General features: G+C 42.9%; 1 protein-coding gene across 1 annotated transcript; it reads right to left on the minus strand.

The window, feature by feature from the left end:
• Positions 1–15,852: 15,852 nt before the first annotated feature.
• On the minus strand, positions 15,853–18,172 carry LOC147424268 (uncharacterized). Its single transcript, XM_086501918.1, has 8 exons — positions 18,012–18,172; positions 17,657–17,924; positions 17,555–17,568; positions 17,238–17,278; positions 17,106–17,163; positions 16,902–17,015; positions 16,233–16,806; positions 15,853–16,163 (listed from the first exon to the last, which is right to left on the minus strand). The coding sequence occupies exons 1-8, from the start codon at positions 18,061–18,063 to the stop codon at positions 15,914–15,916; spliced, it is 1,371 nt and encodes a 456-aa protein (XP_086358044.1). The 5' UTR covers positions 18,064–18,172; the 3' UTR covers positions 15,853–15,913.
• Between the last annotated feature and the right edge of the window lie 53,917 nt (positions 18,173–72,089).

Genomic DNA, 72,089 nt, shown 5'->3' on the forward strand with positions numbered 1-72,089 from the left:
GTTGCCCCGTTCTCTCTTTCCACTTGCTTTTCCCTTTGGACAGTTCCGTGACATGTGACCTCTTTCACCACAAGTCCAACATTCTCTGCTATCTGGAGTATGTTGCTGCGTGCTTGATCCTGCACCACGACCTCTTTGATTCCCCCTGCCTTGAGAGTGGTTTCCCTTGCCACCTGTATTGTTTTGATTTGATTGACCTTCCAGAAATTGGCCCCTGCAACCCCTTGGGCCTCGACCACGACCTCTACCTCTACCTCTGTTGGAGTTAGAATAGAAGGCCTGTTCAGAATTATTTCTGCCATGAGAAGAAGATGTGTCAAGGTTCTTCTCCTCAAGAATAAGCATAGAAATCAAATCTTGGAACACGGGGATGTCGTCTCTTGTATTCATGGAAGACCTAAAATGTACATAATCATCTCCTAGACCATCCAAGCATGCACAGACAATGTCATCGTCTTCCACTGAGACTTTAATAGATCCAAGAGCCTCAATGATACTCTTGATCTTCAAGGCATAATCATTGATTGAGAGGTTGTTCCTCTTAACCTGATTTAGCTCCGACTTTAGTTGAAGCTTCTTGGCCTTGGTGTTCACCTCGAACACTCTGCCTAAGTTTCTCCATGCAATGGCGGGGGTTTCAGCATCCTGTAGATAGCCCATCATGCCATCTGTGATGCTCATAGAAAGCCAATACATCACTTTGCTTTGGCCTTGTTGCCAGTCTCTCAAAGCTTTCCTTTGTTTTGCTGTAGCATTTGCCTCGGGAATCTCTGGTTCCTTTCATTGTCTCCTTCTACATAGTCCCAATAACCTTTTCCTTTTAGGAAATTTGTTATTCTGAACTTCCATGCAGGGTAGTTATTTTTCTCAAGCTTCTTAGTAACAATTTGACTGAAACCGTCAGACATCTTGAAGCACTAAGACAAAATAGCTGCAATCTGCAAAAACCTGCAAATTTGTTAAACCTGCTATCGTGGTACCTGTAACGCTTTCTACACTCAACGAGTGTCCACAATCAAGCGTACATACAACCAGTGTACTTGTACAGTAAATCTCTGTATACTGCACTTTGGAGACCTGGTCGTGGATTGCGAACAAAGGGATTGTGATGCTCTTGCTCTCTTAGCCTCTCTTGCCTGCACCAGGCTCTGATACCATGTAAAGAATGAGGATGCAAGAGAGCTACACAAGACAAGCACAAAGCACACAGAGATGGAAAGCTTCTTCTTCTTCTTCACAGAAAAGAGAGTACAAAAATGACTAAGTGCTAAAGCTGAAAAGTAGCACATATGTACATGCGGTCACTAAGTGTGAACTAGCTAGAAGCGTACTAGGCTGGCACTATAAGTGTAGTCCAGCTGTAGAATCACTGGCAGAGATCCTCCGTGTCGGTCACCTAACGAGCCAGTGAGTAAATGCCGTAAGCAGCCAAGACCCGTAGTGGATGCCAACTCAAGGTGTAGAGCTCGACATCTCAACATATAAGGCACCTGTTATGCAAAAAACGGCACTGACATAAATTCTGCACAAAACAACGAAATAGCCTGTGAAGTACTGCCTGTAGTGAAAACGGAGGCCGAAATGAGCCCAAATCAAAATTCTGAGCAGATCGAGCTCTACGAGTTGACCCAAAATATTTGTCGACCTACGAACGCTCACCAAAGCTCACTGAAATCGGAGAAAGTGAGCAGGTGTGTGCTGGAGCAACAGGCGACTAAGCCCGGGAGGATGTGACCTGCTCTGATACCAATTGTTGGAATTAGGGTTGCAGAGAAACACACACAGCTTGGAGAAGACGAAGGAAGCTCAAGGCACACAATAGAGAGTGTGTTACTTAGTGTGCAATGGAAAGATAGATAGCCCTAGAGTGATGGGCGTATATACAATGCTCGGGAGAAAAAACCTCCTAAAGAGGGAAAAAATGCCCCGGTGGTCCTAGTGTGTTCACACACATCACTACCACATGTATAAGGTAACACCAGCTTCGCTGCTTCCATGTCTGGAGATGGATAGTTTTTTCATTTGTTTTCCATGTTTTGGCCTGCTTTAAGTCCTGCTTGGTAGGCTTCCAAGGAAGCATTAATAAGCTCAAAAATTTTATCAACCAGAATGGATCCTCCAGATTTCATGGTTGTTTCCTTGAATTCACTGCCAGTTTCTTTCAACTTGTCCTGGGCTAGCATTTTTGCTTTCTCTTCGTTTTCAACCTGTTATTTTTGTTTTCTCATCTCATATCTTTTGCTTCTGCTTCTTTTGATTCTTTGAGAAGAAAATTTCGTGTTCTCCGAATCATCAGAGGAGTTGTGTTTCTTTTTCTTTTCCTAGGCTCTAGTGATGACTTTGATTGGAACAATTGGTTCACTCTCTGATGAGCTACTAGGCATCACTTGGACTACGTTTACGACAGTTTTTCCCTTGTTCAAAGGATTCTTAGGATAATCTTCCGGAAAGTGTCATCCCTTTTTGCAACATTGTATGCAATAGGCTTCAATTGGTTTGAGGTTTTTGTCAGGCTCTGGAAATTCGTTCTTCCAATGGTCATCAGCACCACAATTATGACAGTTTCCTGTTCTAGGCTTCATCATGGGTCTTCCTATGGGAGCTCTGACACCTTGATTAGCTACATAATTCATTGGTGCAAGCTCTGGTGGAGCATAAGTCATGGTTTCTTCCATTGGTGGTGGATGTGGACTATACTAATCTCCTTCTACCATTAATGTAGATGGACTAGGCTCTGCATAGGGTGTAACAGGCACTAACGCTTGTTCATCTATGAATCCTTCCGAGTGCATGTACTTTACAGGCACTGCATTATGTCCTGGATATGGGGGTTATTGTCCCAACATAGGTTGAGGTCTTTCCATACCCATTGGTGGTCTTTGAGCTTGGGCCATGTTAGGCTGATATCTATACATGGGTTGTCCCTGGGACCTCATGGGCACGTACTAAACATTTCCATCATACTTTGGTCTGAAGTAGCACTTGTGGGTTTCATGGTTGGTCCATTTACCCTCGATTGCACACCATTTTTGTGGCATAATTGGTTGTCCCTGTGGAGGTATCCCTTGTCTTGGTCCTCTGATAGGTGCTTTTTGCATATTGTTCATCATGTCGTTCATCCTTTTTAGCATATCTTCTATGGCTGAGAGCGGTGCCGCAGCAGCCGTTCCCACTTGTGCTGGTTTTGTGGATGCTGTTTTCTCACTTTGGTTATCCTTAGGGACATCTTCTTCATTGAAGATCTCGCAATTGTCTCCTAGGTCAATAGCATCAGACACACATGCTTCTAGGGTTGTATGCTTTTTACTATAGAGTATAGCATGAAGTTCTTTGTTTAGCAGTCCCTCCAGAAACAAAGATACAATTCGTTCTTTTGCAGGTATCTTGATCTCTGGGCATCTGCCAATGTATTGTTTTATTCGAGTTGAACAATCCCTAACAGACTCACCATGTTTCTGTTTAAAGCTGTAAATTTGAGCTACCGTATTATGTTTAATCCCCATTTTGGAACAAGCAACTAAAAATCCTTGAGCTAATGTATTCAAGTCCATGATTGACCTTGGTGAAATGTTTTGGAACCATGTCAAAGCTTTTCCTTCTAATGTCATTCCAAACCCCTCGAATTGAGTATGGAAATCGAATATATGCCCTGCTCTTAGCACTTGCTTAAAGCTTGCTAAGTGGTCATATGGATCCCCTGATCCACAATATTTTTTGACCCATTTTTGAAATCAGCTGGTCTGACACGTCGATTTGGTTCAACCCCAGGTCTTCTGAGAGTTAGTCTTGTTCCGAGTCCTTCAAACCAGTCTGTTGAAAATAGTGACTCATGTAGACCTGGACTGGCCTTAGTGTCACCCAGTTTTCTACGTGATGAGGTGGTTTCTGGTTTCTTCACATTACTCTTAGATGATCTCTCACGGTGTTCATCCCTTGGAATTGTTTCTGGTCCTTATCCCAATATTCAATCCTGTATGGAATACCCTTGGTATTTGGTTTGTTCTACCTCCTCAGGAGTCATCATAACAAAGTTGTTGTTATAATAATCCCTAAACAGGTAGGTTGATAGGTCTGTTGATCCCTTATCTTTGATCTTGAAGATATAGATGATCTTCATGGCTGTTAATTGTCTTGGTCTGGCATGAGAAGTCCACAAAAGATCTTTTATGTTTCTATCTTCCCAACAATAGACTCCGATCCTAGGATTATCCGTACTAAGCCGTTTCAAAGGCTTCAAATCTACTTGATCGTATCCTTCGAATTCTAAAGTTAGTGGTCCTTCTTTTGCTGACATATCTGGGATTATGGTGTTTACTTCTAACCCCCATTTGTCTACCACATCAGGATTTTTGACTTGTATATATTGAGTTTTGTTTCGATCCATGTACATTTTTCCTTGTTTGTTTGTCCTAACCTCTTCTTGGAACTCAATACCATGGTCATCAATGCGAATAGCATACTCCTGGTTAGGGTCCAAGTAAACCTGGGCTCCATGACGGTTAGTCTTGTACAAAGAGAGTATATGCTTATAGTGCATTGGCGTTCCGGTTTCCGACTGAGTCGAGTAAGAAGACATTTCGGATGTTGAATCTAAAAAAGTGTCTGGGACTTCTTCAGGGATTGTGTGCAAGGAATTGCCTTGATTCATACTTTCTTCGGTGGATACTCTACTGGTGGTTTCTCCGAATAGGCCTTGATTTCCTAGTACACGACCAGATCTAAGGTTCATATAGACTTATGAAGCTCTGGATTGAGTACTCACCTTGGATTGACTTGTCGTCAATTTCCACTTGATTCAATTGCAACTTTCTGTCAAGCCACTGATTCTCCATCTGCAACCTGATTCCTGTACAAAATTAATCAAGTTAGCTAGTTTTCTATAAAGAGAGTAGAGCTCTTGAGAACTCTCGTGATTGGTCTCTGTGTATCACTTCAAATCGTGCTATGGAGGTCAAAATTTGACCTTCAGATTCGACTTTAGCAAAATCAAAGGTCTAATCTGCAACCTGTAAACTGAGTGTATCTGGACCACCGATTGAACCCAAAATTGTCCCGTGGCTTTATATTATGCTGGTCTAACACTGTATAAGTTCAAAAGTCCAAATTGAAGTCTCTAGATAGCAGAAGTAAATAATCAAGATTATTTACTTTTGTCAAGTTTTTGCACTTTTTTGATAGGTTTGACAAGTATACAACTTGTTAGAGTCTCTGGGAAAATTTCAACAAGTTTGGACCAATTCTGATCAAGTTTATCAACTGTTCCGTATCCACAGACTTTGATTTCAAGAATCTGGCTTAAGTCTCACTTTTGTGGTCCAAATTTCACAAAAATTGATTTGTGGGGTCTACATGATGTGCTTGACCTTGTGGTATATTCAAATTTGCAAAATCATCAAGTTTTGAAGCAGATGTAAATAATCACGATTATTTACTCCTGATAAATTTTTATAAAATTTTGCCCCAACTTTGACACAGATCTGCTAAGCACCTTAAGTTAAGGTCATTAGCCAATTTTCATCAAGTTTGGGCAATTTTTGGTCAAATGGTCATCAATTATCTGTCCGCAAACTACTGTCCGCAGATTAACTTTGCAATTTTAGTCACAATTTTCAATCCAGTGATTCAAATCTTACCAAATTTGGTTTGTGGGTTTATTACAACATGGTAAAGCTTATGGTATGCCAACTTGGTCAAAAAAGTTCAAAAATAGGGCAGATATAAATAATCGCGATTATTTACTTCTGATAATTTTTTGCAATTTTTGGTCAACTAAGCATGTACACATGTTTATCACATCAATATAAGCCTATGGATCAATTTTCAACGAGTTTGGATAAATTTTTTACCAATTTACAAGCAAGATTCAACAAGTCAGTACAAACTTTAGTTCTTACCCTGTTTTTTGCCAGTTTAGTGATCCAAATCTTTTGGGCCTTTACAAAAGTTGTTTGTACACATGCAATGAGTCAATGGTATGAACCTTGGCCAATTTAGAGAAGAAATTTAATAATTACGATTATTAACTTGAGGCTTGAAATGAGCACTTTTTTGCAATTTTCTTAAAGACAGTCGTTTTATGATGTTTTTTAAGCCTATAAATCAAGTCAAAACTTACTTTGGCCTAAAATGTCAAGAGAAAGTAAATTATCTGAGTTTTGGTCAACTTCTTGAAATTTTTACCTCGAAGTGTCTTTGAGCTTTCCCACTGGTTCGGACAACTCTTAGGCTTACTCTCCAGTCGGATTGAGTGAATTCGAGTCTTTTCAAGCTATTTCTAGCCATAGACCTGAAATTCTGCAACTTTACATAGCAACTTATACTTGATTCTTTCAGAGAGAGCAATGTTTTGAAATCCACCTCGAATCCTACTTACCCTACTCCTAGTTTCTCATGCAAATGGGGTTGTGGAAAGTGTCCACAAACACTCGTTTTCTTGTGTTTTTTATGTTTTTCAGAGTCTTGATCTTAAGACTTGTCTCGTCTACCAATCATTCTCTAAATCCTAATCTAAATCTACAATCCTACAGTCCTAAAGGTACTCAGCAAGTACGATTACTTCCAAGCTACCTCTACACAGCAAAAGACGGCCATCTTAAGCTATGTGGTTTCTAAAAGAAAGTTTTGAACTCTAGGTGAACCTAAAGGAAGTTAAAGGACAACTACACACGACTCTCGAGTTTTTCCCTAGTTTAGGTCTCTTTGATCCCCGGCAGCGGCGCCAAATGTGGGATGCATGTTTAACCTCAACATCCTATCTTATTACAGTATTAGCGAGAACCACAATTAATTTCTCAAACCATGGGGTGAAGCTGACTCGACTAGTGCATAGAGGCTACAAGAGGTTGTCAATCTCTCTGAAAACAATCAACAACTCGCATCTAACTCAAGCTACACTCAAGTGGCTGAAATTACCAAAAGCCAATCACTCATCGACAAGCGAATCACATCCGTTATAGCATCAAATGACATCCAACCGTAACAAAACTTCTATGACAAGTTTATAAGACGGAAGCACACGTGCCTATGGCCTCAAACCCCACTTTAAGTCAAGTTTCAAAATCGCGATTATTAACAGCAATGGATTTTTGACCTAGTCGTTTTCGACCCAGAATGCATCTAAATGCTTAGCAATGATGTCCCAATACCCCGCCTATGCTTAGTTTTTGATTTAAAAATGTAAATTCCTAGTTATGATGAAATTAGGCCGCGGGTCGTCGGCGACGCCAAAAGCTACGAAATACTGTGAATGGCTTACGTCAATGCATAGAGCTCTTACCTGGGGTTGCAATACAACAAACGCATTCGCAATGTGAAAACCGGAGAGGGAGTAGGAAGCGTGAGAAGGAGAGAAGTCAGCGCCGTTAGCTCAAGCTGTGTATTTCTTATCTAAAAACTTGTAAAAAACTAACAAAAATTGGCTTTTATACCTTAACGAAGGTTTTTGAGTGGTCAAAACTAATAATCTGGAGTTCTACCAAAGCTGGGAATTGACTGGCTGATACAATCTGGAAGCTTGTAGCCCCGGCTCATTAATTACAAAGTTTACCAAGAAAATAGGAGTTCCAATATTCTCGATTTATCAAAATAATAATTGTTTACAAGGAGAACTCCGAAAAATAATGTACGCGTTAGCTTGTTGCTAACATGGTTGCAGGCATGTTTTAACACATTAAAGCATGCTTAATTTGCTTTAGGAATGTAAAAATGTCATGTGTTTCGAAGTGGCACACTCGTTTTGCCTAGAAAGTTCAATGCAAGGGAAGTTGGCAAAAAATAGTAGGTTTCGTGCGCGGGCATAAAAGACGTGTCCAAAGTGCTTACCAAGTGGAAAAATGAGGTTCAACATGAAATTTGAGCCCAATGGTCTTTTTTTACAAATTTAGGGATTTTTCCCAGCTCGTTTGGGCTTTTTACGGACATAAAGGGGTTTTTTTGGGCTAAAATGGCCAAAAATGGTCATAAAATTATAAAAAATAGCCTAAAAATAGCTCAAATTTCCACATCAAAGATAGTGCCAACATTGCCTAAGTAGGGAGGGAAGTTTTAGAGCCAGGAATGAGCTCATTTGGGCATATAAGCAAGGAGATACAACCATTCCTTTACAGTGTGCTAGTGTAGTCCCGTGCTGCTTCCACTACATGGTTGAGGCTGTGAGGCCTCCATTTAAGGTTTCCCCTCCTCAAGTAATTACTTGGGATTGTCCAATGAAGTACTGAAGCTTTCATGAAATGGTCATGATGATAAATCGAATAGTCATTTTAGGGTTTTTAATAGGTCGAACGAGCACTGCATCTATGCAATTGGGAGCGAGGCTACCCCTAATCTTCACATACACAAGAGTTTTGAGTTAGTATTGGTTCTTTTTCAAAGTCGAGATTTCATGGCTAGAGTTTTATTCTATTTGAGTGTGTTTTTGGCTTCAAATCATCAATGCCTTGCTTGATTTTGCTACGAATCCTCACAGTCAAAGGCCCGACGCTTTCCTAGTCACACTGCGCACTTCTTGACACATTTTTGGTGAACCCGACATGAAGTAGGCTAGGATGATGGTTCAAAAGCTTCATTGAAGGTTTCAAATTAATTTTAAAGCTATGGAGAAACAAGAGCAACAGGGGGTTCGATTTGATCCAGTCACAATGCAAATGTTTCAAGCTTTTGCGGTGTTTATGCAGTAGCAACAAGCTGCGGAAAGGAGTGAGATTTTATCAACCAAAGGGCTTCAACCTGTGGTGAAGAAAATGGACCAATTTAAAGGTAAATATGTAACAAAGTATCTTTGTGGGTATGTAAAGGATATGGAGCTACATCGAGTGCCCGAAGCAGAGATGGTGCAAAGTTTTGAACTAGCTGTGGTTTCCGAGATCGGAGAGCATGTAAGGGAATTAGAAATGAGCATGGGGAAACTTGCGAAGCATTCAAATTAGCCTTGAAGGAAGATTATTTCATGGAGGACTCAGAAAGGGTAACAAAGAGGACTTTTTTAGAGTGGGTAGTTTGGCCACATGAGGGACTTTTTCCTACCGAGCTGCTAAGGGAATTTGAACGCCGTTATGATCAACTTTCAAGGACTGAGAAGGCTATCTTAAACTCAGAGAAGACAGAGCTCTTCTTACAGGCCGCAGGTAAAGAGATTCAAGATAAGTTAGAGATACTACTTGAGGATAAGGATGCGGAACAAGGCTTAAAGGCTAATTGGAATGAAGTCGAAGACCCCATTCGCAGCTAGCTAAGCAACAACAACGAAGAGACAAGATGATAGTTAACCCTACTCAATCCCCAAGGGTTCCTGAGAGTCCCATAAAGCCTGTTACTGTGGTTCCAAAGAGTTACAAGTCCATTCTAGATGTATTGTCAAGGGAATGCAAGAGCTTAAGTTAAAGCTTACAAGGCTAGAAGAAAAGGGGCAACCATGGGATCAATCTATAGGGCAACTACCTCAAACTAGAGAAGGCTTTGTCAATAGAGTATATGGTGTGATAGTACTGACCATGCAAGAAGGGATTGTGAAATCTTTAAAGACGCTTTGACAAAGGAGCTTGTTTTCTTTAAAGATGGAAAAATCCACTTAAGTGAAATAGGTAAGCTCTTGGGGATGAACTTTGGAAAAGGTGCGATGAAGAAGCTAGTTGAGGACATGGCTACTAGCCATGCCATCTCAATGGTTGAGGCAGCCGCCTATGGATTGAAAGTGGAGCCTATAAAGCAAAAAAGAGTCAAGGTTGGAGAAGATGCATCTAATGGTATTGGAGAGCTATGGCCATGCGCTATAGAATCTTTTATGAAGGGTAAAATGACTACAGAGGTTTTACATGAAGCTGGAGACTGCATTCGGCTAGAAACAGGTTGGAACAACCTTGTAGATTCTTTGTCAGTGCATGCATACATTGCCAAGTGTCAAGCCAATGAGTCCATTGTCAAAGAGAAACGTAGGCGTGAGAATGGGGATGAAGGGCCTTCAAAATGGGCGACAAGGAGTCGAGGCAAAAATGACACAGTGCTTCCTAGATCACCTTCCCCACAACAGACGCATGTCCCCGAAGTGCCTATGCAAGAAGCCTCTAAAGAAAAGAAGAAGGAAGCAAAAAAATCCAAAGCAAAGGGTCCCGCCAACAAACTCCAATATGATATAGAGGTAGCAACTGATCTCAAAAAGGTTTTGGAAGAGAAGATTTTGAACAGTAAGGTGGAATTTACCTTGGGTGAGGTCCTTAGAATAGCAAAGAGGGAGTTTCATGAAGAAATAATTGATATCATAAAGAGGAAGTGGCAGTCTCTTACTGAATCTATCCATGTACAAGGTGAAGAAGAGACTTTAAATGCACAAGGTCTATAGGTGTATGGCGAGAAGGTGAAGAAACCATTATTGGGTGCTACAAGTCTAGGGGACGAGTAAAACATGTTTGCTTCTTGAATGATGAAGATGAAGTCGAGACCACTCACAAGAATTACTACTTGAAGAGTCATTTGGCAAGAGCGACTACTGAGACCCTAGTAGAAGCGGGATACTTAGAAGATCCATACATTGTATTGATAGATCATGGGTCAGAAATTAACCTCATGTCAAAGAGTCTTTATCAAAAAGGAAAATGGCTAATTGATATAAATCATGGATGGATGATTCGTGCAGCAAAAAACTCATCAGGGGGAAGGATACAAAGCGAGGCTTTTGAGTGAGCTTTTTGTCCATGGAGCGAGCTTCTTTCTATGGCCTTACAAAAATAGCTCGCTTGGCTAGCATTTTTCTTGATCTCTTTGTCCATTGAGCGAGCTTTTTTCTATGTATTCTTCAAAAGAGCTCTTTGACCAGCCTAATACTTTGAAAACATGCACTCCATGGGCTTTGTTCGCCAAGGGAACCACTCCTTGCTCGTCTCTGAAAGGAATGTGCATTGTCTCTGAAATGGAAGAGACAATTTCAGGAGACGTGTTTAGTGTCAAGGTTGGGATGCCTAGAATCCTGAGATGTTGGTCAAAGAGAGACAAATGGAGTGCGATTCAGAAGGAGTTAAGTGAAGTTGCTTCGGTATTACAGGGAGGACCGGTCTTGGCAAGTGGATTTGGATCCCATGGTGTGAGCAATACGCACCAATGATGTGGCTGCGTTTGGGTCGTCATAGCTGTAGGAGGGACAGATACAATATGTTTTAGATGGAGGAATGCACGTTCTCTCTGAAATCCGTTGTTTTTCTGTTGGCGCCGAATCTTGTAGCGAAGGCGACCCAAACGTAGCTGGATAATTGTTGTGTGCTACTCACTCCATGGGTATACGGGATCCAAACCCACTTGCCAATACCGGCTCTCTGTATAGGCCGACGTAGCCTCACTCAACTCCCTCTGAAACGCACTTCATCTGTCCATCTTTGACCAATATCTGAGAGTTCCGAGCGTCCGACCACATTGACACTAAACATGCCTCCTCAATACTCTGGAAACATGCAATCCATGTGCTTCATTTGCCAAGGGAATCAATCCTGGCTCGACTATGAAAGGAATTTGCATTTCCTCTAAAGTCCGCTCCGTTTTTCCGTCGCTGTCGAATCTTGTAGCAAAGGTGACCCAAACGCAGCCAGATCTTTGTTGTGTGCTACTCACTCCATGGGTATACGGGATCCAAACCGACCAAGACTGGCTCTCTGTATAGGCCGCCGTAGCCTCACTCAACTCCCTCTGAAACGCACTCCATTTGTCCCTCTTTGACCAACATCTGAGAGTTGCGAGCGTCCGACCACATTGACACTAAACATGCCTCCTCAATACTCTAGAAACATGCAATCCATGTGCTTCATTTGCCAAGGGAATCATCTTGGATCGACTATGAAAAGAATTTGCATTTCCTCTAAAGTCCACTGTGTTTTTCTGTCACCGTCGAATCTTGTAGCAAAGGCGACCCAAACGCAGCCAGATCTTTGTTGTGTACTACTCACTCCATGGGTATACGGGATCCAAACCCACTTGCCAAAACCGGCTCTCTGTATAGGCCGACGTAGCCTCACTCAACTCCCTCTGAAACACACTCCATCTATCCCTCTTTGACCAACATCTGAGTGTTCCGAGCATCTGACCACATTGACACTAAACATGCATCCTCAATACTTGGGAAACATGGAATCCGTGTGCTTCGTGTGCCAAGGGAATCACTCCTGGCTCGACTATGAAAGGAATTCGCATTTCCTCTGAAATTCGCTGCGTTTTCTCATCGCCGTCCAATCTTGTAGCTAAGGTGACCCAAACGCAGCTAGATCATTGTTGTGTGCTACTCACTCGTGACGGGCTCTCCGTTTAGGCCGACGCAGCCTCACTCAACTCTCTCTAAAACACACTCCATCTGTCCCTCTTTGATAAACATTTGAGTGTTCCGAGCGTCCGACCACCTTGACACTAAACATGCCTCCTGAATACTTTGGAAACATGCAATCCATGTGCTTGGTTTGCCAAGGGAATCACTCCTGGCTCCACTATGAGAGGAATTCGCATTTCCTTTGAAATTTGCTGCGATTTCTCTTCGTCGTCAAATGTTTTAGCTAAGGTGACCCAAACGTAGCTAGATCATTGTTGTTTGCTACTTACTCAAGACCAGCTCTTCATATAGGCTGATGCAACCTCACTCAACTCTCTCTGAAATGCACACCATCTGTCTACTGCGTTTTTTTATCGCCGTCGAATCTTCTAGTCAAGGCCACCCAAATGCAACTAGATCAGTGGTGTGTATTGCTCATGCCATGGGTATACATGATCTAAACCCCCTTGCCTAGGCTGGCTCTCCGTATATAGGCCGTCCCAGCCTCACTCAACTCCCTTTGAAACGCACTCCATCTGTCCCTCTTTGACCAACAACTTAGTGTTTTGAGCGTTCGACCACACTGACACTAAACATGCATCCTGAATACTCTGGAAACATGGAATCCATGTGCTTCGTTTGGCTCGACTATGAAAGGAATTCGCATTTCCTCTGAAATCCGCTGCGTTTTCTCGTCACCGTCCAATCTTGTAGCTAAGGTGACCCAAACCCAGCTAGATCATTGTTGTGTGCCACTCACTCGTGACCGGCTCTCCGAATAGGCCGACGTAGCCTCACTCAACTCTCTCTGAAACACACTCCATCTGTCCCTCTTTGACCAACATTTGAGTGATCCGAGCGTCCGACCACCTTGACACTAAACATGCCTCCTGAATACTTTGGAAACATGCAATCCATGTGCTTCGTTTGCCAAGGGAATCACTTCTGGCTCCACTATGGGAGTAATTCGCATTTTCTCTGAAATCTGCTGCGATTTCTCGTCGTCGTTAGATGTTTTAGCTAAGGTGACCCAAACGTAGCTAGATCATTGTTGTTTGCTACTTACTCAAGACCGGCTCTTCATATAGGCTGATGCAACCTCACTCAACTCTCTTTGAAACGCACTCAACTCTATCTGAAACGCACACCATCTGTCTGCTGCGTTGTTTTATCGCCGTCGAATCTTCTCATCAAGGCGACCCAAATTCAACTAGATTAGTGGTGTGTACTGCTCATGCCATGGGTATACGTGATCTAAACCCACTTGCCAAGGCTGGTTCTCCGTATATAGGCCGTCGCAGCCTCACTCAACTCCCTTTGAAACGCACTCCATCTATTCCTCTTTGACCAACATCTGAGTGTTCCGAGTGTCCGACCACATTGACACTAAACATGCATCCTCAATACTCTGGAAACATGGAAACCATGTGCTTCGTTTGCCAAGGGAATCACTCATGGCTCGACTATGAAAGGAATTCGCATTTCCTCTGAAATCCGCTGCCTTTTCTCGTCGCCGTCCAATCTTGTAGCTAAGGTGACCCAAACGCAACTAGATCATTGTTGTGTGCTATTCACTCGTGACCGGCTCTCCGTATAGGCCGACGCAGCCTCACTCAACTCTCTCTGAAACACATTCCATCTGTCCCTCTTTGACCAACATTTGAGTGTTCCGAAGGTCCGACCACCTTGACACTAAACATGCCCCCTGAATACTCTAGAAACATGCAATCCATGTGCTTCTTTTGCCTAGGGAATCACTCCTGGCTCCACTATGAGAGGAATTCGCATTTCCTCTGAGATCTGCTGCGATTTCTCGTCGATGTTTTAGCTAAGGTGACCCAAACGTAGCTAGATCATTGTTGTTTGCTACTTACTGAAGGCCGGCTCTTCGTATAGGCTGATGCAACCTCACTCAACTCTCTCTGAAACGCACTCAACTCTCTCTAAAACGCACACCATCTGTCTGCTGCGTTTTTTTATCGCCGTCAAATCTTCTAGTCAAGGCGACCCAAATGCAACTAGGTCAGTGGTGTGTATTGCTCATGCCATGGGTATACGTGATCTAAACCCACTTGCCAATGCTGGCTCTCCGTATATAGGCCATCGCAGCCTCACTCAACTCCTTTTAAAACGCACTCCATCTGTCCCTCTTTGACCAACATCTGAGTGAGCGTCCGACCACATTGACACTAAACATACATCCTCAATACTCTGGAAACATGGAAACCATGTGCTTCGTTTGCCAAGGGAATCACTCATGGCTCGACTATGAAAGGAATTCGCATTTCCTCTGAAATCCGCTGCGTTTTCTCGTCGCCGTCCAATCTTGTAGCTAAGGTGACCCAAACGCAGCTAGATCATTGTTGTGTGCTACTCACTTGTGACGGGCTCTCCGTATAGGCCGACACAGCCTCAGTCAACTCTCTCTGAAACACACTCCATCTGTCCCTCTTTGACCAACATTTGAGTGTTCCGAGCGTCCGACCACCTTGACACTAAACATGCCTCCTGAATACTTTGGAAACATGCAATCCATGTGCTTCGTTTGCCAAGGGAATCACTCCTGGCTCCACTATGGGAGTAATTCGCATTTTCTCTGAAATCTGCTGCGATTTCTCGTCGTCGTTAAATGTTTTAGCTAAGGTGACCCAAACGTAGCTAGATCATTGTTGTTTGCTACTTACTCAAAACCGGCTCTTCGTATAGGCTGATGCAACCTCACTCAACGCTCTCTAAAACGCACTCAACTCTATCTGAAACGCACACCATCTGTCTGCTGCGTTGTTTTATCGCCGTCGAATCTTCTCATCAAGGTAACCCAAATTCAACTAGATCAGTGGTGTGTACTGCTCATGCCATGGGTATTCGTGATCTAAACCCACTTGCCAAGGCTGGCTCTCCGTATATAGGCCGTCGCAGCCTCACTCAACTCCCTTTGAAACGCACTCCATCTGTCCCTCTTTGACCAACAACTCAGTGTTTTGAGCGTTCGACCACTTTGACACTAACCATGCCTTATTAACACCTTGAAAAAATGCAATCCATGTTTTTCGTTCCCCAAGAAAACCCCTCCTCGCTTGGCTCTGAGAGGAATGCCCGTTTTCTCTAAAATCCGCTGCGTTTTTCCGTCGCCGTCGAATCTTGTAGCCAAGGCAACCCTAGTGCATCAAGATTAGAGATGTATGTTGCTAATGCCGACACAACCTCACTGAGATCCCTCTAAAACGCACTACATCTGTCCCTCTCTGAACAACAGCCGAGTGTTTCGAGCGTCCGAACACCTTGATACTAAACATGTCTCCTCAACTCCATTATCACGCTAATTAGAGGATTATACAGTGTCTATGGAATCCACTACGTTTTTCTGTCTTTGTTCAACACATTATTACATTGTTTCACATTACAATATCATGATACGAAGAAGGAAGAAAACATTTTACATACAAAACTTTCAATATTTGCAATGGCAAACACATATTCACATTTAAAGGCATTACAATGTCACAAATGAACAAGAAATAGAATGTAATCGACAGTATAAATCCGTCGTGAACCACTAGATAGGTTATTACAGCTTTTCAAATTGTACATCTCAAATATAATTGTAGACAACTAGTGTTTGTCCATATCCCATAGTCATTGTTCTAATGCTTTTCTTTTGCTTAGCCGCACTGCCTGTGCTTTCATAATTTTTGGAAGCTCATCCAAAAATGTTTTACTACTCTCCATGATTGTGAAGTATCGTCCCATATGGCTACCAAGCAATGCAAGAACACCTGTGTCTCCTCCATATTGCACTACCACATCTCCCTTCTTGGTATACATGTTCAACATTTGATACAGATAGAAATGCCTACGTTCCATTCCTCCCGCGACGACGAGAGGACTTGTGAGAATAAAAGACAAGTCGAGAAAGCAACAAAGCTACACAGTAAAAGCAATTACAGAAAAGGACGTACCTCTCAATGGTGTTCCATCTTCTTGCATGGTCCATTCGCTCTCTTGGATTGTATCCAGCCATGTGTCCTCATCGGGTTTCAGCACTTCAGCAATTGGGGCTTGGTTTTTCTTGAAAACGGTAAGAAGAAGTGATCTTACAATCATATTAACATCCTTGCATACTGGTGTCTTGCAAACTGTGACTCTAGTGTATGCTGGCTCCCAGCCTACGGCTATTGCAACATCATGTACCATTCGATGTTGGATAGGTATGCAAACAACAACAAATATGCCATTTTCATCTGCTGTCAAAAAACTTAGACGTGCAACTTTGCCGAATTGACAAACGTCCATGTCATTCCATTCCTGTGTAGATGACGACGGGATACCGTGCACGAGGCAATTTGGAGGCAAGAACATGAATGAAGCGGACACTGAGACAGCCACCCAAACCCCATCTCGGACATACACACGATTGTCCTTTTTCACTTGGCCTTCGATGCATGCCAGCATGGAGCCAACAATCTCATTTTCTTCCATGCTTGTATCCAAGAAGGAGATAGACACAGACACATTCTTCTCGTCGAACATCGAAGAACACAACCAACAAACAAAAGTAGTTGGTCAACAAAATACACCTCAAAAGATGATAGCATTAAGATTCTCAAAAAGGTCTTAAAAAAACCTAGATCATCGCTCGCCACCATCTGCTGATCTCCCTCATGATGATCTAACAATTGCTCCAAGGACTGGGAGAATTCTTTAAGCTCTTTTTCATTTGGCCCAACCGCATCATGCTCTATATTAAAGATCATTAAAACGGTTCTCGTAAAGACAAGATTCTCGGATTCTTTTCAATTACACATTTTGTCATACATTTGCAACTCACTTCTTTTCTTTAATTCGCTTGAGGACTGTTTCTTTCCTATGTCTTTTGGAGTCCCAGTCTGCAACAAAAAACTCTTAGCGAAGTCACAGTTTCAAAATGATGCATTTGTAACGTTCCAAGATCAAAACATACTCTAGAATACGATACTTGGCCGACTTTATCAGAAGAAGGGGCTGTTTTTGTTGTTGTAGTGGTTTTTGTAGGTGTTTCCGGCGTCTCCACCCGGACAACCCTCTGTGCACGTTCCTCCCTCTCCTTGACAGGATTGTTATGCTGCAGTTCTTTGCTAGCAGGAAATTTGCCCTCTTTATACTCAAGAAACCAAGGGCACGAGTAATAAACTGTTTTGTTGAAGTTACGTGCCAACTGCGCTGGGTTGAAAATAGTATCTTTCTTTGAGATATCCAAGACGTTAGATAGAGTCCGAGAGCTTCTAACGTTGAAGTTACACTTGGTCAACCACCTACAAAATCAGAAGATGTTAGACCAATTTGCTTCTTTCTACGTTGAGCTCTCCCAATGACAGAAGTGTCAAGAGCAATATTCCAAACCTGCAAAGACATCTTTGACCGGCGTCTGTGAGTGCTTTCTTAAGGTTAGGGCTACCTCTTCCCGAAGATTTAAATTTTCCAAGCTCGTATTGGAACGCCTCAGTTGTGTGAGTCAACTTTGCTTCTTCTAGAAAGGAATCAAGCATCTCTCCTTGACCAAGCTTGGATGTGATATTTCTCATGTTGTTGTATAGAAAACGAGCTTCGCACTCTATGGTGTTCCATAGAACCTCCACACGCATCCAATCACGGAACGAGACATGGTCAGCTGCAATAAAGGACATAGAGAATAATGTAAATTACATTGAGTGAAACATGTCATTTTTTATTCTGCAAAAAAAAGGAACGATAATACCTGTCTGTGGAATATCCAAACTTTTGACATTTATAGGATCAGAAGAGGCCATTGCTCGAAGAATGTAAGTTTTCTTCTCAGGAGGCAGATCAGCACATGCCAGAACGTACAATCTATCCTCAGTAATCCACTTGGGCCGGTTAGTCCATTCAATAGTCCGTAGGGTTTTGAACATATAATCAAATCAGCACTAGACATAGATTAGTGATCCACAATACACTTTCTTACCTCCACCATTCATTGCCTAGATTGGGATCAACAATAGCAAGTACCTGCTTTGTCCTCCTCCTGCTCGGACCATCTACCTCAAAAAAAGCTTTCTTGTAGCGTTGTTGAAACTGTGAAGGTAGCATAGTGTCCTTTTCAGCTTGTAGTTGTTTCAAGGCTATAGCATACTTGTCCTACAATGCATTCCAACCTTTGAAATGCGCACGTTGAGTGAATGAAGACTACATAATAACGTATACTTACCGGATGAAGCAATTGTGACATCACTGCCACTGGAATGTTATACCACGCTTTCTTCCCAACTTTCTTTTCAATATCTGATTGCATCCATTTGTAGACTGTGAAATGTATCTTGTTAACCAAGGTGTATTTTGAAGCTAAGCCCATTGCACGCACCATCCACAACATGTCAGTGTAAGAAGTGGTGACATATCAAGAATCATTCAACCTACAAATCACCACAAAATACATGTCAACAAAATTATGCATTTTAGAAGAAGCTTAGAAATGATCAATGGTGGTTACACTTGCCTATTGATGCACATCACAGTGCTCAACATATCTGTCTCATTTTTATCATCCACCTTCACAAGCTCTACTCGAACTCTAGGATGCATTGAAGCGTCATTTTGATAAGCCAGAGCTGCACGTAAGTATCTTTGAAACAATGTATTGATTGACAACCGGATTTGATAATTGCAAAGACAAGAGAAACTTACATGTTTGCAAAACTCCCATCCAAGCTGCGAGGCGATGATTCCCATCCCAAGTATAGAACATCTTACCACTCAAATCACTCCAACATGTATCATAAATTTCACGCTCAAAATCTTCATTGGCAAGGTGCCACAACTCATCCCACTGCTCTGTAATCTCGCTGGTTACTAGTACTGTCGGATGACCAGGAGCATCAACAGAACAAATAAACGAACCCTTTGGCTCAAAGTATCCCTCTATCAAAAACGCCTCTTTGAGAGGCTGTAGTCTCTTGGGATCCCAACTAACCTACCTTGCCTTCTCCAATTTCAAGAGACGACAAAGCGGCACCCAAGGCAACAACTGTTCTCGCTCATCCTGCTCAAGGTCATTTCAAGATAAGTGCCAAGATAAATTTAAAAGGTGGCGATCCATTTAGAGTTATGAAGGACAACTTACTTTTAATTTTGTGAGATGCTTTGAAAGCATGTCTTGACGAAGGGTAACGTCCTTATTCATGGGAAATTCTCCCCCAGCATTAGCTCCCTCTTCAATGTATGCTTCAATCTCTTCAGCATGAAGCTCCTCTTCAGATTCTTCTCTCTCAAATGTGCATGTTATTGATTCATCTCGGATGTGTTCTTTAGCAAGATTTTCTTTCTTACTCTTCCGCTTTCGATCATATGTACTAACAGATTCAACTCTAGTACCCGAAACTATCATCTCACTCTTTGTGCCTAGATGTAATTGGGATGACCTATCCATCGAAGTCTTTGTCGATTCGACCTCTTGTCCAATGTCATTGAGAATTTTCTAAAATAAATGGGAAGAGAGGACCTTAGCAAAATGTAAAATATACTAGAGATTATAAACTAGCCAAAACTCAGGCTCTCACCAGTTCATCTTTGGGCCAGGCAACGATGGTATTCAGAGCATAGCGCAAAGTTTTGGTGTCCTCGTCCATTGGATTGAGATGACGCAAAGGTGCATCCTTTCCAGCATAAACTTGAACCACAGATACACCATAACATCCACTAGGCATTCTTGAGCCATGCAGAACGTCCAAATTTGATACCTTTGTAATCTTCCCTCTACCAATAGCTTCTCCATTGTTTAGGATTTCAACTAGACTTCCCACGATTCTTTTACCCCTTGCCAAGGGAGCAGCTTTCTTTGCTTTTGTGGGAGACATGTCTTATGGAGGTCTGCCAAAATGAGCAAGTAATTTAAATATAGATTTCGAATAGATATAGATAAATAGTCTCTCTACATCTTTGAAGTTCCTAATGTATTGTAGAAAAAAACACAGAATCTACATCTTTGAAGTTCCTAATGTATTGTAGGTCTCTCTGAAAAGGAACCTTAATTTGTACTTGAATCTGGGGAGCATAGCACCCCAGGATTCTAGCTTAATCTAAAAGATTGTTTAGAATGTAGGGATTAAGATTCATGAATTTTAGGTAATGAAACCACTATTCGTAGAGCCAATGTTATTGTGCATATTTAACTTGAAAGGACATCTTCAAGCATAGAAATCAATAGAGAGAGAAGAGAAATGGACCTAGTTTGATATTCAAGCTAATGAACTCTGCAATTTCTGTTTATGCTCGTTGATCTTTCTGGACTTTACAACGAGGCGGATTCCTATTTATAGAGATTAGGCCCTGCTTATCTCCTCTACAAGTGTCGGATTGGACAGCTTTGGTCTGGGGTGCATAGCGCCCTGGGGATCCTTTAATTTGCTGATAACATAATGAAGTTTGAAGCATGGAGCTGGATTAAGAGAGCAACTAGATTCTCCATGAATCCAGCAATTCTCTGGACACTGCCCTTTGAATAACGTTTAGCAATTCTCTGAAGTAATCCAGTTGGGGTGCATTGCCCTTTGAAAAACGTTTAGCAAAGAAGTCGCCTAAGTAATCCAGCTGCTGGGGCGCATTGCGCTCTGGAAAGCTGCATACGAAAAACCATTTTTGTGAAATTTATTAAGGTTTCCTCACTATGTCTGGGGCGCATTGCGCTTTGGAAATTCTTTGGCAATAACAAAAAAACAACGGATTCTCAAAAAGGTCTTTCTTAAGGTCAGGTCCCAATACACCTTAAGAAAGCACTCACCTCATAAGATTCTAAAAAATTTATTAAGGTTTTCTTACTATGTTTGGGGCGCATTGCGCTCTGGAAATTCTTTGGCGCATAGCGCTTTGAAAAATTTTCATGAACGGAAATATTAAAGTTCACAAGGGAGGTGCCAAATTAGTTTACCTGGGTACATTGCGCTCTAGACAGTGTTCGGGAAAAGTGTGCTCAGCTTAGCCTTGAGCCGGTTGCAAAATCAAATTAGCCGGTTAAAGGGAGGGCAAGAAGGAGAAACTTCAGCTTAAAATACATGGAAAACAATGTAATTTTGCAAAAAGACTGGCTAGTATTGTAAAATTTCCTGTTCAGAATTGTCTTGGAGAGATTTTTGTATGTTTGTGAAAATGATTTTTCCCAAACACTGTCTCTAGAAGACCATACGCAATAACCATTTTCGTGAACTTTACTAAGATTTCCAACTTAAGCCTTGGGCGCATTGCGCTCTGGAATACCTTTTGCAATAACCATTTAATTTAGTAACATTTCCAAATTAAGTCTCCATTTTCGTGAACTTTAGTAAGATTTCCAACTTAAGCCTGGGGCGCATTGCGCTCTGGAATACCTTTCGCAACAACCATTTAATTTAGTAACATTTCCAACTTAAGTCTGGGTCGTAGAGCGCTCTGGAAAAACTTCAACAAGCTGACAAACAATTGAATTTTATAAAATCAAAACCTCATTAAGGTGAAAACCAATTGTATTTAATAAAATATGTCAAACATAATCCACCAATATTCTTGGGTGCATTGCATTTTGAAAAACCTTCATGAAGGTGATAACCCAATTCAAGTTTCATGGCACCAAGTTAATTTAATAAAAGTCTGTCAATACTCTGGGATGCATATCGCCCTTGGAAACCTTCAACAAGATGCTAACGCACTTCAAGTAGCTTACTTGAGATGAGTTGCTTAGCACCGTGAATGAAAAGGAAGTTCCACTACAATTAGCAATAGTTAGTTTATTTACTATTAAAGGGTAAAGATGCCATGAGTGGGATGCGCTGCAATACCATAGTTGATGGGGTAGAACGGAGCTAGAGTAGGATAAAAACTGGGGTAAAAAAGGGGTAAAAACTGGCTGATAGAAAGGGGTAAAAAAGCCTCCCGTTTTCTATTAAGATGCAACCTATTTGTCTATAAATAGAGCATTAATCTATCCTAAATATAACTGGTTTATCAACAAGTCTCGTGTTATGAATTCTCCTCATATGGTGAGTTTATTTTTGGGCTCTAATGCTTCACAACCTATTGCTATTGATTGTTCACAGAGATATGCTATGCTCAACCCAAAAGATCATGGAGGGTCAAGCAACTCTGAGGTGTTTTCTCTTGTGCCTACTCCTGAGGGTGAGATTCAAACTCGTGTCACGGATGGTGTCATGATAGGGGGGGATTTCCACTTTGTGTTGGATTTGACTTTTGCAAAGAAGTTCTTGATTATTTAAAACAAAGGATCCTCAAGTAATATGACACCTGATATTTTTCAGAAAAAGAACAAAGAGCCTATTATCGATATATCATCAAGTTCTTCGGATGCACTTGATGAAAAACCAATTCGTCCATCCTTTGAATATGATGTTTTGAGTGAGAGTTGCAATGAAGAAATAGTAAAGGACTTTCACTACAAGAGGTTGTGTGCTCTTGTGACGCTGTTAGCGACGGAAATACACCCGGCGTCGCTAAAACCGTCGCTAATAGCGTCGCTACGAGAGCGTCGCTATATGCGATGCTATAGGCGTCGCTATATGTGTCGCTATATAGAGACGTCGCTAATAACCCCCGGCGTCGCTAAAACCGTCGCTAATAGCGTCGCTATATGCGATGCTATAGGCGACGCTATATGCGTCGCTATATAGAGACGCTCATAGCGACGGTCATAGCGACAGTTATAGCGACGTTTACACAGAAGTCTATAGCGACGCTCCAGAGCCATAAATAGCGACGCCCGAGAGAAATTTTTTTTGGTGACAGGGCATTGAATGCCCTGCCACCCATCAACCATATTGTACTTGATTCACTTTTTTAAAAAAGTGCAAGGGTAGATAATAGACCCAAAATAGTCACCCACAAGATGCATTGTTTGCAAAATTGACAAGCGTAAAATTGACAATTGTACACATCATAGGCAAAATGAATTGATTGGCAAATGTAATAATGACAATTGTACAACATCATAGGCATAAAGAATTGATTGGCAAAATGAACTGCGGTGACAAATGTAATAATATACATGGTTCAAAAAGACGTATAAAATCCGTCTCATGATACATAAGCTATGAGAAACCCTAAACTAATGCTATCTAGCTATGGCTAAACTGACGTCGTCTAGTCAGACGTCTCATCGCGTCCAAGCGGTCTGTCGGATTCTGCAAAAAAAGACAATAAGACAGCTTTCAGTAAGTATAAACATATAACGACATTTATAAAACAATACAAAAAATAGAAAAGAGTAAACCCTAATACTAACCATGCCGCCGCGAGAACTGAGAATGTCCATCAGGGTGTTTAAGCCCTTCCTGCCTGCGTACTCGCGCTCGTACGGTGTGGGATCACGTCCTGTCATCGACCACTGTCAAAACATACAAAGATTTCATTATGTTAGAATTAAAAAACTCATAAACCCTAAACTATCGAACATAAAGAGCAATGCGAAAACACTTACAAAATCGACCTCAAATGATGCCCATCCACCGCTCCCCAAGTGGTGCAAGCTCCCTGCCTCTACTCGCGCTCTGGCTGCATCCTTTTGTTGCTTCCACTTGTCGGGATTCTCGCGCGCTGCTTTCTTCGCATTCTTCCAATCTTCTTTGGCCAGCCAATCTGGCCTGTTCCACCCATGCTTGATTGCTTTTTGCACTTGGGAACGCTTGTGTTTGCAGTATTCGCGCATTTGAATCTTCATCAGGTCTTCATTGAAGCGTTGATTCCGTGTTGGAACGGGAAACTCATCATGAAGTATGCTGATGACTCTGTCTTTTAAATCACTTGGTACATCACTCCATTTGTTTAGTATGTAGTGTCTAAACAGCTGAGAGCAAAGACCACGCATGCGCGAGATCACCTTCTTGCCGTCATCATCCATGATGATTCCGCCGCTGAAGTCGACGGAGTAAGGCAAGCCCTCTGGCCGGTGACGCGTGAACCTGGGTGTCCCAGCAGGGGTCTCTAGCGGCGTGTCGATGGGGGTACGGACGTCAAGTGTCTCCACCAGAATCTGGGCCCTGAAGCGAGGAGTGTCGAGTGGGGTGGCTCCTGGCGAAGTAGGTAGAGGTGTGTAGCTGCTAGGAACAGTCAGCCGCGCAAAACCTGGCGTAGATGGCGATGCTGTGGCTGGTGTGGGGGCGGGCAAAGAAGGGGAGGGTAAAGAGCCTCGTCGAACACGAGGCGGTGTGGAGGCATCGGCGGCGAATCCCCACAACAACCGCCATCGCCACCACTAGAGCGCCGGTGTCTAGACGAGTGTGAAGATCGTCTCGTCGACACCGAAGCTTCGGAGCGTGCCGAATGCTCCGAAAGAGAGGGAGATGCGAATGGAGTAGGAACGCGCGATGATGCGCCAGAGCGATGACGCTCCACGTACCACTGTCTCTGCTGCGATAACAAAGAAGAAAGAAACTCCTCATCACCCATACCTGCATTAAACACACGAATATTTAAACTTAATATTGAATGAATAGAGTAGACAATGACGCAAAGACCATTAAATACAATGACGTAATGACGCATATAAATACAATGACGCAATAAATTGAGTGATAGAAGAGGCAAGTCGAAAACTCTGAATTTTCAATCAAAAGATGTGAGCGCGAGTAGAAAAGAGCGTTATACACCATGGAAGGTACTTAGAGAGCCAGAGCTTTTACAACACGGAGAAAAATTGTTCAAATACAATATTTGTGGCTTTAAGAGATCTCTCTCTCATCCTCGCATAACTCAGCATAACTTCCTATATCTATATAGAGCTCTCCGTTTAAACACATATCCTCTGTTTCATTTTGTAGCTCCTTTGCATGCACCCCATATAGAGTAGTAGCATCTTGATGCTCGTCTGGCACCACCGCAGCGGCTTCTGATTGAGCATCTTCTCTGATCTCCTCCATTGATGCCGTTGTGATTGGCACATGGTAGCCTTCATACGTCCTTGCACTACGAGGGGCTACCTCTATGACGTACCACCAGTTTGATGTAGACTTTGTAGGATGAAATATTACCTGCCAGAGCCACATAACTTACATGAGAGCTTTCAAGCACATAACTTGTAAGAGGGGGATGTTAACTATTTACATACTTACTTGTTCACAATGCTCGGGTAGTACAAAAGTGTCTCTTAGGTCAGTCCATTTCTTAGTAGAATCCACCTCAAGAAAACCAGACTCTCCTCTACGCACAGTAGCGTTGCGACCCTCCATGATTATTTTGAACCATTGCACGTCGAACAAGTCGACAAAAAATCCTCTGTAATCGATCCTCAAAATCTCTTGTAGCGTGCCGAAGTAAGTGAGTTCCGCCACCACAGGATCTGCATCAGAGGAACATCGTCGACTAGACTGTTCAAATTTTGCCATGATTCCACAATCTTGAGTAAAACGCTTTTTGTCGATCCGTTCCACCCTAAAATGTCGACCTTTACACCATGCTGCTGTGTATGACTTATACTACAACGAAAAAAGATTATGAGTGGCCGTTCAAACGTTTAGAAATAAAGTCACTAGCTAGTTGTACATTGCAAACTTACCTTGGTCGCGCAACCCCGAGAGTACTCCCACTCTTCCTCAGTCACTTCGTCACCGCATTGTTGTGCGCTTTTCAATTGGTTGTGCAACCATCTTAAGCTCATGAATGTTGGTAGGCTCTCCAGACCCGTCGGATAGTGCATCGGTGGTCGTCTTCCCCGTCTCCACTCGATTCGTGCCCTTTGTCGCTCTTGCTTTGCATCCTCATATTGTGAAATCCACTTTTGCATCACTGGATTGTGAAGCATGCAAAATCGGTTGATTTTAGCCTCTAGATCTTCCGTCATCTTCTTCTCAACACCGAGATTGCACATGACAATCCCAGATATGCGCTCATCATCTATGGTTCGCCATAGCGTGTCCCGGGCTTTATCAAATCCGTCTAGCCACTCTCCAATGTACACTAGGGACTCTGATACCAACCAACCTTCTGCCATGCTACCCTCCGGACGTGCCTTTTGACGCACATATCCCTTAAGCGTTTTCATGAAACGTTCTAAGAAGAACATCCATCTAGAATGAACTGTGCCAGCTATTTCCACCTCATCAACTATGTGAACAAGAAGATGCACCTGAATGGTTAGCATGGTAGTAGGAAAATGTTTCTCAAACATGCACACAAGCTCCGCAGCATTTAGTTTGGCGAATGGTATGGAGTCTACGTTGATCTCCTTTTGTGAGATCCATTGCACCAGCTTTGCAAGTTTGTAGATTGTGTTACGGATGTCGAGAGACAAACATCCCTCAATGGCAACCGGTAAAATAAACTGTAAAGTATGTGCAGCAATGATATTAAAGTCCACATTTTATGCAATGATATTAAAGTCCACTATGAACGTACCTGACACATTTTATGCCAATCGTGTGACTTCAAACCGGTAAGCTTTCCTTCTTTAGTAAAACACGTTCGGAGCGAGTGCATTACGCCAGTGGGGGTCCGCAAAGATCGAATGGTCTCTTTTACTTTGCGTTCTTGGGCTCCTGTGAAAATCCATGGTGCTTTAGGGAGTTTTATCGATCCATCAGACGCTGTTTGCGGCCAATATTGCTCCATACGATCCACATTTCTAAGGTCAACTCTGGCTCCCAAAGTATCTTTCTTGCCGGTCAGATGGTCCCATAGTAGATTACCCACATTCTTGAATATGTGCATTGGATCGAGCAAGTGATTGATCATGAGTCGGGGCCAGTATGGTAACTCGTACCATAGAGATAGTCTCTTCATCCCTGGAGGCAATCCGTCATCGCACATCTCCTTTGCTCTAACCATGCTTGTGCAGACATCCTTGGTGGCTCTCTTCCCAAAAAGCCGTCGCGTAACACATGATTCTCTGGAAGATACGCTTGATGACCTTCGTAGATTTGCTTCTTCAGTGAGGGTGCCCTACGTGCATTCAGTCTAGGTCCACATGTGACACATGCTCTGTATCCGCTTGTTTGAAGCCCTGCATGTATACACATGATAATAGATCAACTATGGGAAAAAACAAGATTTACAGTGTCTGAGTGAGGAGTGTCAATAGATCACCTGAGCATTCTGTTAGCCCGGGATAGTCATGCATGGTCCACATTAGAATGCCTCTGATCAAAGCATTCCGTCGTCCTGTGTGTCGGCTCATATCCACCACCTCTATGCCAATCCATAATTGTTGTAGCTCTTCCAATAGTGGACGAAGATACACATCCATATTCCCCACTTTATATCGCCCTGGCACAATCAAGCTTAGCCATAGGTGCCCCTTCTTCATAGTCAACCACGGGGGAATGTTGTAGTTGACGATGACAACGGGCCATACACTGTAAGATGTTGATCTTTGACCAAATGGATTTACGCCATCCATAGCCAGGCCTAAGCGCAAATTTCGAGCTTCCCTGGCAAAATCCGACCATGTTCCATCTATATGTTTCCAGGCTACGCAATCTGCAGGAATTTGTAGCACACCATCCGAAGATTTATTCTCCTCATGCCATGATGCTAGGGCGGCCATGGACTTACATTCGAAGAAATGCTTGATGCGAGGAAGCAGAGGGAAATGTCGCAAAACCTTTTGTGGAATTTTTGTCCCGTGGAGATCTACTCGATATCTTTCGGAATCACATTTCAGACACTTCTCCATGTCTATGTATTCCCCTCTGAAAAGAATGCAGTCATTAGGACAAGCGTGGATAGAATTGTAATCCATCCCCAAGTTTCGCAAAATCTTTCTTGCTTCATCTCGGGAATTTGGCATCACATTGTCAGCTGGTAGTATGTGCTCTTTCAACAATCTACACAACATAAAAATATGATACAGTCGTGTAAAAATCTATCAGATCATTATACATTTAGAGTTTTATTAAAGTAAACTAATTGTAATAGATCACCTGAAAAGCGCTGTGACGCTAATGTCACTCCATCCAAACTTTGCCTGCATGTTGAGAAGAACCAGGAGTGCTTTCAATCTAGACATACGTGCTCCATTATACAATGGCGTATCGGCTTCACTTTTCATATCATCATAGATAAGCCTTTCTGAATCCATGATCGTCTCGATCATTTCATCAATCTCGGGCTCAAACATTGCCTCGTTGGGAATGTGCTCTGCATGATCATCCCCCGAGCTGTCAGAGGCTACATCTTGTGGCCTCACATATGCTGCTTGACCATAGCGCCCGCGAACACGTCTATTGGGTTGCAAGATTGCTGCTTGTTGGCCAGCGTCAGAGTCCGACGAGTTATAATTGGCAACAACTCGATCTATAATAGATGGATCGAACTCGCCAAATTCGCGAAAATGCTGCAAAGAAACACGTCTTGTCCGTCGCACAGCATGCTTGCATTGATTACAAGGACATAAGACCCTCGTTGAGAGATAGGTGTTTCGGTTGGACGGTCCCACATCCTCGTCACTACTCATAATGAGGATAAAAATCTTATAACCTGGACAACAAATTTAATATTCTATTGGCATTCTTCGTCTTATCTCTCTCTCTCTCTCTCTCTCTCTCTCTCTCTCTCTCTCTCTCTCTCTCTACCTCACATTCTCTAGTCATGTCCAATCCCCGCACACCTCGGTGTAGAGGTGCACGGAGATCAGAACCACTGGGTTATAATCTCGTCTTTATTGGTCAATACCTATATTTGTGGGTACAAGAAATTTACAGACCCACGTCTACATGATACTGCATGTAGTGGACAAAACCCCTTTGCCTCTTCTCTAGCTGTAGCACTTCACAGCATCTTAACATCTTTTCACAGTAGATCTTTTCACTGTTCGTCTAACTCTAAACCCTAAACCGTAAGTAATTCTTGCGTGGACTCGATCTAACGTAAATAAGCGTAAATCTAAATAAACGTAAATCTAACTAAAAATAAACCTAAATCTAATTTAACGTAAGTCTACATCTAACCTAATCTTTAACGTCTTTTGGGATAGTTTCCTACGACGTTAAAACTCTCTTCTTCTTGTGTGTGTGTGTGTGTGTGTATGTGGGTAAACCTAAATAAAACTAAGTCTAATCTAATATAACATAAATCTAAATTTAACGTAAATTATGTTATATTAAAAACAAAGAACTAAACTAACAGGGATTATAAGAACCTTAAAACTGATTTAACACATAATTTTTCACATAACTCGGCAAGAGTTGGCATTCTCATCACTAAAGATGTGAGAGTTAACTTCCGGCGGTGACGCTGCCTCATCTCCATCCACATCTGACGACAGCAATTGGCCCTTTGGACCGTTCTTGCTCTTGTTACTAACTTTGAAGTTGCTGTTGAATGACTAGAGGTTGTCTAGATGGTCATTGTCGGGGATGTAGTGACTCTTGCCGCCCTGAAGATCCACCTTCTTCCCTATCTTCTGAAGACATTTCACTAGTACTTTTGGATCGACGGAGCCCACCATGAGTGAAGGCAGCAATACCCTATATTCCATTAAGGGCTTTCTTCACCCGCTTCATGCAGGCATCGCAGTCTATGGAGACCTAAATCTAATCTAATATAACGTAAATCTAAATCTAGCGTAAATAAACGTAAATCTAACTAAAAATAAACCTAAATCTAATTTAACGTAAGTCTACATATAACCTAATCTTTAACGTCTTTTAGGATAGTTTCCTACGACGTTATAACTCTCTTCTTCTTGTGTGTGCGCGCGTGTGTGGATGTGTGTGCCAATAAAAAGAGATAAATGGTATAACCTTTCTATCACCCATGCCAAGTATGATAGATTGGTTATGCCATTTCCCTCTTGAATAATAGGTCTTGAGTTCAACTCCTCGTCGGCTAGATCTTTAGGTCTTTTAATTTTAATTAGTTTCCTACGACGTTAAATTAGTTTCTCTCTCTTTCTCTCTCAATGTGTGTGCGTTTTTTTGTTTATGCATGTTTTCTCTCTCTTTTCCTCTCTCAATGTGTGCGTTTTTTGTTTATGCATGTTCTCTCTCTCTTTTCCTCTCTCAATGTGTGCGTTTTTTTGTTTATGCATGCTCTCTCTCTCTTTTCCTCTCTCAATGTGTGTGTGCATTCTTTGTTTATGTATGTGTGTGTGCGTTTTTGTTTATGTTTGTACTCTTTCTCTCTCTCTCTCTCTCTCTCTCTCAAAAACACTATGTGTGTGTGTGTGTGTGTGTGAGAGAGAGAGAGAGAGAGAGAGGGAGAGAGAAAGAGGGGAAGGGAACATGAGAGTGAGGAGAGGGAAGGAGCATACCTGGCTCTCCTTCCTCTCCTCGTGTGTGTGTGTGTGTGTGTGCGGAGAAGAAAGAGAGAGAGAGAGAGAGAGAGAGAGAGAGAGAGAGAGAGAGAGAGAGAGAGAGAGGGAGAGCGTTACCTGCTCCTTGCTTGAGGGCGCCGAAAAACTCAGATCTGAGATCTGAGTTTTTGGGCGCTCTCTGTTATTTTTTTTAGCCCAGCCGGCGTCGCTATGAGTGTCGCAAATTTACTTGTATATTTGCGACGCTCATAGCGACGCTGGGGATTTTTTTTTTTTGAGCGTCGCTGTATGAGCGTCGCTAATATGAATAGCCTCTTGTAGTGTTTGGCTTCCTTGGTTGCCATGGCAAACATGGAATGGATCAGAAAATGGAGAATTTTGAGAGTATTGCACCTGATTTTGCTGGTGCAGAAAGCACTCTGCAGTGCATTCTTCTTTCTAAGCATAAGTATCACAGATTGAGCAGAATTATTTTAAGCTGTGAAATTATTGAACAAGTTGATGAGATTCCACAACACTACAATGGAAATTGCGTATACGAATTGCCCCTTGTTCGTGATGGAGGCTCAACTATGGTGGGGATGGAACAAAAATATGATGGTCATTGTTGGGTGAAGCCGGTGCAAACTAGAATGAAGTTTCCTGTTGTGGTGAGGAGAAGTAAATGTGGCGGACATCTGATGTGCAATAACCCCATGTGTCCCATTAGAGCCCATAGTGGTGTACCAAATGAGACAGCATGGATTGGAAAACTTTTTCATATCATCCCATCAATTGGTATGAAAAGCAATGCAAATGGTTCTCTCGCTTGCTTCCATTGCGATGAAGCATCGATAATGTTACAGGATTGCCCATGCTATGTATATTATGTGTTAACAGATAACAACAAAACTCGTTTGTTCATTCATCAAGGTACACACAATCATCCAGTGGCCAAAGGAGTGCTGAGGTCTGCTATTATAAGAACACGTGAACTTGTGTCCCATGTCATTTCCAATGTACCCTCAGCAGGACCAAGACAGATGCAATTGAATCTTGCTAAACAAATGGTGATGGGAGCTGTCATACGAGAGGATGGTGGTGAATTAAATAGCAATGAGCTCTTGTCAATTTTGGAAGAGATGAGACCCTTGGTGCATATTCAAAAGTTTTTCCTGTAACTAGTTTAACTATAAACATATTTCCTATTCATTTTTAGGCACTTACACATTTTGTTTAATGTAGATTCAAACAAATGATGAAGGAGGCCAGTGGTAGCAAGATTGGTGTTGGTATTGAAACACAACTACTAAAATTAAAAAGCACTTGCGGATATCCTTTTTTCCACGGCATTTTATTTCCTGGTCAAAGTACTGACCAAGATAGAAGATGTCATGTTTTCAAAATGTCAACCACTAGACCTGGTTCTGGAATTGAGCTAGTTAATAGAATGCGTCGGGATGGATCCAGTGATCTACGTAGGAGTTGGGTTTGCTTTGACCATGTTAGAAGGGTGTCCGGTTGGACAACCATGGCAGCACATGTGTACGATCCAACGTACGTTGGTGTGAATACAATCAGTCGAGTCATTGCTTCTGAAAATGAGTTTGTCTTATATTGTATTGCAGGATCCAAGAGATGCAAACTATAGCAATATGTGAAATGAAAGAAGAGGATACAAAATCTCAGGTCATGTTCTGGGAGATGATGAATGCAGTGATGCTGGATAATGGACATTTGCCAGCAGATTTTTGAGGGTTCATGGCTGACGAAGCCGCTGCAAACTGGAGAGCAGTTCGAACTGTTTTCAACGGAGGACCGCAAAATGTGATGGATGGTAGAGAACGATCATGTTTGTTTCATTGGGAACAAAGCCTAAATATTCACACTAACCAGTTTGTAACAAGAACTTTCAAGATGAACACAAAAGGCTTTGTGAAATGTGGCGTTGCGCTCGGAGTGAGGAAGAACCTACAACCATGTATAGACGGATCCGTGCTTGGTGGGCTTCTGGAAAGTTTTTGGATCTAGATATTCCCCAAATGGATTGTTGGATGAGTTGGTGGCATGTTCTCTATCCACATTGGAGGAAGTTTCTAGTGGCTGTAAGTAGATGTAGTGTGCGTGTTATTGTTGGTCAAATTTTGAACAATTTTTTTATGGCAATAATGATGGGAAATGTTTTCAGGATCCAGAAGACATTACATTCGTTCCGACAACAAATTTATCTGAGACCAAACATGCAAGTTGGCTAACAGGATAAGGAAACAAACAAATGCTCAGTCTCTATGATGCAAGTGTTTCTGATCTAGCAAACTCGTTGCTGCAAAGCGTGAAGATGCTTGCATTTGTGGAAGGTAGATACCATGGGGCTGGACCTACTGCAGAAAAACTAGCAAGGCGGATGTCACAAGGGCGTGCTCCAGCTGCTGCAACGCTTTCTCGAGAGGTAGATGAGGGATTGGGGGAACCCCAATTTACCAATGGCCTCATGTGGAAGGGGATTATATCACAGTAACACGAAAGCGAAGAACGACTAGTACTGTGACACAAGGAGGAAAATGCTTCCCATAGACCAGAGTATGTCACTCAGAATTTACCAAGGAGGGGAAGAAATATGTCTCAAGCAACACCAACAATCATGGAAGACGATAAAAATGAAGATATGATTGCTAAAGAATCTAATATTCACAAAACAATGTGGGCAATTCGAAGAGTCCCTAGAGGTAGTAGAGTACAATGTCAAGGATGGCTGGGTGGTCAAACAGGAAAATGCAAAAAGAATATTAGAAACACAGGAATGGGTGTAGTAGCACCATCATTTTGGGGCATTAGAACTTGGGACAATGGAAATGAGGGAGGGAAAGGTCCTGGATCAAAAGCCCAGCACATGTGGTTTTGCAACAACAGTGTGGATCACATGTGGCAAATTTGCAACACAATAACCCATTGTCCAGGGCGAGTGCCAAACACATGGCCTGTGGAAAAAGGAACAAATTTGACTCTGGACAAACATGCGGTATCGTCCAGGTGTCTCAGCCGCCGCTGCAGCCAAAAGAATTGACTCTGCAATATCTATGGAGGCTAAGATTGAGGAGCATGTTGTAATCAAAGAAAAACAGCATGAGAGGTTTATGGTGGGGACTTCGAGTTCGCTTGTACGTGATAAGGTGTACGAGGTTCTATGCATGTTGTGGTTTGATCTAAGGAGCCCGTCTATGCAATGGCCAAATCAAAGCTTGTGATTTTCAAGTTCAAGTGATTAGTTTGATTAAGTCATAATTATGCTCTCTTTCTTGTGTAGTTGAAGTTTTCAAAGAGTTTTTATTAAAAGTTTTATCACCACAAAGTCATATATACTCTCTCTCTCTCTCTCTCTCTCTCTCTCCCCCCCCCTTCCCAAGTGCCTCAGTTTGTGGTCCACAAAACTAGATGGTGCCATTATGATTCCCAATTTATGTGTGTGGTGTGTGGTGCTTGCAAATATTTATGTGTTGTTGTTTGCATTATATGTTGTGTTTGCTTTAGGTTTCAATTCCTATCAACATTGTTTTTTGGTCTAAGTATAGCCCAAAACAAAATCAATTTGGACATGCATACGTACTCCTAAAAAGTGTACTTGCCCACAAATCCTAACCTTAAGTGGGAACCATTAATAAGTGTCAGTTTTTATAGTTATTTTATTTCAATAAAGTTAGTACTCCTCACTCATGTGTTGAGAAATTGATGGAAATATTATTGCTAAGATCTTAGAATTGGTTTGTTTTTGTTTTTCGGTTTATGTTGATTGTTTTTCATCAGTGCAAGCCTTATAGTTTTAAATCTTGAGTTGTTCAATGACCTTGGATTGTTGGTGGTGAATATTCAAACTATCTAACTTAACTACTATCGTTGGTGTTTTTGGTGCCACAAGAGTTAAAGATTATTAATTAGTGGTAATACATGACTACCTCTCAGGCTAGTCAATTGAAAGAGCAAGCAACATGCACATTAGTTGGATTTTACAAATTAGTGCAAAATAGTTATTTTCTTGAGACGACTTATTAAGACTCCAAGCATGTGAAAAACTTAGGAAGAATGATGCTCTCAAGTCTAATACTAAGAAATAAAAAATGGGTAAGGTATCACTTCAAAAATTGATTCCACCACTTGCTGTATCTTTCCTTTGTTGTGTCTTGGTTCCACAAGAGTTAAGGGTGATTAAATAGTGGTGATATATTAGTACCTTTTAGGGCATGACAATCAAGGATGATTAAATAGTGGTGATATATGAGTACCTTTTAGGGCATGACAATCGGAAGAGCATGCAACATCCATGTTTTTTTTTAAACATTTCAATGCAAACTTGTATTTCGCTTGAGACAACAAAAGAATTTTGAGAGCTTCTCACATTCATACTACAAAATTTTTTGAGCCTACTTATTTATACCTAGTTTTATAAATGCAATTCACATACACACATACACACATAAAAGCTTCCTCTTCACATGTCAAACAAAGGTATAACAGATTGCGCACTTCAAGTAAACAAAGACATGATGATAGTGTATGAGCTCGGACCTCACATAGCTGCACAGGACCGCATTAATCACATTGGGAGTGTCCGGCATGTCTTTGTGTACCTTCATGTGGGAATAAGCCCTTAGAAGGAGGGGATCTCAAGAGGCATAATCAGGAAGGGCTACGGGGATATGAAAGGGTGCTCATTATTTCTACATAAGGAAGGGTTTCCTTTGTACGCTGTATCGGGCTTTTCTCATAATCAAAGGCTATGGCATCTGATGTATTCTTATTCTCTCTCTCTCTAATGCTGTGATGTGCTTCTCTCTCTTGCATTTCTGTGAGCACAGTCTCGTAATAGGCAGCCATGCCTATTACACTTGGCGACCACACGCGGAACGGACTCCCCTTTGTTGACGAAGGAGGTGTTTCCAACTACTGATGCCAAAATTCTGAACCAAATGCTGGCTGCAAGCAGGAAGGCGTTGGGGGCAACCTGCCTTTTTCCTTGTCGTATGAAGCGGCAAAGGGTTGCCGGCCATGGCCATGAGCACTGCTGTGCTAAAGCCCCATCACCATTGCCTACAAAGTATTGCCCTTTGCTGATGAAGGAGGTGCAGAAGGAGGTAGTGAGGGTGCCGTCGGCCCTGAGCAGCTTGGTATTATGGCGATTCATCATGCACTGGCGATGCATCACTATTGTGGCGGACAGCCTAAACGGTCACTATGCAATGGGGTCCAAAGGGATGCATGGAGGAGCGCTGCTGAGGATGTGGCGTGCTGCTCAAAAAGCTTGTAAGGTCAGCAGGCAAATACGACGCTTCATCCATGTGAGTACAGAGGAAGTTTATGGTGAAACAGCGGCGCGGTTGATGCGATCGTTGGCAATCATGAAGCATCTCAGTTGTTGATGTCCACAAACCCGTATTCTGCCACTAAAGCGGGTGCAGAGATGTTTGTCATGGCTTATGGGCGATCCTATGGTCTCCCCTTCATTATGACGAGGGGAATCCCCTCGTGTATGGTCGTGGGTTGCGGATGTTGCGGAGGTATTCGAGCTTGTTCTATGAGGATGTTGCGGAGGCATTCGAGCTTGTTCTGCACAAAGGTGATGAGGGTGGTGTGAGTGGACAACTTGGAAGAAGGGCCTGCGGAAGACAATGGATTGGTATATGAAGCACCCTAGATGGTGGGGGGATGTGTCAGGTGCTTTTCTTCCTCATCCTCGCATGCTGGCAAATACGCAACTGCAAGGCACCCTAATTTGACAAGCCGCTGGGAAGAGTACACCAGCAACACCAGTTCCCTAGCGCCATACTGAAGACCAGTTTTTGGGCAGTTGGACTGCTATCTTTCCATCAGGGTGCTGCGGTTTCTACGCCCGTGTGCGGTGATGCGGCTCTTACAAAATGTGGTGGCTACCTGCGTAGATCAGCTGAGAAAATAAAATAAAATAAAAATAATCAAATAATCCATACTCACCTGTTCACACACTATCATTATTTGCAAATAAAATCCATCTCAGCATTTCGCCAATAAACAAGAATGGAGTCGGTACAAACGCTAAATGATGTGGTACATTGTGGAGCGCAAGTTGCGGCATCCAAGTTGCAGGTCCATGAAGGAAATTGGCTCCGAGTTCAGGTTGCGGCGTAGATGAAGATGGTTGGTCCAGGAGTAGAGCCAGTGAGCCAGTGTGCGGCCTCGACAATTATTCTTGCATCACACTTCTCGAATTCAGAGGGAACCAATCAAGGGATGCACTTGTGGGTTCGCACAGTCCACCGTGCGTGCCAAGTGTATGAGCCCGGACCGCACATAGCTGCATAGGACCGCATTAATCACATTGGGAGTGTCCGGCATGTCTTTGTGTACCTTCATGTGGGAATAAGCCCTTAGAAGGAGGGGATCTCAAGAGGCATAATCAGGAAGGGCTACGGGGATATGAAAGGGTGCCCATTATTTCTACATAAGGAAGGGTTTCCTTTGTATGCTGTATCGGGCTTTTCTCATAATCAAATGCTATGGCATCTGATGTATTCTTATTCTCTCTCTCTCTAATGCTGTGATGTGCTTCCCTCTCTTGCATTTCTGTGAGCACAGTCTCGTAATAGGCAGCCATGCCTATTACAGATAGGATGGAAGGAGGACCTACTTTCCTTCATGGCAAAAAAATAAGGACACACAAGTTGGTACCTATGCCATATTGAAGTAGGGAGCGATCCTGCAAAAGATCTTAATATTTTTTTAAGTGAGCTTTCTTGATTGGATGGAAAGCTTCAAGAGTGAGCTTTTTCCTATCGGAAGAGAGCTTTGAAGGTGAGATTTTTTAGGGCAGACCAGCCACGTGGCATGAGAAAACCCAAAAGCTCGCTCCACAGCTCGCTTGCAAAGCTTGCTCCAAACCTGCACTCCTAGTTCCAAAGGCCCATTTGCCAAAACTCATTGAGTTGCTTAATGGAAAGATCAAGATGGGTATTTTGGAGCCTTCTTGTGCTCCATATTCAAACAGGTGGTTCAGAGCTCCAAAGAAAAATGGTTCTTTACGCATTATCCAGGATATGCAACCTGCCAACAAGGTTACAATTAGAAATGTGGGTACATGGCCAGTTGTAGATGAATTTGCAAAGGCATTTGTAGGAAGGGCAATATATATTTTATGGGGGATTTGTTCTCAGGGTATGATCAGTTCCAACTAGCAATGGAAAGCAGGGACCTGACTACCATGAGGACACCTTTGGGTTTGGTAAGGATGTGCACCTTACCTTAGGGAGCAACTAACTCAGTTGCACATATAATGAATGGTATGAACAAAGTCTTATGTGACTTCATACAGCAAACTGCAATGCCTTTCCTTGATGATGTGACAATCAAAGGATGTGATGTAAGCGATATAGATGTGGCTCTGGACTTGAGGAGGTACCAAAAGTATGTGGCAAACCATATCAATGATTGTGATGATATCTTGTCAAGATTGGAAGAAGTGAACCTTACCTTGTCTAGGAAAAAGTAAGTGTTTTGTGTGAGCGAAGTTCTTATTGTGGGACATATGTGTGGGCCATATGGTAGAAGGCCTTGTCCTGCAAAGATTGATGTAATTCAAAGAATGAAAGAGACATCTATTAATATAACTGAGGTTCGAAGGTTCTTGGGTGCATGTGTGTTCTATGTTACTGACGGACGCAAAGCACACCCCGAACCCCGACGGCCTCTAAAACGCCGGGGGCCGAATGGCTCGCCTCGAGCCTGCCACGGTAAAGCGAACAGGGGGCACCACCTAACTTTGAGCGGCTAGGACGCAAAGCCCACGATGATATGAACACCGCAAGCCTACACACACACACACACACACACACACACACACACACACACACACACAGAGAGAGAGAGAGAGAGAGAGGGGGAGAGAGGGGAGAGAGAGAGAGAGAGAGAGAGAGAGAGAGAGAGAGAGAGAGAACACTCGCAATTGATAAAAACAACCTCGGGGGGTGTGAGGGTGAATTATTTCTGCAATATTTACAAGGTGGCATGCCGTGGTGGTAGAGAGGTAGGGGGTAGAGATGGTGCAACCTACTTGGTGCGTTCTCTAGGGCGACTCAATGACTGCAAATGTTCATTGCCAAGAGCGTGCATACGTGTGTGCATCGACCATTGGAGTCGAGAGATGGGTGTGAGTCCCTTCACATGGTGCAATTTCCAAGGCAAACCCAACACACAAGACCCTAAACCCTCTCCCCGTGATGGTGATGGTGTCAATCCCTCCCACTACACTCTACCCAATGCTTGGTTCCACATAAGTTGCCCCCCCCCCCCCCCCCCCCCCCCCGATAGTGACCTCTCAGTGCCAATTTATAGGTGTTGGCTGCTTGGATTATGGTAATCCCAGTGTGGTTAGGGTAATCTTAATCGGGGAGACAAAGCAAGTGGTGGGCCCGGAGTGGTTGACCCTTGCTTTGTTTTGGGGATGGTTATTAAAAGATGGGAATCTCTAGGTGGGCCTTTGTTATCCTCACCTAGAGAGAGGATATTTACAAAAGGGAAATTTACAATGGCTTGGGTGAAAACTGAAGATAATGGTAAAATAACCTAAAATTACTGAGATGGCATCGAGGTTGCGTGTTGCCGGTGAATGGCGAGATGCCGGTGCATTGGTGTCGAGCGTACTTCTTTTCGGAGTCGGCCGGGCCATGCCTTCGGCGCATTTTCTGTTTTTGTCGTTGGCGGCGCGTGCTTTGGATCCTTCTTCTTCCGTTTGTCGATGTCGTAGGCGTTTATGCATGTGTGTATGTATGTATATGTGGGAGCATGTGTGTGTGTGTATATCTTTTTTTTTGGTGGGTGAGTGCGTATATATATATGTATGTGCGCATGCGTGCGTGGGAACACGAGAAAGGGGGGGGATTATATAATGTATATTATATATAATTTATATATATTTTTCTCTCTTTTTTTTCCTGTTGCGGATGGCGGACTGTTTGCGCATGGCAGAAGAGAGAGGGGGGAGGAGTGTGGTGGGGGTGTGTGTGTGTGTGTGTGTGTGTGTGTGGGGTGTGGTATGCTGCGGACTGCGCGCGAGAGAGAGTGTGTGTGAGTGAGTGGTATGCTGCGGACTGCGGATGGGGAGAGAGGAGAGGTGGGGGGGAAGGTGTGGTGGGGTGTGTGTGTGGGGGTGAGTGTGTGTGTGTGTGGCTGCTGCCACAAGGCGAGAGAGAGAGAGATTTGTGTTGGCAGCATCCGGATGAGAAAGAGAGAGAGAGTTGGTGTGCTGCCGCAAGGCGTGAGAGGGAGAGGGGGAGGGTGAGGGGTGAGGGGATAAGGGATAGAGAGTGTGTGTGAGGAGAGTGAGGGAGAGAGGGTGTATGGCGGGGCATGGGTTTGTGTGGGTGAGAGGGAGAGGGGGAGGGTGGTGTGTCTTGCATGGGCTTAAGGACGAAGGACAACTAAGTCAATGGGGGGGGGAATATATCCGCGGGACGGGGGGAGAGAATGAGGCCGAAGGAGGGTGGGAAGGAGGGAGGGGGGGGGGGGGGAGGGGTGGGAGGATAGGGTAGAGGGTAAAGGGTAATGGGAGAGGGGTGAGTGTAAGAGTGAGAGGGGGGGTGGGGGGGGGGGGGGGGGGGGGGGGGGGGGGGGGGGGGGTGGTCTCACGCGGCTCACACCGAGGGAGCACGAGAGAGGGGTTGGGGGTTTCTTCCTAATTTCTGCCTGGCCGGGGAGGGGAGGGTAAATGGGGGGGGGGTGGGGGGGGGGGGGGGGGGGGGGGGGGGGGGGGGGGGGGGGGGGGGGGGAGGGAGAAGAGAGTTTTATCTGATGTCGTGGGACGTGGGGGGCAGGAAGGGAAAGATGAGTTACGGTGGGGGGGGTGTAGTTATTGAGGTGGAGGGGGGTGAAATGAGTTTTTTCTTTTTTTCTCTTTGATTTTCCGAAAGCCGGCTATCATTAGCCCTCTCTCTTTTGGCTAGAGGCATTCATGCTTCTAGCCCTTCTTCAGTTTCTTCAGCTGTAGTTAGAGGGTTCTCCCTCTTCTGGAATGTCTAGCACGAATTCTGGGTCAAACCTAAGAAAATACCTCTTCAGTCTCCATCCATTGACTCTAGTCTTGTGAATTCTCCCATCTGCCTCCATCAGCTTATAGCTGCCGTTGTCGTAGCGTTTCTTGATGATGAATGGTCCTTCCCATCTGGGCTGAAATTTCTTATCCTTCCTGGTATCAAATCTGTTGTCGTATCACACCACTAACATGCCTTTTTCCAGTCCTTTCTCTTTAAGCCCTTGATTGAAAGTGAGTCGGTGTCTTTCTGCCTGTGCCGCATAGTGATTGATTGCTTCTTCCCTATCCAGTTGTAGTCTCTCTAGATCCAAGATGTGGTTTTCAAGGTTTACGATTGGATGGTGGGTTTGGCTGGCCAAGACTCGTAAGCTGGCTATTTGTACCTCAATGGGTAGAATTGCCTCCTTCCCATAAACTAGATGGAAAGGGGTGAAACCTAGTGATGTTTGGAACGTTGTTCTCTAGGCCCAAAGAGCTGCCATGAGATGTTTATCCCAATCTCCCGTATGGTTGTTCACCTGTTTGGTGATGATCTTGCAAATCATTCCATTTACTTTCTCTACCAGACCATTGCATTGTGGATAGTATGGTGTGGAATGCCGACGTGTGATGCCTAACTTCTTCATCAGTTCTCCTACCACATCACCTCTGAATCCTGGTCCTCTATCTCATATTATCTCAAGAGGAGTGCCAAAACAGAAAACGATATGCTCGAAAATGAACTTTGCCACCTCTTGGGCTGTAATGCGGGTGGTGGCCGTTGCTTCTGCCCATCGCGTCATGTAGTCTACCCCCACAATGATGTATAGTTTACCTGATTGGGCCCTTGGTAAGGGACCAATTGCATCTATTCCCCATTTCTCAAACGGACCATATGAAATGATAGGGGTTTGTGGCTCGTAGGTTAGCGTGCGATCACTGGCCACTTGACAGGTCTTACATGTTTTACACCAATGGTGTACATCTCTGTTCAAACTAGGCAAAAAGTATCCTACTTGTAGAATCTTCCTACTGGTGATATCTAGAGCAAAATGACCACCGCAGACGCCGTCATGGCAGCTTGAGATTACCTCGGTGATTTCACTGGAGGTTGGCACCCGCCTGAGAATTTGATCTTTGCCCTTACAATACAAGTGGTCGTCTATAATGCTGTACCTAGTAGCCTTCCTTACCAACCATTGTTTTTGGCCTTTCGTGTGTCCTATTGGACATTCCCCTGTATTCAGGAAGCTAATGATATCAGGCATAACGTCACTGCCTTGAAAGAGGGGTAGCTTTAATTTGATTGCTCCTATGGAAGTATCTTGTATTCTTTCTTTAGCTAGTGCATCTGCCTCTTGATTTTCTGCTCTGGGAATGTGGAAGAGTCTTACCGCTTCAAACTTCTTCAGAAGGTCCTTAACTTGGCGAATTTGACCAAGTAAAGCCTGATTCTTGCACTCCCAGGTTCCATTTATCTGCCTTATCAAAAGTAAAGCGTCGCCGAACACATTCAAGCGCTGAATTTTGTGTGAAATACATTGTTCCAGCCCAAGGATTAGGGCTGCATATTCTGCCTCATTGTTAGAGTGGGAGTGTGATAACTGCCCCATGGAGAATACTCTTTCCTGCTGTTCATTGAAAATGACCATGCCTGCTGCAGACTGATCCATTGTTCTCTTGTATGCTCCGTCAAATAAAAGAGAGTGAGCTCTTTCTAGCTTAGGGCTCTCTTTATCTGGTGTTCCTTCCTTTGCTTCCGTGTTGACGTTCAGTTTCCTCTCGTAGTGGCGATGAGTGAGAATTCCTGCTAGACTAGCCCTGGTGGAGTTTTCTACTTGCATGGTGTAATCAAACTCTTGTAGTCTAATTAACCACTTTGAGATCCTAGATGAGACATCCATGTGTTGCATTACATAAGGAAAAACCTCTTCCATTGTCAGGATTACAAATGGTCTAGGCAAGAGATAGGAGCGGAATTTCGTAGTAGCAAACATCAGTGCCAGAACCATGTGTTCTACTTCGGTGAATCCCTTCTGTGATGGGGTCATGACCCGACTAGAGAAGTAAATAGGGCGCATGAAAGAAGTTTTGGGATCCTTTTGCATTAGTAATGCTCCCAGAGTATCATTTCCCACACTAGGGTTCACATAGAATGGCTCGTCCCACTTGGGGGGTGAAATAGTGGGAAGCTTAGATAGGACTTGCTTTACCTCAGTGAACTGCTGTTCATTCTCTTCACTCCATGAGAAAACATCCCTTTGGGTGAGTTGTTGTAGGGGAAGGACCACTTGAGATATCAAGTGAATGAACCTGCTTAAATATCTTACCTTCTGAAGGAAAGAAACCAACTACTTGGCGGTGGTGGGAGATGATAAAGATACTAGAGCCTGAATTTTGCTAGGGTCAGCCTCGATTCCTTTTGCTGAAATTACATGACCAAGGAGAGTGACCTTGCTCCACCAATGTGACACTTGTCCACGTTGAGTTGGCCACCCAGGGTTTGTAGCCTGGTTAAGCCATCATAGACTTTGCTTAGATGAAGGGCTCGTGAGCTATAGATGCAAAAATCATCTATGAAAACCCGTATTGATGTTCCAAAGTAGGGTTGGAAAACAAAGGTCACATAGCGTTGAAATGTGGTTGGGGCGTTGGTGAGGTCAAATGGCATCACTCTGTAGGCGAAACATCCCCAAGCTGTGATGAAGGTTGTCTTCTTTTGATCCTCCTCCGCAATGCTAATCTGGAAGTAGCCTGAGTAGCCGTCGCATACTGTGTAGCGTTCGTGACCTGCCACTTCATTGAGTATTTCGTCTTGGAATGGGAGGGGGAAATGGTCCCTCTTCGTGGCTGCATTGAGAGGCTTATAATCCACACAGACTCTCCATTTACCATTTTTTTTTGGTGTGACTACTACTGGGGAGACCCATTTTGAGTCTTCGACAGGGTAGATGAAACCTGCTTGTAGCAAAATCCTTACTTCTTTAAGCAATGCCTCTTGTTGAATCACTCCAAGTCTTCTGAGCTTCTGTACTACAGGTTTACTGCCTTCCTTGAGTTTTATGTGGTGCTGCACTACTGTAATTCCTGTGATCTTATCATAGCCATTAATGAACAAAGTAGTGAAGTTGCCTAACATAGAGACATACTCCTTCCTCTCTTCATTGGTTAACTCATTTGAGAGCATTTTTTGTAGCTTACTTGCATCCTCCAATGACTACTTACTTGATGGTCCCTCTTCATTTGCTGAGGTTGCTTCAGATTGTGTTAATCTGTTTGGGTCTTTAAGAACGACTCCCATTACTTCGATGCTACTGTCACTCCTGTCGGTGGTGGTTGTGTCTTCTCCTGAGGTAGACGAGGAGTCGCTGGTGGACTCGTCTTCTCAAGCCTCCAAGATCATATTGCGCTGCTTCCCAGTCCTCATGTCGTAGAATATGGACTTCCCTTTAGCATCCTTCATCTAGATCATCCCGGTGCTCCAGTCTTGTTTTGCTTCCATGGCCATAAGCCAAGGACTTCCAAGAATGATGGGGTAGCCCTCTCCTTTGTGTGGCATGACAAAGATGTCTACCTCCACTTCCGTATTGAATGCTTTTACTTTAACCGCATTTACAATGCCTACACATTTTACTCTTACATTGTTTGCCATCTTGGCTCGGCAAGGTGCCGGCCTACTTACCTCTAGACCTAGATGGTGCATCATCTTTTCACTCATGACGCATATTTGCACGCCACCATCAATGTAGACGTTTGAAATCCGTTGCCCTTTGATGTGAGCATCCATGGTTGGCAAGATGTCGTCGAGATCCCTCCCAGAGATAGCCCGAGCTATCTGTGGTTTTGATTTCCTGGTACTTACCATCTTCGTCCATTGCATCCTCATTCTGGGTGCAAGGTGGAGTAATTGGGGCCACGTTATCTTCGGGCCCTGCATTAACACATCCTGAACTAAGTCATAGGGTTGTGCCTCCTCACCTAGTGAGAAGTCCATTATGTCTATCTTCCGCCGCGGTTTAGCTACTTGTTTGCTAGACTCGGCTTTCCCTTTCATCTTCTCTTCCTTTTGAGATGCCTCCTCGTGCCTCGCATGTTTCACTCCCATAGCATCCACTTCTTCTACCTTCGCTTTTCCTTTGTGCTTCTCTCGAGCTGACCTTCTACCTTCGCCTTCCCTTTAGCCTCTAAGCTAATGACACTCACCGCTTGGTTCACCGCAGGTGGTGGGGGTAGTGGCGGAATGAGAGGTTGGGGTGCTGGTTGCTGTTGTATAGGTGGTCGTAAGATTTGGATTGCTGGGATTGGTCCTGGCAGTCTTGGTGGTGGTCTTACTCTTGGCGGAGTGATCTGATTCTATCTCCCCCCTCTATTAAAGTTTTGCCTTCTTGGGTGTGGGCAGTAGTACATTCCATGGTCGTCTTCTCCGCAATTGTAACAGTGGTATTCTGGGTTCTGCCTTCGTTGTCCTCTTCCTTGTTCTGGATTTCTGCCAGATGCATGCCCTTACTGCACCAGATGCACAGATAAACTCTCTAGTTGGGTGGTGATGCGACTCAGCAGGTCTTGCTGCTCTTCTGCTGTCTCCTGTGGTTGGACTCTATGGTTGGCTGTTGCAGCCACTGGGGTTGGTCGGGCCGAGCTTGTTTCCTCTGACTCGTTTACTCTTGCTTGCATGCGCAGCTTCTTGTCTTTAAGGTGGGCTACTTCGACTGCCAACTCATATGTTGCAGGAAACCTTCCCTTCACCTTCTCTCTAAGTGGCGACCATAGACCAGCAATGAAACGGTCCTTCTTCAAGAAATTAGGCGCTCCTTCGCCTTCCTCCAGTGTGGCAACCCATCTCTCCCATAGGTCCACAAACTTTGATTCATAGGTGGCGTACTCCAGTAGGCCTGCCTGCTTTAATTCTGTCAATAGCTGCCATAGCTTCTCTGAGGTTGTGCCTCCACCAAACCTCTTTACAAAAGCAGCCCTTAACACATCCCATGCATTCTTGGTAGCCTGGGGCAATGCATTGTACCAGGACTTGGCCTCTACTTTCATCGGTAGAGGAAAAATTCTACGTCGTGAAGCGTCGTCATCTTTGTTGGAGACGACACAAGCAATGTCAAAATCATCCAAAAAGTCGGTGGTGAGATCTTCTCCCTTGTTTCCATTGAACGTGGGGAAAGAAACACTTGCCATGGTGGTGACTCGGGAAATTACAAACCTTTTTTTTTTAAAAAAAAAACATCAACAACAACTGCTCATAGGGGTTTCTTTCAGGGGCGAATGGATAGGCTAAAACAGGATAAAAATACAGACATTAAAGAAATGATGGTAATCTAGTATGGGGAGAATGATGGGGTTTGGGGAATCGAGGATTTCTCCTAGTACTGCCGCACCAAATAGGTAGATGATCTTCTGTTGGTAGAAGACTTTCCTATCCACATAGATGTTTACATGCATATGCTGTAGGAATCTGAATAGGAATGCCGTCGGCCCGCTTTCCATTATGCACAAAGGGTGAAATACCTACTTACACTCTTACCATGCCAGTGTTGATGAGTCGGCACATCCACAAGAGGTCGTCACCTTTCATGGGTTCTCCCCTTCCTTCGTTCCTCAGCATGTACGGGGTGATGGCGATGCGTCTGACCACTCCCAGTCTCTTGGCTAACAGCAATTGTAGGTAATTTCCGTAATCGGTGTGTTGCATGAATTCTACTCCATTCTGCTTCAACTCATCTCCAGCCCACTGGGTCTCTCCCGTGGTAGAGAGCTTCTTCAGGATAAGTTGTACAGGGAGGGGAGGAAGGTCCTCCACTCGCTTCCCAAAATAGCGAGAGCAGTAGCTGAACCACTCCTCTCTAGGACATGGGAATCTTCTCACCACTTCTTCTTCTGGATTGTCGAAGTGGATTGGTAGCACTCGCATGCATCGTGCAAATCGGTAGGCGACCTTCCGCCGCTTTCCTTCGGGTGACTTCTTCTTTGACAAAGTGGGTACAACCCGGCTCTCTGAGCTTGAAGCACTTGCTTGGCCAGATGCTTCTCCCTTCGGGGTCATGTGTTTCCAGGCTAGCCTATTTTCTCCTTGCCCTTGGCTCGAGCAGCCCCTTTAGGCCACTTCGGGGTTTTATCTTTGACTGCTGTCTCTTTAGGGAAAAGAGGCCTTACCGTCTGCTCTCCTTCCTTGACGTGAATGACCTCCTTGCGATGAATGCCAATGTAGAAGACTTCAGCTCTTCCGCTGCCTTCGTTGCTGGCACTCATTGACCGTGTGCCTTGATTGACAACAGTGATGGAACCTCACCAATCTCCTGCCTGATGCTTTCGATTTATAGTTAGAACGAGCGATACGAGATGGAGAATTTACCTCTTGAATGTTGATGACATTGCAGCCTAGCAGCAGCACCTCAATGAAGGGGGCTAGGGCCTCCTTCGCCTCTTCTTCTTCCGTCCTCCAGTTAGAAAATTCCTTTAGCCACTCGTCCATGATTGATAGTGTGCGTCACTTTCAGCATTGTAAACTGAAGGGGTCTTAGAAAAGCCCTCCTCCGTGGGGGCACCAAATGACGGACGCAAAGCAGACCCCGAACCCCGACGGCCTCTAAAACGCCGGGGGCCGAATGGCTCGCCTCGAGCCTGCCACGGTAAAGCGAACGGGGGGCACCACCTAGCTTTGAGAGGCTAGGACGCAAAGCCCACGATGATATGAACACCGCAAGCCTACACACACACACACACACACACACACACACACACACACACACAGAGAGAGAGAGAGAGAGAGAGAGAGAGAGAGAGAGAGAGAGAGAGAGAGAGAGAGAGAGAGAGAGAGAGAGAGAGAGAGAGAGAACACTCACAATTGATAAAAACAACCTCGGGGGGTGTGAGGGTGATTTATTTCTGTAATATTTACAAGATGGCATGCCGTGGTGGTAGAGAGGTAGGGGGAAGAGATGGTGCAACCTACTTGGTGCGTTCTCTAGGGCGACTCAATGACTGCAAATGTTCATTGCCAAGAGCGTGCATACGTGTGTGCATCGACCATTGGAGTCGAGAGATGGGTGTGAGTCCCTTCACATGGTGCAATTTCCAAGGCAAACCCAACACACAAGACCCTAAACCCTTTCCCCGTGATGGTGATGGTGTCAATCCCTCCCACTACACTCTACCCAATGCTTGGTTCCACATAAGTTGCCCCCCCCCCCGCCCGATAGTGACCTCTCAGTGCCAATTTATAGGTGTTGGCTGCTTGGATTATGGTAATCCCAGTGTGGTTAGGGTAATCTTAATCGGGGAGACAAAGCAAGTGGTGGGCCCGGAGTGGTTGACCCTTGCTTTGTTTTGGGGATGGTTATTAAAAGATGGGAATCTCTAGGTGGGCCTTTGTTATCCTCACCTAGAGAGAGGATATTTACAAAAGGGAAATTTACAATGGCTTGGGTGAAAACTGAAGATAATGGTAAAATAACCTAAAATTACTGAGATGGCATCGAGGTTGCGTGTTGCCGGTGAATGGCGAGCTGCCGGTGCGTTGGTGTCGAGCGTACTTCTTTTCGGAGTCGGCCGGGGCATGCCTTCGACGCATTTTCTATTTTTGTCGTTGGCGGCGCGTGCTTTGGATCCTTCTTCTTCTGTTTGTCGATGTTGTAGGCATTTATGCATGTGTGTATGTATGTATGTGTGGGAGCATGTGTGTGTGTGTATATCTTTTTTTTTTGTGGGGTGAGTGCGTATATGTATATGTATGTGCGCATGCGTGCGTGGGAACACGGAAAAGGGGGGGGGTTATATAATGTATATATATATATATATATATATAATTTATATATATTTTTCTCTCTTTTTTTTCCTTTGGCAGATGGCGGACTATTTGCGCATGGCGGAAGGAGAGGGGGGAGGAGTGTGGTGGGGTGTGTGTGTGTGTGTGTTTCAACTGCTGCCGAAAGGCGAGTGTGTGTGGGTGTGTGGTATGCTGCGGACTGCACGCGAGAGAGTGTGTGTGAGTGAGTGGTATGCTACGGACTGCGGATGGGAGAGAGAGGAGAGGTGGGGGGGAAGGTGTGGTGGGGTGTGTGTGTGTGTGGCTGCTGCCGCAAGGCGAGAGAGAGAGATTTGCGCTGGCGGCATCCGGATGAGAAAGAGAGAGAGAGAGTTGGCGTGCTGCCGCAAGGCGTGAGAGGGAGAGGGGAAGGGTGAGGGGATAAGGGATAGAGAGATTGTGTGAGGGAGAGTGAGGGAGAGAGGGGGTATGGCGGGGCATGGGTTTGTGTGGGTGAGAGGGAGAGGGGGAGGGTGGTGTGTCTTGCATGGGCTTAAGGACGAAGGACAACTAAGTCAATGGGGGGGGGGGGGGGGGGGGGGGGGGGGGGGGGAATATATCCGCGGGACGGAGGGGAGAGAATGAGGCCGAAGGAGAGTGGGGAAGGGGGCGGGGGGGTGGTCTCACGCGGCTCACACCGAGGGAGCACGAGAGAGGGGTTGGCGGGTTTCTTCCTAATTTTTGCTTGGCCGGGGAGGGTAAATCGGGGGGGGGGAGAGGGGGAGGATGGTATGTAAAGAAAATGGGGGGGGGGGGAGAGTGCGAGAGTTTTATCTGATGTCCGTGGGGCGGGAAGGGAAAGATGAGTTACGGTGGGGGGGTACTGAGAGTGGGGGGGGGGGGGAATGAGTTTTTTCTTTTTTTTTCTTTGATTTTCCAAAAGCCGGATATCATTACCTGGATTCCACATTATGCGCATGTGGCAAAACCTTTGTATCAACTTTTGAGAAAGAGCCAAAAGTTTCAATGGGAAGAAATGCATACCCATGCCATGAGAAAATTAAAGAAGTTGCTGCTTATGTCTCCAACTTTGAGAAAAATAAACTATGAATGTGGAAGATATGTAATTGTGACAATGGATACTAGCCCCACAGGAACTGGATGGGCGATTGGACAAGATGATGATGATGGCAAGTGATATGTGGTGAGGATTGGAGCAAAAGTCCTAAGTGCTTGTCAACGCAACTATCCACAGGTAAAAAGAGAGTTATGGGGAGTAGTCACAACATTGAAATGTGACAAAGAGTATTTGATAGGAGACTGATTGTCTACCCCTTCCTCTAATGATCACAAGCTGCTCAACTCACGACTTAACTATGTTGAGATGGATTGGCTACATAAAGTCCTTGAATCTAGAATTTAAGAATATTGCAAGGAAAGATAATCCAGTTGCGGATATGCTTTCAAGAGCAAGGTATGAGAATGAAGAAGACATGGTTGTCGAGGGCGATGATGTAGGCACACAATTCTATAGTATCTCTCATGCCAAGGGTGATCATGTTTGCCTGTCAAATGCACTTCATTCATTTACAAAGGACCTATATCAAGGTGACTGGTTGCTCATTGGACGCTATCTAAGTACTTTGACAAGGCAAGCAGGGTGGACTGATCAAGAGTTCAAAAGAATACATAGAAAGGCCGATAGATACTTTTTGAAAAATGGGTACTTATGGAAGCGTCCAAAACAAAGAAATGAAATGCCCTTGAGATTCGTGAATGATAAGGACTCTCAAAATGAGCTTATGAAATAGTTTCATGAGAGTCTTTATGTTGGACATAGAGGCGTATGGGCCACCTTTACTAAAATGAAAGAGAGGTATTGGTGGAAAGGTATGTATAAAGATGTATCTCACTTTGTGGAGTCTTGTGAAACCTGTCAAATGTATTCAAAATGTACGTCATCGTGATGGATTGCACCGTACTTACCCATTGGCCATGCATTATAAGTGGGTGGTAGATCTGGTTACAATGCCATTGGGCTTATGGCAAATGAGATACATAGTGCTTGCACGAGAAGACTTAAACAACCAAGTTGAAGGTCGTGCTCGAAGAACAAAAAGCACAAAAGGGGTATCTAAGTTCCTCTTGGATGATGTAGTTAGTCGTTATGGCTATGTTGGGAAAATAATAGCGGACACGGGTGAGTTGGATGCTGACAAAGCAAGGGAGTTTTTCTCTAGGTTGGGCATTAAACTTGCTCTCACTACTACATATAATCCTGAGGGAAATGGTAAATCAGAGCATGGGCATCCTCCTATTATTAAAGCTTTGGCTAAGACCTACAAATCTAAAATGGGAGAGTGACCTAGGTTATTGCCTTATGCTTTATGTGATGATCGTACAACTCATAGCTCAGTTATGGGTTATATGCCTTTTGAGTTGATGTATGGTCAGAAACCTATAATGCCAATTCAGGATGTAATTCCCACATGGAATGTACTACCTTAGGAAGATGGAACGAGTAGAGAAGACCTTCTTGCTTTGTGTATATACAACAGTTAGAAAGAAGGCCTCAAGATATTGAGAATGCAGTAGCACGATTGAAAGATGCAAGGTTAAAGAATAAAGACAGATATGATAAGAGGCACAGGCTCAGACCTAAAGCTATTGAGGAAGGTGATTGGGTGTTGGTGTATGACAGTAGTCCTGAAAACCAACATTTAACAATAAGAAATCTTTCAAAGAGATGGTTTGGTCCTTATGTGGTTCATCATGTACATGGGAATGAAAATTATATCTTGCATGAATTAGATGGGACAAAAATGAAGATTCCTATCGCAGGGAAAAGAATCAAGTTATCCAAAAGAAGAGGTGATACAAATCCCTTTGATTCACACAAAGTCAGAATGAAGGCTCTGATGAAATGGTATGGATGTGGATGAAGAACAAGAGGATGATGTGTTAGATTACGTTGAAAGCAATGATGAAATCGACATGTATGTGGACTTATATGAAGATTGAACCTGCTGCAAAAAGATATGTGTGGCACATGTTAGAGGATGTGCAGGTTTAGAGGGGGTGGATGTTGTGCCATGGCACGTGTACAATGTGAAAATAAAAATATCTACCTCACTCTTTATGTTTTTAATGTGTGGGACCAAATACTACAATGTACATAGTGTGATATATGCAAAAACGGATGCCATGGTTGCAGGCGTGTACATACGTTGTCGGGCAGGCGAGGCAGGGAACGTGGCACCGTGGAATGTTTTAGCACATTAAAGAATTCCTAATTTGCTTTAGTAATGTACACATGTCAAGTGTTTCGAAGTGGCACGCTCGTTTTGCCTAGAAAGTTCAATGCGGGCAATGTTGGCAAAAAAAACAGGTTTTGTGCATGCGCATAAAAGACATGTACAAAGTGCTTAGCAAGTGGAAGAATGAGGTTCAACATGAAATTTGAGCCCAATGGCTTTTTTCCACAAATGTAGGGATGTTTCCCAGCTCGTTTGGGCTTTTTATGCACAAAAAGGGACATTTTTGGGCTAAAATGGCTAAAAATGGCCATAAAATTGTCAAAAAATAGCCTAAAAATAGCTCAAAATAACTCAAAATGCCACATCAATGATGGTTCCATCGTTGCCAAAGTAGGGAGGGAAGTTTTAGAGCCAAGAATGAGCTCATTTGGGCATATAAGCAAGGAGATACAACCATTCCACAGGGTGCTAGTGCAGCCTCCGTGCTGCTTCCACTACATGGTTGAGGATGTGAGGCCTCCAATTAGTGTTTCCCCTCCTCAAATAATTACTTGGGCTTCTTCAATGAAGTGCTGAAGCTTTCATGAAATGGTCACGACGAGAAATCAAAGCGGGTCAAATGAGCACTGCATCTGTGCAATTGGGAGCGAGGCTACACCTAATCTTCACACACACACAAGAGTTTTGAGTTAGTATTGGTTCTTTTCCACATTGGATCTTTCATGGATAGAGTTTTGTTCTATTTGAGTGTGTTTTTGGCTTTAAATCATCAACGCCTTTGCTTGATTTTGCTACGAATCCTCACAGTCAGAGGCCCAACGCTTTCCTAGTCGCACTGCGCACTTCTTGACACCGGTTCAGGAACAAAAGGTTATTGAAAACCTAGAGAATGGAGTCAGTAATATTGATATGGATGGCAAAGGTATATATGACAAATTTTCCAATTGTGGAAGAGGGCTAAGCTGATTTCACAAGAAGGAATTTGAGTATGTTACATGTATGGGGAATACGGGTACTTTGCAGCACAATGTCTTGACATTCTGAAAGCTGAAGTGACGGAGGGGAAGATGGAAGAGCTAGTACTGGTGCAGGTGATCAACAAACTTGTCATTGAAAGATCCCAAAGGAGTCAATCACATGGTATAAGCAAAGTGAAGAGAACCAAAAGTGAGAAAAGCAAAAGGCTATCTAGAATGCTAGTAGTGTTATCTAAGATGAAAGTCATCAAGTATAAATTATTACTAAAAAAAGGAGAGTGCATCATCGCACCCCAAACATCACTAGAACAAGCTACAACTTGCGAGTAGCCCGTATTGAACCATCTTTTAAAAACCCAGAACGCTACATTTTTTCCAAAATATACCCTTCACAAACATGCTTAGATGGTCCGTCCAAAGGGGCAATGAGGCAACATCAAATATTTGCAAACGTAATAAATTGATAAAATTTAGATGCCCAAATTGTGCATGCCGTAGTGTAGCATCTAAAACAGGTTTTAAATCTATAACTACATTTGAAATTTTTTTCGCATACTTGTGAGAAGAATTGAGCTTGTATAACCCACAAGAGAAGGACCTTATGCCACATTAATATCACCTGAATTCAGATCATGAATAGTGTATGTGTCAACCTCAAATTTTACAACAAGACCAAGTCTTGCTATTGCAAAATTTAGAAAAGAAATGTTTCTTGATCCCAAGCACAAAAAGTACATTAGAAAGTGTGAAGAAATTGCCATTAATTATAGTGAGTACAATCTTTTTGACTCCTTGAAGTGGATAAGAGGACTTGTTGATACAAGTGACCTACCACTAGGAAGGATATGAAGAGAAGCAAACAAGTCACAATGAGATGTAATGTGCTTTATAGCACAAGTGTCAAAATACCACACATGTGAATTTGCAACCTAAATCATGCATGCATCATGGATAGAAGGGCCATACTAACACTACACACTAGAAGCCCATTCTGCATCAACAACTAGACTTGCATATTTTTCAATGGCTATATTTGAAAAAGATTCACTTTATTTCTTACATGCCTCTTTAGCCTTTATCTTAGGGCATTCCTTTATCAAATGATCAATAGCTCTACAATAGTTGCAATGCAACCTTTTCTTTTCTCTTTCAAAAAAATTACCAGATTGATTGATGTTATGGGAGGCATTTGTCATAGATGGTTTGCAACGTGAAGAAGGAACATTGGAAGTAGCAACATTGTTATTGCTACCTCTTCTTTATGTAACAATAAAGCTTGATCAATATCACATTGTTTAGCCCCATTGTTTCTTGACTTAGTCTCTTTTAATAGCAAAATGACCAATCCATCAAGCTTAACAACACTATGAATGCCCTATGTAACAAGCCTCAAAGTGGAAGCAAATAACTTATAAAAATTTGATAATGTATTCAAGATGATCTGCACAAGTGAGTGGTTCAAAACGACTTCACCGTCAAGTAGGAATTAGTTACTCATTGATATCTGTGATTTTAGCAAGCAAAATTTCCATTTCATCTTCCTCATGCTTGATTTTTTATTCTAGCTATTTGTAGATATATGATTTTTTTGTCTCATTAAGATCTACATACAGTCCAATAGAATGTCCCAAGCCTGTTTGTTATTTTGGTTGAAAGAATGTGAGGATTATGATGCGCTTGATAAATAGCACAATTATTATTGTGAAGCCTACACATCTCTACTATCCCAGCGAGCCTATTCAACTATAGGTAAAATTTCCGTAGTAGTAGGAGCATAACTACTAGAACCTACAACATTCTCCAAAGAACCTGCATGGTGCATCATGCAAACCAACAAAAAAATTTGTTTATCAACAAACAACATCTTGAAAACATCATTGCTCTTAGCCATAGTGAAAGACTGAACCTGAAGTACAAAATACCCAAACTAAGTATAAAGTATAGAAAAATTATGCGTGTGCTATATAGCACAAACCACATATACTGTCAAAGACCTGTTATGTAGAGATTAAAATGGGACAAAATTATGCAAAAAAGGAAAAAAATCATATACATAGTATTCGCAATAGCAAAAACGGAGGAATTTTTTAGCTACAGTGCTAATTTCATCAAACACAAGGATCCCACCACCTAGAAGAACTATACTCTATTATGGGGAAGGTTTCCACCACACAAAAGGACAAAAGAAGCTATTTTTTAGCCTCAGTATCCGTAGTAGCAAAAATGGAGGAATTTTTTAGCACCAATGCTAATTTCATCCAAGACAAGGATCCCACCACCTAGACCAACTATACTCTATTATGGGAAAGGTTTCCACCACACAAAAGGACAAAAGAAGCTATTTTTCAGCCTCAATACCAACCTCAAAAGACTGATCATAAGGAAAGTTAATAAAGGGAATTCTCTACCCCCCACCCCCCTCCCTCTCTCTTAAAATTGAGCACATCCAAGCACACACTTGAAATGATTTTTTATTCAAGTTGAATTACCATTTGTGAAACCCCTCACCATTGAACTCCTCAATGTTCCTCTCTTCCATGGTGTAATGAAGGGTCTTATTGTTGGGGTATAAAGCCCAATGTGGTCGCCCAGGTAAGTGGGCGGGCCGCCAGGTATGTACACATATTCTTTTGTAAAAACCTAATAAGAACTCACTATGCTCTACACATTACAGTAGAGCAAGTTCACCATATCGTCGTGCTCTTCTTCTCGCACTCTCTCTCGCGTCGCACTTCCGCTCGTACTCCTTCAACTGGTATCAGAGCTCAGATCGAGGCTCGGGGCAGCACTGCAGAAGGCTAGAGTCACCAGCTCAGATTGGAGTGAAATTCGACAGGCGAAGACACGGCCCCAAATCCTGTGGGTGAGCCCAAAGGCCTCGGTGTTCTCAGAATTTCATTCTGAGGTCATCTCGGCCACCGGTCGGCTTCGACAAAGTTCTGCGCAGGCCATTTTCGACTACGTGGTCTCGACGGGTGCAGATCCGACTCTGCAAATTTGGGGTTTTCGGCCTACGAATGCAGGTGCTGAGGATATCGACACTCCCAGAGTGTTGATTTGTGGCTGTCTACACATCGAAGGATGGCTCACAGTTCTTGGAGGCGTGTCACATACGTCCGTGAAGTGTTCCCAATTGAAGTTCTTTTGCAATACGTCCGTGAAGTGTTCCCAATTGCAAAAGGACTTGCAACCACTTTATTGAATTGGGAAATCAATTTGTAACTCACTTGAGTACTTTAAAGGAGTAACCACAACTAAAAGGTGTCAAAATACATAACCAATTTTTACTTTTGAAAGAGACTGGGAAAATGCAAGAAAACCTTGGCGAAACTATCCATGAAGTTGTGAGCCAGATTTCCAACTCGCGTGAGTATCTTGAAAAGCTCATAGCTATTGAGGGACATAATAGGGAGTGTCCTTATGTCAAACTTCATAACATTTGGGAGCCGGCAAAACTACATGCTCACCCCTATTGAAGGTTATATGCCAACATGCTTTGTCAGCACACCTACTAAGTCCTTGACTTATGAAACGATTGAATCAGTATCCAACCCCACCACAACAGGTTTTCAAAGTTGAAAACCTAAGCATTACCTAGATAAATTGCCCATTCAGAATGTGTTGTGCTAACGTATGCTGTTAGCAGATCCGTTGGCAAAAAATATTTGTAAGCTGCCCATCCAACATGGGATGAATAGCAGCAGTAAGAGTGAGGTACTTTCCCCCAACCACTTACAGACAGTCTTCCATGACTGATGATAAACTATGACTCAACCATTGAGTATCCAGCCATATATTTCATATGGAGTGGAGACAACCAACTAGGTTGAAAGCGGGGTGGGATGAAGTAAGCTCATAGAGTTTAGACCATCCAGCCACAGACACCCATCGTGAGCCAGTGCCTTGTATGGCAGGGTGTAAACTCGTAATAAATCTGCAGTAGAGATTGCACTTGCAATGCAAAAAGGTGCAGAAAGAATAAAGTCCATGAATTTGCATGCTGCTCCAAATAATTCACTGTTAAACACAAGGGCTCATAACACATAGTGTGCATGCATTTAACACAAACTTATTGTTGACCGCTGGGTCAACAACACAACATAACTCAAGTTTCATTACAAAGTCTTATCTTCTACGAGTTATGAAATGATGCGGATTATGGCTATAAACGTCATTTGTAATGAGTAGTTATTCTAGTTTCAGAAGCCGGGATGCAATGCGACTTCCAGATTGTAAATACAAAGCCATTTGACCCTTTCAACCCCATTTTTGGTTAAACCTAAGGTAGCCTTAGTATATAAGGTACCTAGGTCATTTTGTAAGAGGACTTTTTATCATAATCAAAACTTAGCGCTGCCGTCTACTGTGTGTGAGAGAGAGAAAGAGAGTGAGCGTGAGCTTTATCCTCTCGCTACGCCCGGCTCGCTCAACACATTGGAGATCCGACTGCACCATTGTTGTAGGCTCGAGGAGAGCTACACAACAACGCCAAGCATTCCACGCGAGACGAAGCGCACACGCCGACGCATCTACGAGCTATTTGTGGCCGTAAGTGTATCAAACGATGTCTGTTTTCTGGGTACTAGTAGTCTATAGAATCGTGGCGACATAAGCTACGCATAGGTACTCATAAATTTCAGTTTCGGGCACTTTCAAAATTCTGCTCTGTCATCCTACGCGTTTTCCGCAGATGGGTTTAGAGTGAGGGTTTTGAGTGTAGAAGCTTAGGGACAGGTGTATCCTAGTGAGGGGATGGTGTTCCTTAAGTTTCGTACAAATATGGCATGATTAGGTGAGTTACCTTCTATATGTGTGTATGTGGCTAGGTGGTGTAGTTGAGGGTAGTGAGGTTCTTGATTGTGGTTTAGTTGGCCTTCCAGAGTGTTGTATGTGTAGGATGGTCTCAGCCTGACAAGCTTAAGATATTTCCTCCGTGTGCCTATCGCGTCATATGTGTCCTCGATTGACATTATGTTGATCTATGTAGTGTTTGCATGCACTTCATGGGTGTGTGAGTCGCTCCCGTCCAACATTGGCACCGCTGTCGGGGACACAAGGACCTAAGTAGGTTTCCTACTAACACACGTGTGATGGTTGCTTGATTTAGTTTCGGCTAAAGAAAGCATTTTTCTTAAGTGGATCCAGAAGAGGATATTCCGCGATCAAGTGGATAGCTAGGAAGCGTGTGTCTTACCGAGGGTCTGCGACTAGATAGGTTTAGTTAGGATCTGTGGATTAGAGTAGTTGTTGGTGGTCGAGTGATTTGTGAGGTGATAAAAGCGTTTACTAGTCCGTGTGTAGCAGTGAAGCGTTTTTCTACTCATAGATGCAAAACCCCATATGATTTGTAGGAGTAGCTTTAGGTAAGTGATCCGATTCTGATCTAGAGCTATTCATCACTGAATTATTTGCTAAAGTGCTTGATTGCATTTGAAATCACGGAAAAGTGTGCTTTTGAGGGTAAAAATGCATTAAACAATCTTTTGTGGATATTTTTGTATGACTGACTGATGCTGTGCATATAAAAGAGCATTTGTAAGGGTTCTATGAAGAAAACCTGCAATTCTGTAAACATAGACATCCTACGCGTAGGATGTCTCAAGGGGGTTCTGGAGACCAAATTTGAAAATTTTGACTACACCAGTGTGTTCAGAGGGTAGGTTTTACCGTAGTAACATATTGACTTGGGTGTTTTTCCCTATTTTTGTTGACCAAAAGCCAAAAGGCGGAGTCAGAAAACGTAAAATTTCAGAAAGGGCTCAAATTGAGTGATTTTTGCATGTTTTTGCAATTGTGAAGCATACTTGCACTTGCTGAGAGCATAAGGAAGCATCAGGGACACTTCAGTCTCAAAAAATTAGCAGTAGACATCCTACGCGTAGGATGTCTATAGGGTGATCTGGTGGAAATTTTGAAAATCTCAGGTTACCAGTGTGTTCAGAAGGTAGGTTTTACCCTATTTTCACCTGGAAAGGGGAACTTGACCATATCTTGACAGGATAAGGCCAGATAGACTGAAATTGCCAGACATCCTACCCAAATTGTGCCAAGGCATTATTCCAAGACCAAAACCATAGGATGGCTGCAGGAGCATGATCTGCATGATATATTAAGTGACTAAGAGAGTTTTCATCTCATTTGGGGGAGAAACAGGGGTCCTAAGCAGACTTTAGCACTTTTGACTGAAAAAGACTAAAACAGCTAAAATTGGGGTCTTTTGAAATCCAAACCAAAATCTGAGCATACCACTGGGTTGTTGACATCAAGGGGAAGCTTTGGGTCAAGTCTGGGGTCAAACAGGCCAAAAAGACATCCTACGCGTAGGATGTCATATGTGTGATTTTGCACTCCAAACTTAATTTTGAGCATACCACTGTGATCAGCACTCTAAGGAGAGTCTGTGGTTCAAATTTAGGGATTTTCTGAGCAGTTAGACATACTACGCATAGGATGTCTAAGGCATGATTTAGAGGCCAAATTCAAACTGTGGACATAGTAGGGTGTTGTATAGCCTTAGGCAAGCCTCCTAGGCAAATTTGGTCCAATTTAAAGTTGATTTGACTTAGGAATTCATCAGAACAGACATCAGGCTTTTGGAACAGATTCTTGATCATTTGACCAACCTATAGGTGTCAGAATCAAAAAGTAAAAGTAGCTGTGAGTTTAGCACATCAAGGGGAAGCTACAGTGCAAGTTTGAGCTGAAACAGAGCAAACAGACATCCTACGCGTAGGATGTCTCCAGCTTGATTTAGGACTCCAAACTAACCTATGAGCACACCACTGTGATCAGCACATCAAGGAGAAGCTAGGGTGAAAATTTCAAGTCATTCTGAGCAAAAAGACATCCTACGCGTAGGATGTCTCAAGGACCTAAAAGTAGGATGTCTCAAGGCCATTTTTAGGTCCAAATGAAATTCTGAGCATACCATTGTGTTGCTGGACTTAAGGGGAGTCTCTAGACCAAATTTTGTTAAATTCTGAGCATATAGACATCCTACGCGTAGGATGTCTCTAGGCCAGTTTTAGGATCCAACTGTACTTTTGACCATACAGAAGTGTTCACAGTGTCATAGAGATCCCAAATCTTCTTTCAAAATTGAATTTGGACTCATTTTGACCATTCTAAACTGCATTTTACTGTTTTGGCCATAACTTTCACAAACGGTATCGGATCGGAAAAGTTTTTATATCAAAACGTAGCCTGAGAGCGCCTCTACAGATCTTAGAGCAAAAATTGAACTATATGTATGCCTGCGGCAACCATTTAGGTCAACTTTGAAAAAAAAAATCGTTTAAGGCCTCAAAATGCATCCTGAAGTCAGGGGTGTCTAAAAGCGACAATTTACGAGAATTGTGACGAAACGGTTGCGGTTTTGGACATAGTTTTGACTTCTCCCTAACCAAAGCACTTGAACACAGTGGACTAAGTCTACTTGAACCAAGCAAAAGCTCTTAAGCCCAGAAATCATGTCTACTCTAGATTCAAACGCAGCTTACACAAGCTTGGAGATCCCGACGATAGAGGAATATCCTCCCACAATGGATCTTCCAAAGTTGCAATTAATAAAGATCCATCTTGTTGAGAGAGTTTGGATGAGTGGTCATGAGAGTGAAGGACTATATAGATACATTGACGACAAGGAGATCAATCTTTATAGGTGCTCAGATCCATACCTAGAAGAGATAACGGATTACAAGCGCTTATATGTCTACACATACGGAGTCGAGTGTCAATGGAGATCTATAGTTGTCGACAAGTATGGACGGGAATACAGAGTTGTAGAAAGCACAAATCCACAGACTGTATTAGAAAGAGGTGGATATTTGGTCAATGAAGGACCACAAATGCCTCCACCAAACACGAGAATTCCTATAGGAATTCCAAGAAGAGAGCCACCAGGATTCCCTTCAAGAGCGATAACGAGAGAAGGATTGGGAGAGTCTCTGGTTAGACTTGTAGACAATCGATGATTTAGACCATCCCAAGTCCAGAAATGGGTAAACAGAAAATACTCCGGAGATAAAGATCCGAGAGATCACGTAACGGCTTTTAGAAGAGCGATTACAGCAGAGGAAGTTTCAGATTTTGCGACACAGTTTGCGGGATTTGGATTGACTCTAGGATTTTGAGACCCTAGATGAGCTGTTTGAGGAGTTTATTGAAGAATTCTCGCCAAAAGGCATTGCTCACAACACGGTCTCGCAAATCCATAGATTCAAACAGAAAGAGAATGAATCAGTACGCAAAGCATCATTACGGATCAAGAGATATGTTAAGTTCTGTCCGAGAGTGGAATTACCTACGCAAGCACGAGTGATGCTGATCTTTATCCAGGGAATGAGAGATGCGGGCCTTCAGAAGGATCTGCATATGATAAGGAGGATGACACTAAACGAGTTGATCAAAGAAGCTCTTTATCTAGTGGATAACTATAAGGCATACAAAGAAACGGACTTAAAGAGTCAAGGAGATGACACATCCTCTCAGCACAATGTTTCACAGATAAGTGAGTCCATTGCCAAGCCAACGGCACCTATTGATCAAGAAAAGCTTATCGACGACTTGGTCAAGTGGTTGATTCCTCTTGTAAGGTCTGATTCGGGAGAGCCGAAGTGGTGTGAAATTGAGAGAAAATGGACGAACCATACGGGGGAAGAGTGCTATTATAGCATGGAAAATGCTAGGGAGAGGTATGTACAACCTGTTCCAGAAGCACCTACTCCACCTAGATACATTACGGGGAATGCACCAGGACCAGTAGGAGTTTTAAGGCCACAGCTTGTCTTAGGACAACAACCTCCGCTGCCAGGTGCTAGAATGGTAGACATGAGATACATGCCAATGATGGAAGCATCAAATAAACCAACGCCAGTACCAGCTACAATGTGGTATAGCAACCAAAGTGATTACTACCCTTCGGAGCTACAAAATGTTAGAGAAACACGTGGAGTGGTGAGGCCGGTACAACCTCCACCTCCTGGGTTTCAGTCGAAAGAAAGAAGGTATGAAATGGACGAAAGGACATTGCGATTCACTGCAAATAGAGGCTTATCTAGGTCGAAGCTTGCTTATAGCCAAGAGGAAATGCTAAAAGAATCTCCTCAACCAGAGACAGATTGTCACAAAAGTCGTGACAACCACTTGGTCAAACAATGTCCTCATACGGAGATCACTAAAGTAAATGCCTATTGTCTTGAGTGTGGCATCACTCGCTTGATCCCCAATTGCCCGAAAAACCCAAACCAAATCAAGAAAATCACGACAAATGTATTAGGGATTGTTCGGCTACCTAGTAGCTCAGAAAATGAAAATGTCGTACCAGTTCAAGTGGTTACGAGAGCACAAGCTAAAAAGAAAGCTGATGAGAATCCAGAGACAAAGAACACGGAAAGTGACATGAGTCCAAAGACAGATGATGGACCAAAGACAGATGCACCTAGTCAGAAAACCAAGAGCAAACGAAATAGTTGGAAAGCTAGAAAGACTAGGATGAAAGCACGCAGGGAACGAGAGAAAAAATCCCTAGCTGAGAAGCTTACTGAAGCTGAGGAGAAGATAAAACAACATGAGGAAAAGGAGGCACCTTCTCTTACACAGATGGTTAAACCTCTAGAAGAACCATCCACAGATGAGAAACCGAGAAGTGCTAGTTCAGGAGGATCTTTGTTGGCAGAGAAGGTTAATGAGATATTAGATACCCTCTTGAAATCCTATGATGTGAGGCTAAAAAACAACCAAACCCAAGAACACAGGTGGATGACATATCCCTATGCGGAACTAGAAAAGCAAAGGTTTGAAATGTGCCAGAAAATGATTCAAACAGCCCAAGCTTTACTAGAACCACAAGTTGCAAAACTTGAGGATGTGATCCGTGTCATGCCTACACAAGTAATCCCACCAAACCAGAAACTAAAAGAGCCAGATTCTAGTCATGAGCACAGACCAAACTTCAAAGACCCAGCATTAGAACCAAGGATAGTACTAAATACCACGGATAACTCTTCCGAGGGATTTCACCAAGCTATACCTACGGATTGTAAAGAGATAGATGGTCTTGACGAATTGTGGAAACAAGTCAGAGAGGCCAATGAAGTCGATGACCTAAGAAGAAGAGTAGACAAGATTGGTGATGAACGAGGAGTGTTTCTACCACCAATAGAGGAATTTGAGACTAGATCTCAAATGAATCTAGATGTGAGATCGTATTGGGGTGAAAAAGGATCTGTACAATCTATGGATAGTCAACCCCATTCGCTAAGAACACTACCGTCCTACATGGGAGAGTACGAGACCAAGTCAGATGTGGTTGCAGTCCCATCACAGAGACTGTCTCCCAACAAGGCCATCGATTCAAAGGGGCTAGTAGATATTCTATCTACCCCACTCACCTGTACAATAATGTTAGCCGAGTTGCTCAGAATAATACCAAACATGTGGGCTAATGTGGGTAAATGTCTAGAGAAATTTGGTGTAAAAACCCCAATGACTCAAATCGAGGAAGGCATCAAAGAGCTTGAAATGCCTCAACTAAATACTAGGCCAGTGCCATTAAACAAGGTAGGCGAGTATTACGAGGGAGAAGAGGGAAACACCACCCTTCCTGTGGAATTCAATAATGTAAAAACCATGGCAATCCTTGAAAGTGGAGCTGGTGTGGCCATTGCAACCAAAGAGTTCTGGAAAAAATGGGGAAAACCTGCCTTGATATCCACACGAATGACCCTGCAGCTTGCAGACGGACACAAGGAAAAGACCCTAGGACTGCTAGAAAAAGTACTTGTTACTTCTTGTGGCATTGAATATGAACACACTTTTGCTGTTGTTGACTTTGGCAAGAAGAACAACTATGACATCATTCTGGGAAGACCATTCATGCGACAATTGAAAATGGTCCAAGATTGGGGTTATGACCATATATACCTGAGACATATGGAAACCATAACAAAGATAAACTTGAGGGACCATAGCTATAGGGATGTGACAAGAACACCGGTTGAGGAGATTGAGTCCGCCACAGTAGCAGGATCAGAACTTCCAGCTTGGTTAGGTAAGCCTAAAGAACTGTGGATGTGTGGAGCTTCACAATGTGATAGCTTGAAACGTGAGGAATGTATCCTAGAGCGGGTTATAGAGGATATGGACTATATCCCAGAACCATTTCATGAAGAAGAGTTAGAGCCTTTTGGATGGGAACACATCTTGGCTACTCTGGATGTGTGCGCCGTGGAGGATGCTCCCACAACAAAGTTTTGTGATGAAAATGGCTATGATGTCTTTCCTTATTTTGCAGTGAGTGTAATCCAGGAAAATGAAGAGAACTAGACATCAACAAGCTCTCGAAATAAGGAAATATGAAGAAGACGACGAGTTCTATGACTCTGTAGAACACTTTGAGCTTCAAGAAGATCAACGACCCGGGAATCAATGTCATCGCTACACGAATAACATGCATCAAAAGTGGATTCCAAAGTCCTCGGTGAATACACAGCCACCACAAGAATCCTCATACATGGCTCCTAATAAGGATGCAAAGACTCATCTAGGAGGAATACGACCAGAGCAATAACAATGCTCTAATCAATGGGCTAGAAAAGTCCTCCAAGAAACTACCACCCACGAGCAAACAAACAGTAACATTCCACTACCAGCCAAAAAATCAAGGGAAAGTACAAGAAGTCAACCTTGCTGAGGATAGTAGCGATAGTGATGAATCTTACGACATCCCCTATCATCAACTCAAGCCATCACTATCACCAACCCCTTCAGCAACAACCATGACAGGTCAAAAGAAAAGAACAACAAGTCAAAGCCAAAAAGCTCGACAAATCTAGATACCAAAAAGCCAGATCGGCCAAAAAAAGATATGGATCAAGAAAAGATATCGACCAAAACAAAAACATGGAAAGCGTGCACGAACGGCTAAGAATATCACAAAGTCTCAAGCTTTCACAACTCAGGTTTGGGCTCCAAAGAAGTTGATTCAAGCACAAAAAAGTCAGGAATTCATTTGGATTCCAAAACAACCACAGTATCAACTTTCAAAGCCTGAATCCCGTCACCAACCAAGCGTACAAGGGCTGAAGAAAAGACCACTGTCGACTCACACAACAAAAAGGTGGATCCCAAAGAAGTCTCTTCAAACACAAACGAAGCACGGGCAAGTATGGGTTCCCAAACGAGCGTCAGCAACAAAACAGCCAATAATCGCAAAGAAATGGGTCCCAAAGAAGAACAACAAAACTGCTGTCAGTGCATCGCCGCTTGAATTCTTACAATTCTTCCTACGATTACAATACAGTTAGAAGAGAGCGAGTCGCTTCAATCAAGCAACGATACAGGAGCTTCAAATACCATTACATTGCTTAGAATAGGAAGCCTCGCCAACAAATGCCAATAAGCAAATTTCTTATACCCACATCTTGCACAACATAAATCTTTTCCATGCATTGACTGTGTATGCATAATAGGGCTACATTACAAGGCCTGCATAGGCACAACTTTTAATTGCCCAAGCACAACACATACTCTTTGCAATACCCTGTTGTAAAGGATGACTCCAAATAGGAAGGGGGGAGGCATTCTGAATGCGGACCTAACATTATGACTATTAGAGGGCAATGTTTTGTAAGATGCATTGAATTTTTGCATTTTATTGTGATAATTTTTTGACGAAATTTAGAATATATGCCCTCATATTAGTGTTACAGAGGAGTATGGGGAAAAAATCCATATATGAGCCCCTAGGGACATGTGTATAGTGTACATAGCATTTAGATTTCTATTTGAATGATTTTTCTTTTGTTGAGTTGTTTTAATATTTTCTTTGTTTATTATTAAGAAAAAAATAAAAAAATCCATAATCCACATGAAGAAAAGACTGACGAGAGGCCTGAGCACTACAAAGAGAAGAAGGTACAAGAAAGCGATGAAACGCGAAGTATGTTTCAGCAGCCACTACGACAGCCGAAGAACTTGTCACAAAGCAGTGTCAACATGCAACCGACAAGTCATAAAAGTCAGAGTCGAGTAGCTAAGCCACAAAATGAGTGAGGTGTTAGTCCCAAAGCTTCAAGTAATATTCTCTGTGGTCTAAGCGTCTTAGCTATTCTAGGTATTGCTCAAGCTGGAAGAGTTGATCATATTTACGTTGTGTTGCTCATGCTGGTATAAGTGAGCAAAAGGGTCAAAGTCTAAGTACTTAAGTCTGGTGAAGTGAAGGAGAAGGTCCAAAAGACACTCACGTACTGAGCACAGTGAGATACGAGTGGAGAAACTTCTACATCGAAAACCCTTCTTGGAAAGGTGGAAGCTATTGAGACATCTTTTGATGTCACATGTGCTACATTTATTCCTCAAAACACCCATCATCTCCTTCTTTCACATTGCATGCTTTTGTTGACAAATTTCTCATATGCATATAGAGTGTCCCATAATTGGCACTTGCATCAAGCACTCTTTCCGTGTTTCACCCAAGCACTCACCTTTCATGAACATTTACTTCACGTCAACTGCTCGACTCCAATAAGAGCGTATACCAAAGGCATTTTTTTTCCCACCGGGTTTTTTCCCTTTGGTCATCCAGGTTTTAGACCCTAATCTAAAGACACCTATCACCATCCTCTTGTACATAATCCTTCTACATCAACAATAAGGAAATGCTACTCAAATCAACTAACAAATGAATTGGAGCACCAATTTCAGATCATAGCATACTTCTCCTCAATGGCGAGTCGAAGAATGGCCTACAATGACAAAGCTGCAGACAACACTAACAACATGATTGCACAGGAACAAAGAAGTTACCAATGACAAAGAGCAGACATAAGGGTAATCAGAGGATCTCAAAAGCTTGTCCTTGATAATGTGTATCGAATGCTCGGCAGGGTTTTGAACCTCAAATTAGCATAATTAAGTCCTGGATTCGGCCTGACAGACAGACTTTGCATTGGAGTGCAACTTGGCCTAACAAAGTTAAGGGTTTAGCCATACAATTTCTACAATATCCTTACAAAGTTTTCATTGGCTCACAAGATCAGAAAGCCACAGTCAATTCTACAGATTGTAGAAGTTGTTTCTGAGAATCACAAATACTCCGAATTGACAGATTTGCTGCAGCAAGTGATGGATGGAGCTTTCTCTATCCATGATGATAAGAGTCAAGTTAAACAACATTGGGTTCTTTTTGAATTTAGATCTGGAAGTAGACCTATAATGACAGAAACAGATGCTGCAGCTCGGAGCGTGGATGTGAAAGACATAAAGTTCGTCATCAATTATGATTTTCCTGAATCATGTGAAGACTATGTACATCGGATTGGACGAACAAGACAAGCTACTGCAAAGGCTATAGTCTATAATTTCTTTCCAACAACCAAACGACAGCAAAAACCACATCGCCATCGACAATCACGTCATGTCAGGGACGACATGAACGCGGAAGGGGGGAATGTTGACCGTTGGGTCAACAACACAACATAACTCAAGTTTCGTACCAAAGTGCTACCTAGTAACCCCTTAGTCCTAACAAATGGTATCAAAGAAAGGTCTATTAGTAGCTAATACACATAAGGGAAAATACTCCTTGAATTGAGTGGGAGTGATGGCATAGGAGGGTAAGTTCAAGATTGAGAAATTCAACGACAAGAATTACCAACATTGAAAGATGTAGATTGAAGTTTATCTCTACCAAAAATATCTCTACTTGCCATAGGGTGTCAAATTTTTGGGTAATAGACTTTGGGGCTTCACTCCATGCAACACCCCACAAGAAATATTTCCAAGATTATACCAAAGATAATTTTGGGTATATGTACTTAGGGAATGATGAAGCTTGTGAAATTGTTGGCAAAGGGACAATTTCAGTTAAAACTAAAAATGGAAATGAATCTATGATTAAAGATGTTATGCATGTTCCCTCTCTTTACAAAAACTTAATCTCTATAGGTTAATTGGATGATGAAGGCTATAGTGTTGCATTCAGAAACAAATGATGGAAGGGCTTGGAAGGATCTCATGTACAAAGATTACTTGGAAAAAAAAGCAAAGATGAGTATATGGAGCTTGAGGAAAATGAAGAATCAATGAGTAGAAGTGGTTACAACTTGTAACAATTCCAAAAAAGATGAGGAACCTCAATCTATAGACCAAAGATCTACCAGAGTTAGTAGACCTCTAGAGAGATTGATTCCTTCTTTCAACCGTCTCTTGGTCACAGATTCTAGAGTCATATGAAGAAGCTATGAATCCAAAGAGAGTGGATGAAAAGCATGCAAGCAAAGATGGACTCATTGCAACAAAATCAAACCTGAAAATTGGTTGATTTACCTAAAGGTAAATGTACATTACAAAATAAATCGGTTTACAAGTTGGAAGAGGAAGAAGAAGGAAAAAGAAGATACAAGTCTACATATTTTGCTTCCATGATAGATATCAAGAGCACTTTTTGTAACTTTGAATCCCACCTTACTGCTATGCCTCTAATGGTGAAGACATAGCCTGTAGTGCTTCTATGAGTATCTTTCTCACCTGCAATATTTGCATCATCTTAAAACATAAAGCATTTGTGGTTGTTCCTTTTAGATACCTAAGTATCAATTTCACAGCTCGACATGAACTTACTCACAACTCCCATTGCATCTGTGATGTTTGGCTTTGTCCAAACCATAGCATACATTAGAGGACTTAGTGCTGCAGCATATGGAACTTTAGCTATATAAACTATCTCCTCTTGTGTCTTTGGACACATATCCTTGTTTAGTTTAAAGTGGCTATGCAAAGGTGTAGAAAGTGGTTTTGCATTTTTCATTGCAAACCTTTTTGGTACCTTCTTGATATAATTCTCTTGAGATAGAGTCAATGCCTTCTTCAACCTCTCCCTTGATATTTTCATACCAAGTATCCGTTTTACAACACCTAAGTCTTTCATTGAAAAAAACTTAACCAACTCTCCTTTTAGTTCTCTTATATCCTACATGTTAGCATTTGCAATTAGCATGTCGTCAACATACAACATTAGGATGATGTATTTTCTTCTTTGTGTATACACAATGATCTGAGTTGCATCATTTGAATCCATGATCTAGCAGAGATTAGTCGAATTTTAGGTACCACTGTCTTGATGCTTGCTTTAAACCATACAAGCTCTTTCTCAACCTACATACCATTTTATCCTTACTCTTTTCTTCATACCCTTTTGGTTAAAGCATGTAAATCTCCTACTCCAAGTCACCATGAGAGAATTTCATTTTTACATTCATTTGTTCAAGATCCAAGTCTTGAGTAACCACAAGGCTTAGAACAAGTCTAATGGGATTCATTTTGACAGCAAGAAAAAATATTTCATTTAAGTCAACGCCTTTATTTTAAGAAAACCCCTTTACCTTATAGAAGCTAGCAAAGAAACTTTGTTGCTTAGACAATATATGTTGCACAATTTGTAAGGACCCCATATGAGGAGAAGCCAATGGTGCACATATATTTTATGGATTCCAATTTTGCATGCTGATGAGATCTTTATTTGTGATTGTGGATGGTAGGGAGAAAATTCAGGGCCAACTTTGGGGGAAAGCCCCTGAGACTTCTTATTCATGCGAATATTCCTTTTTTTGGGATATCTTGGTCGGATGGCGACTGAAAGACAATCAGAAAATGGCCTTCGATGGCCGGTGATCTGTGGTCTTTGGCTGGTGGTCGGTAGCCAATGTTCCTTCGTCGGTGGCCAAATTTCAACGGCCGATGACCGAGTTCTACACAGACTTGTCTACCCAAAAGCGATTACACATGGGTGTGCACGTCTGTCGCACGTGTCAATGCAAGGGACTTGTCGTACACTGTGTGCGAGCCACAAATGGTTGCAAGAACACAACCAGATTAATCTAGCAAGCTCAAGAGAGCAAGGGTGTGTCACTCACCGCCTTACGCTCGCCTTCGTGGAGGATTCCTCGCTGCGAAGAAGAGAGAGCTACCGCCATGCCGTGCTCAACCGCCTCGCCGCCGTCATTGCCTTTGTAATGCTCGATCACTCTCTCTCTCTCTCTCTCTCTCTCTCTCTCTCTCTCTCTCTCTCTCTCTCTCTTTCACACACACACACACACGCATACACACACACACACACACACACACACACACACACACACACAAGGAGATGAAGAAGAAGATGGAGATGGAGCAAGAGCACTCTTCAATTGCACAAATGAGAGAATGAGTGATTTTCAGGTTTAAGTGACTTTTATATGAGCTCGCTCATTCACACTTGGGCACCCATGCTTAGCCAACTAACCCTTAAATGTTCCAGTTAGAGTGCCCCTCCGATCAACGATCACTCTTACCCTTTTTATATTGGATCGGCAAGCCCGGTCCATGACTACTAGAAGTGGATGCCGGTGGTTAACATGCCCCCCTTCTTGATGTAGATTTCGTCCTTGGAATATAACAATGCAGCATTGGGATCCACGATAGGAGTACCTGTGTCAGAAGGAAAAAAACATTGTGAAATCTCAAAGGCAGCATGTGCAAGCGTGCAATAAGTGAGATGCATACATAATATTCTAGGAAATGTGAAAAAAAAAATCATGAATTGTAACATTGCCAACTAGAATAAGTGTAGTACCTGAATGAAATGCAATTGAGTTAAGGTCTATTAGGTTGACTCTAAGAGAAGTACACAAGAGCTAGGGCTAAAGTAAGTACTAGATTGATCAACACTAATTAAAAAATATCGAATAAAGAGTAGTTAACCCTAGGAATGCTCATCGGGGTCTAAAGACTAGTGATCTTGTCACTTATACCACTTAAGTGTGATCAACATAAAATACAAGGAAGTTTGTGCTATTTGCTTTGTCTTTTCTCCTTTTTTAAAATTTTTAATTTTTTTAATTTTTCTTTTTTGTTGTTGTCATATTTGCTACAAGTAGTTGGGGGACTCGAGGTCTCAAATACCAGCTTGAGCATAAACTAGCTGGGAGACTCGAGGTCTCAAATACCAGCTTAACACATGGACTTTCACAACACAAGTCACACTTAGATGGAATAATCTAGAGAGAACTATAACCTCATAGCATAAAACATTATTAAAGTTACTACAATTAATAAACTATTTAGGAATTAAAGTCAGTAATTAAGTGTCCTAGTTTAGCCTAAGGTCCTGATACCTACTTAAAGCCAACTAATAGACCAAACTCAAAGAGAAGAACAAGGTACTAGAAGTTTGAAAAAATTATAGCATCTAAATTGGCAATGTCACAACTTCATAAATTTTATGCATTGTTAGAAACTCAAATGACAAGATGCAAACATGTAACTGCGGAAAGCATACATAAAAGGAAGTAGTACATCTGATATAATGGAGAACATCTATTGTAACATGTAAATATCCATTGTTGTTGTCCTTCAAAGGTATCCTTATGTAGTCACAAACTGCACAATAGTCACCACCAAACATCCACCTTCCAGAGGCACATCAGTGAAAAAAAAGAACTTTGCTAATCACTAAACTCTAAAACAGAACCACTCCTATCATACTAATCCTACCTACTCTCCATCACTCGAGTGATGAGGATCAAACGTGTTTGATGACATAGGGTTTCTGTTTCAGTGTACCGGATGTGACATGTGTAGGTCTAGGTCAATAATTTTGACTAGTATTGTGCATACTCATTTGCTAATTGCTCTTGCTCTTTACTATTTTTTAATTTTACTTTTTTTGTTTGGTTTTAAACTAGGGTGGTTAGTTACTATATATCTATATATATATAATCCCTAAAATCGGAAAGCTCAAGGGTTAGGGAAAGAAGGGTAAGAGGGAAATATTTCAATAGGCTGACGCGAATGAAGACTCCCCCCTTCCTTGGGTAGATCATACTTTAAAAAGATGTCATCATCTTTTGGAACCAATTATTCCAATTGATAATAGGTGAGGATTTAGCCCAATAGTTCTCTATTACCTTGGGTGCCTCATCGAGTTGCAAGGGTGGTAAGGTACTCTCCCATTAACGAACTTGAAGTAGTGCATCAGGTAATAATTGAACAACGGGAGGTGTTGAATCTTTTGTAGCTTCATGGAGGTTGCCTATGGTAGGTGGAGGTTGTGTAGAAGCTTCTACCTCTATGGATGCATTACATGAGGAGCTAGAAGCTTCATGGAACTCCCCCTTTCTTGAAATAAGCAAAATAGATTGGTTTTGCCTTGGTACCCAAACTATCTTTGGAATAGAAGTGTAGCATTCTGTGATCTTTCCCTTCCCACGGTCTTCCATCAGCGTTGGAATCACAAGGTTTGACTCACATGGTTTCGCAGTGGATAGGGAAGGACACGATTTACGTTTAGGTACCCAAATTCAATCATTTCCATCATAGGAGCCTTGGGCTTCTAATAGTTGTTTGGGAATCCAACATAATTTGGTTTTCACCTTCTTAACCTGAGTGGATGCCTGAGTGGTTTTCACCTTCTTAACCTGAGTGGATGCCTTCCTTCGAGGTTTCCTTTGTGAATTAACTTGACCGATAGGGAGGTCTGATAACGATACCTTGGAGACCCATTGATATGTACCCTTGGTCAGATCACGTGGAGCCTTTGATGTAGCAGTGTCTGTCGTA

This window comes from Adiantum capillus-veneris, chromosome 26, assembly GCF_014529385.1.
Source record: "Adiantum capillus-veneris isolate H3 chromosome 26, ASM1452938v2, whole genome shotgun sequence".
Taxonomy (NCBI): Eukaryota; Viridiplantae; Streptophyta; class Polypodiopsida; order Polypodiales; family Pteridaceae; genus Adiantum; species Adiantum capillus-veneris.

Excerpts from the sequence above, each read along its gene's own strand:
- LOC147424268 (XM_086501918.1), bottom strand. The coding sequence starts at position 18,063 with ATGGCCTCTTCTGATCCTATAAATGTCAAAAGTTTGGATATTCCACAG. Across the intron at positions 17,925-18,011 it reads TTTGGATATTCCACAGACAG|CTGACCATGTCTCGTTCCGT; the intron begins GTATTATCGTTC and ends CCTTTATTGCAG. Across the intron at positions 17,164-17,237 it reads GCCAAGTATCGTATTCTAGA|ACTGGGACTCCAAAAGACAT; the intron begins GTATGTTTTGAT and ends TTTTTGTTGCAG.